Here is a 60,948-nt window from a genome sequence, read left to right on the forward strand (position 1 = left end):
GGCTTTGTTTGTCCAAAACCTTTTCAATTTAATGTAATCAAAATTATCCATTTTGCATTTCCTAATATTCTCTATCTTTTGTTTGATCATAAATTCTTCTGTTTTCCATAAATCTGACAGGTAAACTATTCCTTGCTCTCCCAGTTTACTTATAGTATCAACCTTTACATCTAAATGGTGTACCCATTTTAACTTTATTTTGGTATAGAGTGTAAGGTTTTGGTCTATGCCTAGTTTCTGCCATACTCTTTTCCAGTTTTCCCAGTAGTTTTTGTCAAATAGTGAATTCTTATCCCAGAAGCTGGGGTGTTTGGGTTTATTAAACAATAGATTACTATAGTCATAGACTACTGTGTCTTGTGTGCCTAACCCATTCCACTTATCCACCACTCTATTTCTTAGCCAGTACCAAGTAGTTTTGATGATTTCTGCTTTACGATATTTAGAAGGGATATACATAGACAGAGGAGATGGGTTTAAGTTGACTTTGATGTGATGATAAAAAACCTAATGAAGTGGTGAAAAGGAATTGTAATGGGAAAAGAGGAAAGGAGGAGGCAGAAAAGGGTAAGTTATATCACATGAAGAGGCACAAAGATATATTACAGTAGAGGGAAATAAAGGAAAAAGATGAGCATTGTTTGAACTTTACTCTCATCAGATTTGACTCAAGGAGGGAATAACACACTCAGTTAGCTATAGAAATCTAACTTGCCATGTAGGCAGTAGGAGGGGAAAGTGAAAAGAAAAGGGAAGAGGGGATAGAAGGGGGGGTGGACTGATGGAGGCAGTGGTCAAAAGCAAAACTCTAGTGAGGAGGGAAAGGGAGAAAAGGAGAAAGAAAAGCATAAATGGGGGAAGGGGGAATAGGATGGAGAGAAAAACACACATAGTAATCATAACTGTGAATGTGAATGGGATGAACTCTCCCATAAAATGGAAACAGATAGCAGAATGGATTAAAAACCATAATTTTACAATATGTTGTTTACAAGAAATACATTTGAAACAGAATGATACACACAGGGTAAAGGTAAAAGGCTAGAGTAGAATATATTATGCTTCAGCTAAAGTAAAAAAAAAAGCAGGAGTGGCAATCCTTATCTCAAACAAAGTAGAAACAAAAACAGATCCTATTAAAAGAGATAAGGAAAGAAACTACATCCTGCCAAAAGGCACCATAGACAATGAAGTAATATCTTTACTAAACATATATGCACCAAGTGGTATAGCATCCAAATTCTTAGAGGAGACATTCAGAGAGTTACAGGAAGAAATAGACAGCAAAACTATGCCAGTGGGGGACCTCAACCTCCCTTCTCTGAACTAGATAAATCTAACCACAAAATAAACAAGAAAGAAGTTAAGGGGGTGGATAGAATTTCAGAAAAGTTAGGTATGATAGACTTCTGGAGAAAATTGAATGGGGATAGAAAGGAAATGTACTTTTTTCTCAGTGGTACATGGCACCTACACAAAAATTGACCATGTACTCGGGCGTAAAAACCTCACAATCCAATGCAGAAAGGCAGAGATATTAAATGCATTCTTTTCAGATCATGATGCAATAAAAATTATATGTCATAAAGGGCCATGGAAAGATACACTAAAAATTATTTGGAAACTAAATAATCTAATCTTAAAGAATGAGTTGGCAGTTGTCTTGTGCCAGAATTTGAGGGGTCTAGTGTCCTTTAATCGGATGCTGGTTATCTAGTGGTAGGTGCTTCCTTCCACTACATCCTTCTCAGACAAGAAGATGACCATGCCTGAAATGTTCTCCCTTCTCAACTCTGACTGCTAACCTCCCTAGCTTCCTTTAAGTCTCAAGTAAAATCCCAGCTTTTATAGGAACCCTTTCCCAAACTTTCTTAATTCCCATGCCTTTCCTTTGTTAATTATTTCCTGTTTATCCTTTATATAGTTTGTTTGTACATTTCTTTTGCTTGCTGTCTTCCCCATTAGATTTTAAACTCCTTGAGGTCAGGGACTGTCTTTTTGCCTCTTTTTGTATCCCTAGCACTTAGCGTAGTGCCTGACACATAGTAGGTGCTTAATAATGTTTATCAATTGGTTGATGATCACCAATAGGAAGATGAGCCATGACTTCCTGGCTGGCCAGAAGCTACTGAGAGTACAGATCTGAGATGAATCTGTTCAGCAGTTCCATAAATCTCCCAGGAGTCTTTACTTCCTGCCCCATCCCCAGAGAGTATCCTAAGAGTGATGGATATTTCATGTTTTCAGTATGCTAATATCTGCTTATGAGCCTTCTCTGTTTTAAGCATTTATTTGGGTGAAGGAAATAAATAGCTGGCTTTTACCTTTATCTACTTTGTGCAATGTGTATCTTTCTAGAAGGACTATTTCCTTTAAGGCTTATTTCCTATTAATTCCTTTGGGAAGACCCTGGACATAACTTATACCTAATTCTTGGGAGATTTTCCCTAAGACTCTGGGGTAAGGGAATAATGAATAAGAGAGTTGGAGAAAAGTCTGATCCCTTCTGTTTTAGAAGTCAGACTTCCCTAGGACTGAATATGGGTCCCTATGAGCCCAGAGTCAGGGATTCTTGCCCAGGCCATGGATAACACTCATAGTTGTCATTTTTACTGTACAATAATATTATATTACATTCATATGCCATGAATTTTCCAGTAAGTTTCTATGCTGTGTCTCTCTTAATCAGCCCCAAGTATAAAGGAAAATTCTTGAAGTTGTCTAATCTCTCTCATTTGCTTATGTACATTGGAAAAATCCCCTAGTCTAAAGACAGGTGCTGACAATGATCCATAGCTATAGTGTATTTTGCTTCCATTGATGTGGGGGAATGGAGGGAAAGAATGTGCTAAAAAAAATGCTCCATTAACAAGGCAGACTTTTTTTGGAGGGAGAGGAGAATGGTGAAGATGGAGGCCAAATGTGGAATTTCCCTATGCAGTAGTAGTAGCAGCAGCCACTTTGCCCTCTATCACTTTGGAATGCCTTCATCACTGGAATGATGGTGGCTTCTTCAGCTTGTGAGTTAGGGGGGTGCCTATCCCAAGCATGTAAAGACTCACCCTGGCAGAATGGGAGGATGAGAACAATTTGTTTCAATAGCCATGAACGTGGCTGAAGCAGGTGCTGTAGATCACTTAGAGCTTGGTCAGGCATCGAAGATGTCAAGGTCATCCACTGCATCCTGGGACATCACCAGTCCTCTTGACTTTTGTGTTGTCACTGGGTTTCAAAGACTCTGGAAGAAAGAGTGAGATTGATACCCTTGTGCAACTCTGCCTCACTTAAATCCAATTCACTCATGGGTCAAGATTTCACTCTGTGATACCATTGGTCCTCTTTGAAAATGAAGGACAAACAAGTAGTAGTAGTAGTAGTAGTAGTAGTAGTAGCAGCAGCAGCAACAGCAGAAACTAGCATTTATAGCACTTTGAGGTTTGCAAAACATTTTACATCTGTTAACTCATTTGATCCTCACATGTAACTTTTAAAGCTTCCAACTATGTTAAGGGATGGGAAAGTGGGGAGGGGGAGGAAGTAGCTCTAGAAGGGGAGAGAGACACTTTCTGGAAGAGCCATTTAGACAGAATAACTGGGTCTGTATGGAAAGAATCACATTTCCGTTGCACCTCCTCTCCCGCCCCACAACTCCCCATCGCACCAACATCATTTTGATGTCATAAAAGTAAATGTCTTGGATGCTCTTGATATATCACAAAAACATGTGTGGAAAGTCTTTTGTGTTACTGCTAAAGTGGTGCAATTTTCTGTTTGTAGAAAAGTTGATGTCATTGGAGGAAATCTTTGTGTTGTACCCCTTAGGTTACTCCTAGAGGCATCTACAGGTAGTAACAGGAGAAGAGTTAAGGGCAGATTCTAATAGAACATGAGAACCAAAAGCAGAGAACTGACAGCTTGCCCAAAAGTAATTAGTTTTCCATATTTCTCCTATGATCCAAAGATGTTTTGTACCTTCTGTTAAAAATAGAATTGACAAACAATGACTTGAAATAGAATCTTGGAAATATTTTTTTCCTCTGCTCGGGGAGTAGGGGAGCTATCTTCTGTTTCCTCAGAGAATTTTTCCTGAGCCTAGAAAATACTATGAAATGATTAAAAAAGTTTAGTCAGCAATGGCAAACTGTAATAAGTTTTAAAATAAATAGGACAGGAATAATAGAAGTGGTAGTAGGTAAATGACAAAATGTAAGCTGAATCTGGGCACATTTATTCTAGTTCTCTACAGTATCTCTCTACCAATGGTAAATTCCATTGTATAGAATAGGAATTCCAACCTCACAGCCCAGCCCAGTCTTTGAAAATAGAGGGGAAAAAAAGAGCAGGTAATGAGGTGTTAATTTGTTTTTAAAATTAAGTTAAAATTTTTGCGGGGTTAATTTGTAACTCCTTTGTAAAGTGTATGAAGTTCTTTTTGATGGATTTAGGGAACAGCTAGCTAATGGCCTGCTGAGAATAGGCCATATCCTTGGTGGTTTAAAAAAAAAAAAGGACCAGAGGTATAGAGAGTCAAGGCTACTCCCTGAAGAATGCAGGAGGAGAAAGGGCTTCTCTCTCTCCTCTCCCCCGACCTCTGTTGGCCATAGCATTTTGCAGCAGATCTACTTACCCTAGTAGGAGACACTGCATGGGAGGTAGAGGAGGAGAGCAACAAAGACAGAGACACTCAGAGACACATAGAGAATGCATGAATGAATGAAAGAAAACAGCTCCAAGGAGTACAAGTCTGGGAGGCAGAGAAAAGAGCCTCAAAAGAAGAATTAACCTTGGCAGCTGGGAATTGAAATTCTGGAAGTAGTCTTTAGGGAACCCAGTTGAGCTCAACAGAGTCATTGAGCCCAGGGAGGAATAGAATGAGCTACCACGAGAAGAAAAAGAACACTGGGACCCTGCATTCATGGAGGAGTAAGATGCTTTGGCCACATGAGTTCCTTGTGTGTAAGTTTCACTAGCAATGTGTTCTTCTTACTCTGCTCTTCTGACTGATTTTGTGGGAAAGTTTATCCCAGATTTGTGAGGGGAATACTGTTTTTGAGCTAAGTGTATCTACTGGCTGACGATTTTTAAAAGGTAAGTATACCAGTGGGGGAGCATGAATTGTAGGTGTGGATCTGCAGACTACCTTGAAATCTGGGACTAGTTATCCCCTTGGGGACTCAGTCTGCAAAATGGTGCCAAGTAGAGACTAGAGGGGGTACTACATTAAGAATAGTTTCTTTCTTTTTTTCAATCCAATTTTTTTTTCAGTTCAAAATTCTCTTCCTCTCCTTCCCTCACCCACTGAGAAGGCAAGAAAAAAACCACACATTATAAATGTATATAGTCATGCAAGACAGATTCCTGCATAGCCTTGTCAAGAAACAAAGAAAGGAAGGAAGGAAGGAAGAGGGTAGTAGGAAAGAAAGGAAAGAAAAGAAAATATGCTTTGATCTGCCTTATGAGTCCATCAAACTTCTCTCTTTGGAGGTAGAGAGCATGTTTCATCATGAGTCCTCTGGACTTGTGATTGGCCATTGTGTTGATCAGTTACCAAGTCTTTCATAGTTGCTTATCTTTACAAAATTGTTATTATATAAATTATTATTTTGGTTCTGTTTACCTCACTTTGCATCAGTTCATGTAAGTCTTGCCAATATTTTCTAAGGATCTTGATTGAATTCATGCTTTAGAGCACTGGTTCCTCTAGAATCAGAAGACTGAGGTTCAAATATTGCCTCTGATGATTGCTATTTAAGAGTTCCCAAGTTCTGGAATTCAGAGATCAGAACTTCTAGAGAGAGAAGAGAATTTCCTTAATATCATTCACTTTTTTTTGTTGGCTTTTTGGTGAGGCAATTGGAGTTAAGTGACTTGCCCAGGGTCACACAGCTAGTAAATGTCAAGTATCTGAGGCCAAATTTGAACTCAGGTCCTTCTGACTGCAAGGCTAGAGCTTTATCCACTGTATTACCTAGCTGCCCCAATATCATTCACTCTTTTAAAAAAAATTTATTTATTTTTAGTTTTCAACATTCACTTCCTCAAGATTTTGAGTTCCAAATTTTCTCCCTATCTCATCCCTCCCCCCACCCCAAGATGGCATGCATTCTGTATACCTCTTCCTCTAATCTGCCCTCCCTTCTATCTCTCCCCACCTTCTCTTATCCCCTACCCCTTCTGTTTTCCTGTAGAGCAGGATATATATCAATGCTCCATTTCCTGTATTTCTTATTTTCCAGTTGCATGTGCAAACAATTTTTTTTAACATGTGTTTTTAAAACTTTGGGTTACAGATTTTCTCCCTTCCTCCCTCCCTACCCACCCTCATTGAAAAGGCAAGCAACTTGATACAGGTTATAGATGTGTAGTCATGCAAAACACTTCCATAGTGGTCATGTTGTGAAAAACTAAGTATATTTCCCTTCATCCTATCGCACCCCCCCATTTATTCTATTCTCTCTTTTGACCTTGTTCCTCCTCAGAAGTGTTTGCTTCTGATTATCCCCTCCCCCAATTTGCCCTCCCCTCTATCATCCCCCTGCTCTCTTGTCCCCTTCCCCCCCCTTATTTTCCTGTAGGGTAAGATAGATTTCCATACCCAATTGTGTATGTTATTTCCTCCTTAAGCCAAATCCTATGAAAATAAGATTCACTCATTTCCTCTCACTTTCCCCCATTTCCAATATCATTCACTCTTGAAGAAAGAAAATGCTCACTGACATGGCTCATGCAGCTGGAAAATTGGTAAAGGGAACCTATGAGTTGGAAGCAAAGGTTCTAGACCTTGCCACTCCTGGTATTACAGTTAGTGATTTGGATGGTACAGATCCAATGAAAAGAAATATTGCTTGTTTAGCAGCCCCCAAATATGATTGCCTTGCATAGGGGTTGGGATTGGGGTAGGGAATGCTTATAGCCCAATTAGTGATTTGTGGAGTTTTTTTTTTTGTATCTGTTTATGTTCTCCTTTGAGTCCTTTGCATCTTCTACATTTTCTGTGAGATGAAGTAAGAAGTCTGTCCCATGCCTGATTTATATTTAGTACCTTGAAGGTTTGTACAGGATCTGGGGGCTCCTTTTGCCAATATTTGGGGAAACCTACCCATATGCGTTTATGATGAGTTTTGTTTTTCTTGCCTTCTCGGTGAGTAGAGAAGAGGGAGAAAATTTGGAACTGATTTTTTTTTTTAAAGAAAGGAACTGTTCCTAGAGCAGCACCCACTTCAGGCAATCTCCCTTATTGGGCACAGATTTATAGGTTGGGTCCTTAGGGGGATAACTAGTCCCAGGTTTCAAGTATTCTGCAGATCTACATGCCTACATTTTCTTGGCATGAACTGCAAGCCAGGTCAAAGAACTAAAAGAGATCAAATAATCTTGGATGAGTCCCTGGGATCAGGGCGTGTTTTGGGGGGCCTTGGGTCAAAAGTTACATTTTTCCCCTAAAGCCTTATTTTTATAATAATAGCTGAAATGTACATAGTGTTTATGGTCTCTGCTGGGCAATTCACCTTGCTACCAGCTTCTGGACTTTATCTCTTCAGGGCCCTTTAACAGCCATTTCTGTGTCAGTCTGGTAACCAAAAAACTTTTCCCCTCATAACAGCAAGTTCTTAAAATCAGATTTATGGCTGGAAGGGACCTCAGGAGTCATCTAGTCTAACTTCTTCACCTCTTAATTTACAGATGAGGAAACTGAGGTTCAAAAAGGTTAAAGTGATCTATGGTCACCCATTTAGTACTTGAGTTGGGATTTGAATCTTGGACCTTTAATTCTAAATGCACTTTTTTTTCAATTCAATTTAATTTTATGATTTGAATTCTCTCTCTCCCACTCCAACCCCCCACTTCTCACTAAGAAAAACAAAACTCATTACAAACATGTATAGTCAAGTAAAACAAATTCCCATATTAGCCATGTCAAAAAAAAAAAGAAAAAGAAAAAGAAAAAAGTCTCACTGCACTGAGTCTGTCAGGAGTCAGGTAGTGTGCTAAATCATGAGTCCTTTGGAACTGTGGTTGGTTGCGTGTGTATGGTGATCTGAGTTTCTAAATTTTTTAGAGTTATTTGTATTTACAATATTACCGTTATTGTATAGATTGAAGAAATTGATTCTCCTGGTTCTGCTCATTTCACTTTGTATCAGTTCATAAAAGTCTTCTCAGGTTTCTCTGAAACCTTCATTATTTTTTAAAACTAATAATATCCATCATATTCATAGACCATAACTTGTTCAGCCATTCCCCAAATGAGTTTCCAATTCTTTGCCACTACCAAAAAAACTGCTATAAGTATTTTTGCACATTTGAGTAATTTTCCTATTTTTTTAAATCTGAGAATCTCTGGTGTATGGGTCCAGTAGTGGCTGGTTGGTTGGTTGTTGTCTTTTGTGCTTTAAGAAGACTAAAAATGACAACACTATGTCAGGGTCAAGGTACAGTGTGTTCAACAGTGGCCGATCAGGATATGAGCCTGGAAGGCTCTACAAGAGATAGGGTACAAATAATCCATATGAACATTTGGAATGGAAATGTCTCTAAATTTGCTCATCTCAAGTTTCTTTGAAAATTTCTGCTTTATTTATTTTCAAAGATTGGTTCTCCCTATCTTTCCCAGGCTAGAAGGCAATAGTTACTCATTGCCAGACCCCACTAGGGATCAGAATGGACTCTGGTTTGTTCTGATTCTGACCTGAACTGGTTTTCACCTCCTCAGGCAACATGGTGGCCCCTATTCTCCTCCCCATGTTGATGAGCAGAACACCAATTGACTTAACCCACTGCAGCTCAGAACACTGGAGTTCAAGAAATCCACTAGCCTCAGCCACTTTTGACAACCTCTCTCTTTCCCCCCTCCACTCCCAATTTCCTCTCCTCTCTTCCAGTATTACCTGCTTCCAAAGACTTTATAGAAAGAAGGAAACTTCAGCAGGAGAGCAATTTGTTACAGACCTTGTTTAAAGTCTTACTTTATTCCTGCTGTCATCAGCATCTCTCTTCCCATACCATGTGTATATGTATCTCTTGTATTTACTCATCTATGAGTCTGTTGAATCCCCCTTGTCCAGAAGTTCTTGACTTTTTTGTCTCATGGATACAAAATTACAAATTACAACCTATTTTTGTGTTCAAGGGATATGGAGGACCCCTTTTCAGAATGGTGTTTTCAAATGAATAAAAGAAAATAAACAGGATTACAAAGGAAATCAATATGTTAAATATGGTTATCAAAATATTTTTTACAAGTTCATGGTCTCAAGTTAAGAACCTCTGCCCCAGTAGAAATTATAATTCTTGAGGACAGGGGTTTCTTACTTTTATACCTCTATCCCCAGGGTGGCTTGAAGTGGATCTAGTGATGGTCTTGGAATCAGGAAGATGTGAATTAAAATCCAACCTGAGACACTTACCAGCTGTGTGATCTGGGACAAGTCACTTAAAATTTTAAAAAATTATTTTTTTTCCCATTCAGTTCTTTATTTACATTCTCCAGAAACATTTTTAGCATCCTAGGACAAATCACTTAAACTTTGCCAGTTTCCTCAACTGAAAAATGGGGATAATAACAGAAGCTATCTCAAAGGATTGTTGTAAGGATCAAATGAGATAATATTTGTAAAAAACTTTTAGCATAGTGCGTGGCACATAGAAGGTACTATATATATATATATATATATGTATATATATATATATATATATATATATATATGTGTGTGTGTGTGTGTGTGTGTGTGTGTGTGTATATGTGTATTTCCCCCCACTACCTTCCCCCAGAGCTTGACACAGGTACTTCATTGATTAATTGACTTAATGATTCTAATTCCTCATTCTCTTTAAAGTCAAATAATAAGAATACTATAATCATCACTGTTTCATTGCATGGCAAATATTGAAAATACCATCAAGGCCAAAAACTTAGAAACCAGACCAGCTGGTCAACATCCCAAGGCAAAAAGGAATACTGGTCATGGTGGCTTTCAGAGGGAGCAAAGGGCAGTGTGCTTCTTCAATGTAAACCCAAATTACTTGAAAATAGCCCAAGGAAGTACTTCTCATTTTTGAACTAAAATAATAATAATACAATAATAGCTCATGTTTATTTGGTGCTTTTAGGTTTATAAATTGCTTCATAAATATTATTTCACTTGATCCTCACAATAACCCTGAGAGGAAAGTGTTATTATTACTATCCCCATTTTACCAATGGGGAAAATGAGACAGAAAATGAGACAGAGAGTAATTCGCTCAGGGTCACACTGCTAGTATGTATCTGAGGCTGCATTTGAACACAGGGCTTCTGGAGGACTCCATCCATAGCACCACCTAATTGCCCGTGAAGTTTAGTTTATTGTTTTTGTAGTCACATAATCCATTTTCAGAATGGAATATAGAATTAAACACAGGGCAGTTTTAATTATTATAGTTATTATCTATAAGAAGTATATTTAATATAATATGTCATAACATGTAATTATTGTAACTATTACACCTAGTTCTGTGATTTCATCCATAATGGTATTACCTCCATTAGTTGGAATTGAGATCCATCCACCCATCCTTTCTCATCCTGTGTGATATGTGTTCCTGTTCTTTTTTTTTTTTTTGAGGCAATTGGAGTTAAGTGACTTGCCCAGTCTCACAGCTAGTGAGTGTTATGTGTCTGAGGTTGGATTTGAACCCAGATCCTCCTGACTCCAGGGCCAGTGCTCTATCCACTGTGCCACCTACCTGCCCCTGTGTTCCTGTTCTTCTGTATACCCTGCACAGAAGAGCTCTCCCACATGCTGAAGTCCTCTTTTTAGGTCGTTATACATTTTGTGAGTGCTGGCCCAGCTCTTGGGCCCAATGTCCGCCCTTCACTTTTGCTACATGACTGGCTCACTTCCATTTTAAATGAGTTTCTCTCTGCTATTGACAAACAAGACCTCTGTCAGGTGCTGCCTCTTCTGTGAAGCCTTGCCTGCCTGACCTCCCTAGTAAGAAGCACTCTCTTCCTTCTCAAATTTTCTTGTTTGATATTTATATTATTGTCATATCCCTCCAGTAGAGTGTGAGTTCCTTGGGCAGGGGATTAGGTGGTGGGGATATATTGTTTCATTTTTATATTAATATCCCCAGTGCCTTGAACAGTAGGTGCTTAATAAATGTTTGTTAAACTGAATTTCTTGGTTGCATTTCACTGATAGAAATATGGTGCAGCTTTCCTGGGCCCTTCATGTGTTGTGATTCGCCATGGCTCTTTGGATCACCCATGACTTGGTAGATACTGGTGAAATGGTGGTCCTGGAGTCAGAGAGACAATTCAAAGCCAGCCTTAGACACTTACCGGGAAAATCACTTAATCACTATGTGCCTCAGTTTCCTCAATGGTAAAATGGGGATAATAACAGCACTTACCTACAGGGATGTTGTGAGGATAAATAAGATAATATTAGTAAAGTGCTTGGCACACGGTAGGCACTTAATAAATAGTTGTTCTCTTCCCCTATCCCCTTCTAATATTCACACCCACCTTCTCCTGGTGATGTCCTAGAAGCCTTAAAATGTAAACAGGATAAGGTAGGGAAGGTCAATAGTTCTAAAATAAACTACTTATCTCTCCTCTTTTGATTCTGACTTGCTCCCAAGACCCTGGTCAAGGAGATACTCTTTATATTTGTGAGAGAATGCTCTTTTCCCCATAACGTTCCTAGACAAGATCATCAGACCAGGCTAAAGTATGTCAGATTCACTCCCATGGGACCCAGATATATGTTACTTAAAGGACCTCAAGGGATTATGTTTGCTCCTTTGGGCATGGGAGATAGGAGTAATCAACTCCCATTTTTTCAGGAGTTATTTACATACTAGTTTTGTAAGTTGGTATCAGTTTATACTTTGTTTAATTATGACCTTTTCTAGATTGGCATGGCTCACCCAGGTTGGCTTTGTGAAATACACGAGAAAGGAGTGTTCTTGGTTTGCTCTATTACCTCCCCATGCCCCATCCCCAGCAAGTAAGCTAGAAGGCTTCGTGGGTAGGGCCAAGGGCAAAAAGACCTGGAACCAGAGGAACAGAAATGGAGGGAGGTTGAGGGGCTGAGAAGGGGCTTTCCTCTGAGAGACGAGAGCACGATTCATCACTGAGTCAGGATGTGAGGAGTGCCTGACACTGGCTAAACAGGCCAGCTGTGAGTATTGCCAGGGAAGGTGTTGCTATGGGTAAGCTCTGGGTTTTTCCCTTCCAAATGTAATGTAGAAGAATTTCCTTCTCTCCATAGGAGAAGTGTGTCACCCTTCTTATTTCCTTACCCTTCCTATCCCAAGGATAGGGAAGAATCAGCTAACACAAGGGATGCCACAGAGAGCGAGAGCAGGTATCACTCAGCTGAATCCACCTCATCTCTGGCTAAATGCAAAGCTCTGTGATAATGTTACTGCCCTTTACAAAGCCATCTGAAAAAAAAATGCCTCTGACCTGTATGAATATGGAGTACTCAGGTGAACACCAAGGCTCTTGCCCTAGTGTTTATTCCTGGGACCTATTCCTTGTTGGACCTGGAAAGCTGAGACAATCTCAGATCTAATTAGGGATTGAGTTTAGAGGACTCTCAGATTCAGAACCTATAGATGTATATGAAGAGCAAAGCAAGCATGGTAGCTGGAAGGTTGGTAGCCTGCTAGACTTGAGTTCAAATCCTAACTCAATCTTACTTACCAGCTCTATGACCCTGCCAAATAGGTATAATAATAACTCCTACTTCACAGACTGGTAGCAAGGAGCAAATAAGATAACATATGGAAAGCATTTTGCAAATCTAAAAGTACTAGAGAAACGCTAGCCATTATTATGTGGTATCTATCTTGGTCTTTCTCTTGCCTGGACTGTTATGATAGGATCCTAATTAGTCTCCCTGCTTCCAACCTCTTCCCTCTTAAATCCACATACTCTGACCTAGTGGAGAAAAGCACTAACTCTGCATTGAGAGTACCCGGGTTTCTTTGGCAACTAACAACTACCCTGGGCCTCTGTAAAAAGAAGAGGCCTCCCAAGTCCCTTTCAGTTCTAGAGCTCTGATACTACCATCAAAGGAATCTTTCTATGGCATGTTTGACCTTGCTCAAAAAGTTCCGGGGACTCTGCTGATTCTGGTATAAGAAGTAGAGACTCCTCAGCTAAGCAGTTAGAGCATTTCACAATCTGGCTGCAATCTTTTTAAAGAGAGTAAGCATTCATACTATTAGAAGCAGCTATTACTCTTTTAAAGTATTATTTGTGATAATTCAGTCCTATTGTTTTACAAATTGTCCACATGCTCCTTTTCCCTCCTGCCTAATTTCCCTCTTCCCCCCATCCCCAGGCTCTCCCCTCTCCAGGTTTCTTCAGGGGTAGTGTGTATGATAAGCCTTAATAGAGGGTAAAAGAGGAGGGTAGTCAAGGGGCTGCGGCCTGGGGAGGAGGAAAGAACAATTCTTAATCATCCTTTAATCCCCTGTTCAGGATGTCACCCCAAACACCCAAACTTTCGGTGAACAGAACCAGATATTCCCCAGACGATGTAACCTACGTTGCTTGACAGTGAGTTAAAGTTGTGTGGTTTCCAACACATCCTTCTGCATCTTTCTATCGCAAAGGACATCCCCTCCTGAAGTGTAAATAGTAACTTCCTTTGGGAGAGGTGAGTCTTCAAATAAGAGGGGCTCCGGATTGGTGCTCTGCAGTCTGCGCAGGTACCAAAACAGGCAGGTTAGGTGGGAGAAGTGGGGAGGTGAAGCGCGAAGCGAGCAGTGGGGTGCAATTCTGGCTACGGCCACGAAGAAGCAGCACTGTTCGTTCAGGGACTGGAGCTGCTTGCCACCCCGGAGAGTGGCGGAGGGCGTTGTAAATTACGCGCTCGGTTGTGAGCTCCCTAGGGGCTGAGTGGGGCCTCTGTGCTTCCCCCCTCCCCCGCGCGCTCATCGCGTGCGGGCCTGCGACGGGAGAGCTCTCTCGGCCTGCGCTTGCGGCAGTCCTGGCTGTGGCCCCCAAGGCAGCAACGGGGGAGGGAGCTGGTGCATCCCATTTTCTTCCCAGAGGAGGCTCGGTACCTACTTTGCTTCCACTACCCTTTTCGCCGGTGCTACTGCACTATACATGGGAGAAAACTGGCCAGCGGGCAAGGGCTCCTGGCTGTTCCAGAGGATGGCAAGTATGGCTCAGAACTCTTAAGATTGGGAGCTGGAAGAGACCTCGGCTCACAGATAAGAAAACTGAAGCCCAGCGAAGCAACGTGATTTTCCCCAAGTCAAATAAATAGTGAACAACCGGGTTGGGATTTGAAGTCGCACCGACGACCTGAAGCGCAGATTTCCTGATGGACGGAACCTGGTTTTGCAAATAGCCTTGAATAAAGGGCTCAGAAGTCCTGAGGTATAATCTTGTCTCCGTTACTAACTGGTTGTGAGACCATGGACAACTCTCTCTTTGATCCTGCTGTACCTCTCTGTAAAATGGAAAGGCTGGCTGCTCTCCAAGGTCCCTCCCTGCTCCGACAGCCTGACGTGCTGAGAAAATAATTGCCAAGAACGACTTCCTCAGAAGCTTCAAGGACCGGTCTATTCTTGGCTTTTCTAAACATAATCCCCGCTGTCCCCCCAAACTTGTAAGATTAAAAAACTGCTCCGTCACAAGGGTATTAAGAGGAGGTAATGCGATCTCAAGAACTTGGAGAAGGCAACCCTGCAGAACAGGTTTTGTGTAAGAATGTCAGTTTCTCAGAAGTGGGTGTGGGAAGGATTGGGGGTTGGGGCCACAAATGTTTAGAAAAGATAAGCCAGAAGCGAACGAAAGATAAGCATTTGATAGAATGTCCGAGATTATCGGGTCCAGAGGGAGGCCCTGCAGAGTGGAAGGAGCCTAGATCTACAGCAGACGTTTGAGGCAACTGAATCAGGCCTCCCCATTTTACAGAGGAGGAAACTGAGGCCCATTGAGGGAGTGACTTGCCTCAGGTCATGCAGATATTAAGCAGAATAAACCTAGGCTTGCTGAGACTAGAGTTAGTATTTTTCCTAATGTGCCATAGCAGCTCCTAGACCTTATTCAAGGTCATCCAGCTATTACAACATCATAGATTCCACTTTATTTTCATTTTAACTTCCTTTCTAGTGAGAAAAAAACAAGAAACTATCCCTAATTGGATTTTCTTGTTCTTCTAAAGGCTGATAATGCAATCCTGATAAGCTCCTTATCTTAATTTTTCTTTTTCTGTTAATAATAATAGCCAGTGTTTGTATAATAGTGATTTAAGGTTTACAAAGCATTTACAAATATGATCTCATTTGATCCTTGCAACCAGCCTTGGAGTCAGGTACTATTATTATAGCCATTTTACAGATAAAGAAACTGAGACAGCTGGCAGTTAAGTGCTTTCTCCAGTTAGTGAGTGTCTGAGGCCAAATTTGAACTCAGAAAGATGAGTCTTTCTGACTTCAGGCCTGGTGCTTTATCTACTGCAACACCTAGCTGCCCCCAACAACTCTAGGGGGTAGGTGCTATTATTATCACTCCATTTTACATATGAGGAAACTGAGGCAAATAGGGGTTACATAGCAAAAAATTGCCTTAGGTTATATAGCAAATAAGTGTCAGATACCAGATTTGAACTCAGGTATTCCTGACTCCAGGCTGGGTGCTCTATCTACTGCACCACTTGAATTTTACCTACCATTCCTCGGTTTAAAACAACAACAACAACAACAAAACAAAACCCAAACCTATTGCCTTGAGAATTAAATATAAACTTAGACTGGCATTTTGGTCTCTTCTCATTCTAGTTCCCACTCATCTCTTTATACTTATTTTATACTGTTCCCCTTCATAAACTCTGTTTCAGTCAAACTAGACTATTAGCTGTTCCTTAAACTCAATATAGGGAAGCTAGGTAGCACAGTGGATAGAGGGCAGGCCCTGGAGTCAGGAAGACTCCTGTCCCCAAATTAAAATCTGGCTTCAGACACTTACTAGCTGTGTGACCCTGGGCAAATCACTTAGCCCTGTTTTCCTCAGTTTCCTCATCCGTAAAATGAGCTAGAGAAGGAAATGGCAAACCATTCCAGCATCTTTGCCAAGAAAACCCCCAAAGGGGTCATGAAGAGTTGGACATGACTGAAAAACAAAACGTCATCAAACTCAATACTCATATTCTATCTGTATGCATTATTTGCACAACCCAATTCTGATTCCTGCAGTTGCTATCATTCTCTCATCAGTTTTCTTTGCACTGTATTTAGTTTTACATATGTTATATTCCTTCTTTCCCCCTTCCTGAAGTTGCATAATGACTTACTTGAAGGCAGAGACTATTTAGTGCCTGATAGGGGCTTAAATGTTGAATGGAATTGTATTAAATTAGATGGGATCAAGGCTGTTTACTTGTCACAGGCCCCATCAGTTTGCCTCATCCTGACACAGAAAGTCAATTTGACTTTTTAAAAAGCAATAGAATAATAAATAAATTGACCTGAATAAAACAGACAATGATGTATAGTGGATGCCTTGGAGTGAGGAGAAAGGAAGGGGTGGAGACATGGGTTCAAATTCAGCTTCTGACACAGACTGGCTGTGTAACTCTGAGCAGGTCATTTAATTTCTCAATGTCTTAGAATCTCTCTGAGATTACAAATTGCACAACAGTTGCTGATTTGCATTAGTGATGGAAGTTTTCTCACAATTCCCTACACTGATGAAACCATAGATCCTGTAAAAAAGAAAGAAGGAAAGGAAGGAAGGAAGAAAGAAACCAGTGAAACAATTTAGAAGTCATCTAGTCCAACTCCTTAATTTTAGAAATGAAGAAACAGGTTCCAAGTGAGAACATGACTTGGCTCCAGGTCACAAAGGTAAGTAAGCGATAGAGCCCAGGGCAGTGACTGTCAAATAGGCCCATTCTTGCACAAAGATCTTAACTCAGACTAGAAGTAAATGGAATAAGTAAATAAGCCCACTTGGGCTTCTGGGCCTGGGCATTTTCTGCCCCAGTGTTCTCTGATTAGGGAAGTGATGAATTAAGTTCCTCTTTGTCTGTGTTTTTTTAACTAGGCAATGGGGTTAAGTGACTTGCCAGGGTCACACAGCTAGTAAGTGTTATGTGTCTGAGGTCACATTTGAACTCAGGTCCTCCTGAATCCAGGGCCAGTGCTCTATCCACTGCGCCACCTAGCTGCCCCTTTTTCTTTTTTGTTTGTTTTTTTTTTTGAATTAAGTTCCTCTGGAAAATGTCCAGCATGTTGTCATGTTGAACAGATGATTGGTTCCCTTCCTGCCCCTCCTTCCCCATGTAGTTTTCCTTAATTTCAGGACTTTTGCCCTGTTCTTGATTTATCCTGATTTTTTCAGGAAGTAGAAAAGAAAGCCCTTCTTTCCCACTTGTGATAAAAAGATCAACTTTTGTGATTTGATGGTATCAGAATTCAATCCAATCCACCAAGTAGTCATTTATCATCTACTGGAGAAGATCTGTGTTCAAGCTGTGTGATCTTGGGCAAGTTAGGAGGTACTTCTTGCAGCATCACTTAGCTCATTTGTATGTTACTGATGCCCAGACTGGGCCTCCTTTATCACTTCTAAATTATTTTATCTCAGAGCCCAGGGTGAAAATGATTAGAGAACACAGAGGGAAGGACTGACAGACCACTGGAGATTGTCATGTCCTTCCTCCCCAGGAGGGCATGCTGATAAATGCATGAAGCTAAACTGTAGGAGAAGGGGAATGAGATCTCATCTTCCTCCCTTTGACCTTGAGATAGACTTCCTATTGGCCATTCATTTCAGCAAATGCAGCAGAGACAGATGCTGCTAGATCTCTTGCCATTTTGCCCTTAAGATAGAGAATTTGGTAGAGGGTGAAGTTAAAGGTGGGGGGGACAGGGAGGAAGAAAGTTGTAGTGGCTATGAATGCTGCTCCTGGGACTCAAGCTGGGCGTGGTGGTGCGAGAGCTGAATTTGCGGTAGGAGCTAGAGCAGGGACCAGGGGGCCCATAGAGCCACCAGTTGGTAACCAGTGTGAAGGAGTGAATTTGTACTAGAGCGCTGAGACATGTAGTTTCCAAAAACCTCATCATAAGAGAAATCCGGGACATAGATCCACTTTCTGCAACTTTCCCCAACCCCTCACCCAGTTTCTCCCTTCCTTTTACTGTTCTAGTCTAGAATCTGGACCTGAGCCCTGGACACCAACACCAATCCCTTTGTCCCCTTTCCTTGAGCTGGGAAGAAAGGCTGGGATATAGTTGGACAGAATGCATATATAGCTCTGAAATTTTCTCCTTACATCTTTATGTCAAATAAACTACGTGGCTACAGAAAATTTATTACTTGTGTAATATAGGGCCAGTCAGGAAATTTACCAACCATGAGCTAGAGTTTTTAGAGCTATACAGATTTTTCCACTTCATAATCCTGAATGCTATTTTAGCCCCCAAGGCTAAAGTTCAGAAGCTTATCATTGAGGGTTTTTTTTTTTATCCTTGGCCACTTGTTTCAAGCCTTTTGGCATGGCAGAGTGAGTTTTTTTTTTTTTTTTGCTAGGCAATGGGGTTAAGTGACTTGCCACAGCTAGTGTGTCAAGTGTCTGAGGCTGGATTTGAACTCAGGTCTTCCTGACTCTTAGGCCAGTGCTCTATCCATTTTGCCCCCTCACTGTACCACCCCCCCTTTTTTTTTCAGAGTGAGTTCTTTACAGGGGAAATGGAGACTATCTCTGCTTATGTGTCAGAGAGACCTTGATGAGACCACTGGTCTGGTGGCTTGAGGAGAATGCCATCTGGTGGGAAAAATATATGTTATATTCTCTTACTGCTTAAATAATGGAAAGACACTATTCTTTTTCTGTGGGCTTACAGAAGGTGGTGCCCAACTTGATGTGGGCTGCTTATATTGCTGCAGTGTTCTAAGTGTACGATGAGCTACCCATCAAGTGTTTACACAGCCTATACTTGTGTCAGATGTAAAATGAATAACTGTCACTTACCTCCAGGGTTGTTGTGGGGATCAAATGACATAATTCCTGTAAAGTGCTTTGAGAACCTTCCATAAATAATTGTTCTTGTTCTTACTGTTGTGAAGTGCTAGGCCCTGGGCTAGGCATTGAGGGTACAAAGACAAAACCAAAAATGGCCCGTTGACCTTAAGAAGTGTAAATTCTAGTCATGTACAGGGTTCTAGTGATGTATAGGGTGCATATATATGTATATGTTAGTGTGTGTGTGTGTGTGTGTGTGTAATACAACGTGTAAATATAAAAGCATACGCAGAATATGATCAGTTGAGGAGGAAGTCAGTTCACTAACAGGGTTTACTTTTCATCACAGTTAATTTATTCTTTCACTTGATGACCTTGAAGAAGATTCAAAACTTCTAATTATAAGGTTAGTGATAGGTGGGTAGTGCCAAAATTCTTTTTTGGTTCCTGAGGGCAGAGGTTTTATTTGCATGGAATGTTTTTAATAGAACCTTAACTTGACTTGCTCCAGCTCCCCTCCTCCCTGGCCACCTAATGCACCTGCTGCCAGACTAGTCTTCCGGTCTACCTCTCTTTTGCTCAAAGGCTTCCAATGACTTTCCTCGTCCTATGTCACTTGGGACAAATTCTGCTGTCCTTTTCAAGACTTTCCATGATTTGGCCCCACCTTATTTCATAGTCTTCTGCTTTACCAACTTAGACCTCTGTCCCTTTTACCTAGAGGCTCTTCCCCTCGCTGAATCTTACGTATCCTCCAGGACTCACCTTAAATGTTAACTGACTCTATGAAGCCTTCCTTGACTATTCCAACTCCAGCTCTGGCTCTGGTCTCTCATGATTCTTAATGTGCTGCCCACAACTTAACACATTGTCTTCCCTCTTTAATGATTTGTGTGCATGTGTCCTTCACCCCAGCTAGACTGTAAGCTCCTTGACTGTTACACTTATGTGTCCTCACAACATGGAGCTGGCTACCAGATACTCAGTATTTCTTGGCTGATACCTGAAACACATACCTCTCCTTCTTCCCAGTTCCTGCAACCCTGAGATTTCCCGTTATTATTTTTTCATTTGCCTGGCCTCTTCTGTTAGACTTGAAGCCCCAGGAGGGCAAGGAGCATAGCTTGCTGCTGTTGCTGCTTTTTGTCCTTCATTCTCAAAGAGGACCATGAGATGCAAGTGAATTGGATTTAAGTGAGGGAGGGCTTTGCAAAGTCACTAGCCTCACTTTCTCCTCTGGAGCCATTTGGGTCCAGTGGCCAAATATGGATGAGGACGACTGGAGGTGGTCCAGGATGCAGTGGGGGACCTTGGCCTTTTCCAGCTAAGGTTTTTAACAGATCTCAGTTTGAGGCAGTGCCCATTCAGTGATTAAGGTTTAATAAAATGAGGCTAAGAATGGTCTTTTTTAAAAAAAAATAGATCTGGGAGGGGAAAACCCTCAGGGTTTCTGGCCAAACCAGAAACAGTTGTTATTTACACTCATTCTGAGTCAATCAAAGCCCCAACAGTGACCAATCAATTGGGGAACGGCTGAACAACTTATGGTATATGATTGTGATGGAACACTCTTGTGCTATAAGAAATTAGCAGGTTGGTTTTAGAAAAACCTGGGAAGACCTGTATGAATTGATGAAGAGTGTAGCAAACAGAATCAAATCTCTGTAAACAGTCACAGCAAAATTGTAATGATGATCAAACTGTGAATGACTTAGCTATTCTGATCAATACAATGATCCAAGACAATTTCAAAGGACTCATGATAGAAAAATGCTATCCACCTCCAGAGATGGAACTCTAAGTGCAAATTGAAGTATAATTTTTTCATTTAAAAAATATTCTGGTAATGTACAGCTGCAAGTCACAGAATAGGAGAATAAAAAAAAACAGCTGAGAATAAACAAAATGGAAATGGTGAGGGGTGGGCTGGAGCAGACAATATGCTACAAATGAGAAGCACAGGAAAAGCAAGGATGATACCAGAGAGCTGAATGACAGGAGCAAAAATATATACATTGGTCACACAGTAAGTGTGAGACAGCCTGTGCACTCCATTGGTATCCATGCAATGGTCAAATCCAAACCTGAAGGTAGGCCACTAACACATTGAAGGGGCTGATGGCCTGTGGTTGAGTCATAGGAGGACAAAGACAAGAGCAGCACAGGGTGGGCTGCTGTTTGTATTTTTGGAAGGAGTAGGAACACTGATGAAATCGCAACATTTTTCTCTAAAGCATGGTGAAAGTGGGAAGTTTTTGGTTCAGTGATTTGATCCTTTGGGCCAACTGGATAAACTCCAAGGAAGACTCTTGAGCAGGTCCTAATTCCTACACTTCATGGAGGAAGGCACAGGAAGATGGAATCTGACCTCCAACCTGCAGAGTGACAGGGATGTCTTGGGGAAGAGTTCATTGAGGTAAGGCAAACATGGGAAAGGTGGGAAAGGAAAGTGGATTTTCCCCCACCCTGCTTTCATCTCAGGTTCTTTACCCACTGCAATAACTATTCTAGAGAAAAAGGATAAATTCCTCCATGGTCAGAGAGATCTCAGTGTCACTTGGGCCTAAATTAATCCCTATTCCTCCCTCAAGTGGCCACAGAACAAAACATTTAGTCCTTGGCCACAGATGATGTTTGACCTCCCCCAATTCGACAAGGATTTATGAAGTTCCAACTGCGCGTCAGAAGTTGTGCTAGATGCTGACAATACAAGGACAAAAGCGAGAATGATCTACCCTCAGGGAGCTTCCATTCACGGTTACACCCTTGTATTTGGTCTTGGGCACCAAGGATCCAGGTGATGGTTTCTCCACTCAAGGAACCACCTGAAGAACAGAGCATGAATGGTTCTTTGCATCCAGATAAAAGGTCGTAGCAGTGAGTGGAAGCTCCTTGAGGAATTAAATGGGTTAAAGATACTTCACCCTGTAAATGAGGCAGTGTTGGCCAACGGAAAGAGTATGAATGGACTGGAAACCTTGAAGCCCAAGTTCCAGTCAGTCCTAGCTCTGTCATTAGGGAGCTGGGTATTTAGGTCACTCACTTAACCCCTTTGTGTCCTGGTCTGCAAAATAGGAATGAGGTAAAACACCATTGTAAAACCATTTACCAAAATGTGCTGGAAAATGCAAGATTTGGCAAAAGAAGTGAAGACCCATATCCAACCAGTGAGCAGGGGCAGGGTGGCGGGGAGGGAGCACCTTCTTGGGGTCTGTTCTAGTTCTTCCTTTCCCTGGGATGATACGGAGGTGTCAGGAAGACGTTGAGGTAGATTTAAGATCCTGAGAGTGAGTCAGACCCTGAGAGGCCTGAGGGTGGGGAGGTCTAGGGAGGGAATGCTAGAGAAATACTAGTGGTGTTAGTCAAAGCTCCCATGCCTCTCACCTCATGCCTGGATTACCTGCTGAGAGGTCTGCCTGCCTCAAGTCTCTCCCCACTCCAATCCATCCTGCACTCAGTCAGTAGTGATTTTCCAAAAGCACAGGTCTTATCATGTCATGCACCACTCCCTCTCCCCTCAGTAAACTCCAGTAGCTTCCTATCACCTCCAGGATCAAACACAAAATGCTCTTTGGCATTCAAAGCCTCCATAACCCAGCCCCCTTCTAGCTTTGCAGTGTTCTTATACCTCACTTCCCAACATGAAACTCTTGGATCCATCCAGTGACACTGGCCTCCTGGACATTCCATGAACAAGATACTCCGTCTGTCAGCTCTAGGCATTTTCTCTGGCTGTTCTCCATGCCTGGAACATTCTCCCTCTTCTGCTCTGACTGCTGATCTCCCTGGCTTCCTTTAACTAAACTAAAATTCCACTTTCCACAGGAAGCCGTCTCACATTTAATTACTTCCTACTTATATCATATATGCTTGCTTTGCATAGATTTGTTTGCACGTTGCCTCCCCCTTTAGAAGGTAAGTTCCTCGAGAGCAGGGACTGTCTTGTTTCTTTTTGTATCCTCAGCACTTAGCACTGTGCCTGGCATGAAGTAAGCACTTCATATTTATTGATTGGGCTCTCTTCTGTCCAATAATGATGATGACAAGTTTACATTTACATGTCACTTTTTAAGATTTACAAAGCAGTTTTTCTATACATGATCTCATTACAGCCTCACAACAACCCTGCAGAGGTAGGATTCCCACAACCCTCCATTGTCAGACTTTCCCATAAACATTAGTGACACTTACAGAGTGCAAAGTTGGCAAAGCACTTTACAAACATTATCTCATGTAGCATCCTTGGCTTGTGAACCTTCCATGACTCCCCATTACTTAAAGAATAGTTGAAACTCCTCAGCCAAATACTGAAGGCTGTCTTTGATCTCATTCCATTGAATCCATCCACTCTTTTCTTTCCATTAATCCCCCCCCACCCCTTCTGAACTCACAGCTCCCTTTTTAGGCCTTGCTCCTTTCCTCCTTTATTCATACCAGTGATGGGTTGGAAGCTTTCCCTCTTTCTCCTCCTCTTGGTTCAGCTAAATCTTGCCTGTCCTTTAAAATTAGGCTAGATTCCTTGTCTTCTCTATGAAGCCTTCCCTAACCTCCCCAGGCTGAAGTAACCTCTGGATCCTCCAACACTTTGGAACTGTACCCCTCACTGGGCAGCCAGCCTACAATCCCTGATACTGCTGGTTATCTTTTTATGCTGATGTCCCACCTCCCTCAGTTTAAATATCCAGTCTGGGTAAAATACTTGGACAGAACATTATACTGCTATGGCCAAGGCTGTGGGTCAGAGCCTCCCATATGCTTTTCTCTCTCCCCACCACAGACCATGCTAGACTTCAGCCACTCGATTACTGGAATATGTAGGACAGTGAGCTGGGTTCTTAGTACAGTCCACTCCACTAAGAGGAAAAAAAAGTGACCCTAAAAGACAACAAACTCCAGGTGTCCTCTGATAAATGGGAGCAAGAACATCAAATTATATAAGGGAAATGACTTCATGAGATAATGTCTACGAACAGTTAGAGGAAAGAGCCTAAGGTTTGCACCCCAGCTCCAATGCTGACTGGCTCTGTGACTGGGAAAATTACTTCCCCTCAGCCTTAAGTTTCTTCCTCTAAAACAGGTGTAATACAGCATCTGCACTACCTGCTTCACAAGTTTGCTGTGAGGCAACTGCAGTAAGTACTGTGTAAACATAAAGAAAGGGGCTCCCATCTGTATGCAGGCCTATTCCTTCCCTCCCCCCAGATCTGCTGATCATGGGAGGCTTGATCCAGGGCAGAAAATGTAATCAAACTGAAACAAATTTGAGCTGAGAAACATATCATACTTGTCCTTGAACTGAATAAAGCTGGATTTTAAAAATATAACTTTATTTTATTTTAACATCCTGATGATCCCTGGGGTCTTTCAAAAATAGTTTTCAAAAAATCTATGATGCCGAGTCATTTGAACTGAATTTGTTTTTGTCTGTCAGCAAAAGCTCTTATCTGCCAGCTCGTGGACCACTGCACTTGGGGGCTGCAGAAGACCTCAGAAATCATCTAATCCCCTCATTTTACAGATGAGGAAACTGAGGCCCAAAGAGGCTAAGGGATTTACTCAGAGAGATGTTAAGCATCAGCAGAAGAATATGAACACAGGTCCCTGACTCCAGACTCGAGGATATCGAATCCAATTCCTTCATTTTACAGAAGAAACTCAGGCCCAGAGAGGAGAAAACTTTCACATTTTCACTCAGATAAGCAGCAGAGCTACAGACAGACAGATAAAAACAGGACGCTGGACTAATTTGACACACTAGGGTGGTATTTGATTTTCCCTCCTCAACTCACCAGGACCAACTCACTCTGGTGTCTAACATAATCCTGCTTCCTAGCATTTTATTTTTATAGGCAGGGGACAGTCACACCAATGACACCAGGCACAGAGAACAGCACTGGGCTGTAAGAGAATCACAGAATCGACCCTTCACATAAAGCAACAACAGTCCAAGACCTTCACTTTAGACTTAAGCTTCAGCCCTGGAGATAATAATGGTAATACCAATGATTCACATTTTCATAGCATTTAGAAAGTGCTTTTGTCACAAAGATCCTGGGAGGCAAGCAGTACAAGTATCACAGATGAGGGTCGTTGAACTCCAGGTCTAATACTCTTTCCACTACTGGGTATCAGCACTGTCACCTCACTCTCAGAGATTCTGCTATGCCAATGTCACTCTTCTAAGGCCCTGCTCCTTGTTTACTCATTGCTGGATGGTTTCTGTTGGCTTGAAATGATTCTAGTAGAAGGCAGGATCTCCCTGGTCTCAGTAGGTCAGGACACTTGAGGAGCTAAATAAAACCTGGAGGTTTTCTAAAAGAAAGTGTGACAGTAACACCCAGAGAAGAGGAGCTTCCAGGTGAGGGGTCTGCTCGACAGACCACAAAAAGCAGGAGGCTTGAAGAGCAGAGCTGCCTTGAGAAGGAGGGGGTAGTGGTGCTGAGGGCTTCAAGGCTCTGCGTGCTCACCAAGCCTTCCCATGGGCTGCCAGCGATGAAGGAAGGGAGGTCCAAGGGGCCCTGGGTGCGGGGGCAGGAAGAAGGGAGAAGGGACAATTTTGAAGCACCTTTTACTCTGGTTTTCACTTCTGTAAGGCCTCTGGCTTATCTTCTTTTTTTTGTTTTTCTTCATTTAAAAAACATTCTTAGTTCTTGTACTCTCTATCTGTCCATCATGGCTCCTTTAGCCATTGTAAGAGCTGAGGTGTGTAGTAGGTGATGATGATATCAGCACCTGTATTTAGAGGAAAAGAAAAGGGGGTGGCAGTACCATGGCTGGCATGGAGGTATCCCGCTGGCCTGTATGCTCTGCCCACCCTCAGGAGCAATGGGCACTGCCTGGGACCTTTCCGCAGTATTTGCAGCCACCAGAGAAGCATCATGTGTTTTAGAGGCTAAAGGGTCAACATGATGAAATGGGTGAAGGCACAGACTCACCTTGAGTCAGGAGACCTGGCTCAAACCCAGTGAATACTCATTGCCAGACTGACTGACTGACCCTCCCTCCAACACATCTAAGCTAGGCAAATCCTTGGTCTTGTAGAGACTCACTTTCCTCATTGTAAGGTGGGAATATTATTTGTCTTATTTACCATAAAAGGCTCTTGGGAGGAAATCATTCGGTGAACCTTAAAGTCTTAATTTTAAGTGACTATCATTATCCATATCCTCACTGTGGGCCTGCTTCCTCAACTGAAGCCAAAGCCTTCAGCCCACCAGAGTTTGCAGACAGAGTACTAATTCACTCTTTATTTCAGTGTCTCGGAAGCGGTGGAGGAGGGTCCTCCCCCAATCCCTGCCTTGCGTACCTGCTCTTCGGAAGGCTGTCATGGCCTCCATCACAGCGGTCTTGAGGTCAAAAGCCCCAGCTTTGGCCCCATGCCACAGCATGGCGAACTCCCCAGAAACGTGATACACAGCAAGGGGCAGGACAGTGTGCTGGAGAAGGGGATGAGCTAAGTTACAGGGAGTGGCTGATGGTGCCCTTAAGGAAGCATGCTCCCATCTCCCCCACACTGTGGCCCGCCCTGTTCTTGTCTGAGCAACCTGACTTTTTTATGTGTCAAACTTCAGGACTAATAAAAGACTGACTAGCTTTATTATGAGGTGGTGAGTTCCCTGTTACCAGAAGTAGCCAAGAAGAAGCTGAATGATCTTCTGTCAAAGATGATATAGGAGGGGATATTAGACTAAATGTGACCTTCCCACTCATTCTGTGATTCAAAAATTCTGCAGAATCCTCCCCTCTCTCACAGTTCTGCTTTTGATTTTGTCCTCCACTCACCTTGTTCTTCACTTCTCTTACAATGTCCAAGTATGGCAACCCTGGCTTGACCATCAGGATATCTGCTCCCTCCCGAACATCTCGATCCTAAGGCACATGGGATGGACAATGTGACCTCCAAAGCTCCTCCCCCAAACCACTTCCAAGGCAGACAGTAGGAAATCCTGTGGTTGGGGGAAGGAGGAAGGTGCAACAGGGTTCTTAGGGAAGGAGGGGAGGGTGATAAAGGAATGGTTGGGGTAGGGAGGGGTGGGGCTTGTCCCCATTTACACACCACAGCTCGAAGGGCCAGGCCCCGAGCCCCAGGAGGCAGTTGATAACAGCGTCGGTCACCGAAAGCAGGGCTAGAATGTGCTGCATCCCTGTGGAGTGGGAAAAAAGCCAGGTCATCAGGATGGGGCTAACTTGGCCTCTGGCTCCTGGGGTCTTACCACAGACTGGGAATACCAGGGTTGCCTGGTGCCAATTCCTCTCATTGCCTCCAATTTCCACTCACCGGAAAGGACCATAGAAACAAGAAGCAAACTTGGCACTATAGCTCATCACTGATACCTGTTGGGAGAAAGTCTGGACTGAGTATTCTGCCAAAAGAGCTCTAAATTTGGAGCCAGGAGCCCCAGGCTCTAATTACTGCCCTGGTGAGTTTGGATAAATCACCTACCCTTTTTGAGTCAGTTTCCTCATCTGTAAAATGTGGTAGGAGGACTTTATAGCTTTATGTCCTAATAAGCTGATAAGCCCATAGATTCTAGGCATAGACTGGGGAGGGGCTTGGCTTTCAGTCCCTGGCAGCCACCTCCCTCTTATTTGCCACCTCTTCCAGGGCACTACCTCAGCCCCCTGCCCCGTTACCTTGTTGCCAGCCCATGGGTAATCAATGCCTCTTTGATAGCAGCAATTCGCCCATCCATCATGTCTGATGGAGCCACCACCTGGCAGCCTAGAGGGGTTAGAAGATGGGAGGGGATTGAACTAGACATTTTCCAAGGTTTCCATCAGCTCTAATCATGTCTGATTCTGTAGACAAAGAGATTCTGTATTCTGTTTGTCTCCCAGAACTAACCAGGCCTTCAAATACCCAGAACATGTTTTCTCTTTCCCTTCCATCAAGGGCCATGTGATATTTGGTTACTTACCTGCCTTGGCATAGGCTAGAGCAATTTCTGCCAACCTTCTGCTGCTGTCCTCAGCCCGCAACGAGCCATCCTCCCTCAGGAGCCCTGTAGGACACCCAGCTGGGACTCAGGAAAGGTTCTGGGATCCCCCTCTGCCTCCCAACCCAGGAAAACTCCTGGATTCACCAGGACTTAGCCTTGATGGCAGAACAGGAGGAAAGAGATGGGACTGGTGGGGAGAGGAGTGCGTAGCAGAAGCAGAGTCTGGGGAGCTCAGGACTCACCACAGTGACCGTGTGAGGTGTAGGGACACAGGCATACATCACAGGCCACCAGTAGCCTGGGAAACACCTTGCGCAGCAGACGGATTGCTTGAATGGCTGGGGTGTCTTCTGTGTCAGCTCCTGAGCCCAACTCATCCTGGTTGAGTGAGGATGGCTTTATCACCGCTATCCATGCCTCTTCACCATGCAGGTCCTCAACTCTCACTCCTACCACACATTCTTCCCCTTGTCCTTCTCTTCCCCTGAGGGGTTAGCCTCTCCTTTCTTCACCCAGCCACACCTTGCTACCCATGTTCTTACCTTGGTGACTTTGCTGGGTACCCCAAAGATCAGGACACTTTGTAGGCCCTTGGCTACTAAGGGCTTAAGCATCTCTTCCAGTTTATTCACACCATACCTGGGGAAGGAGGAAGGGCAGCCTGAACTTTGGGAAGACAGTTTGCTCATCCTTCTTGGGACCTTATCTTAGGGTTTCAGATTGAGGCTGGAGAGCGAGAGAGGTTGGACCTATCTGTGTTATTCTCTTGTGAAGGGTATTGCATGCATAGGTGTTTAATAAAAGTCTGATCAAGGCAGGAGTGGAAGGTGCAGGATATGAGGATATTATAGGGCGAAGGGCTGTACATTACATTTCATACTTCCCAAAGTGGTTTTACATCTGTTATCTCACTGAGTCCTCACAAAAACTCCACGAAATGGGTAGGGCAGATTGAATTACTCTCATCTGGCAGTGAAGACCAGGGAGTTTAAAGTGACTTACCTCCGTGATCACACAGCTAGTTAGTAGGTGAGCCTAGATTAGAACCCAGATCTCCTAATTTCTAACCCAGAATTCTAGTCACTCTTCCCTTCTCCTAGAGATCTTCCAGGAGCATCTCTCTTACCTGGCAATGCCAGGAAGGCTGTCGATTGGTTGCACAGCATCAGGTATGTCCCTGGAGGAAGCAGAGGGGGTAAGGTATGGGAGGATGGGTAGGGGATGAGGGGAAAAGAGCTGAGTAGATATAAAAATGGAGAATGAAGTATCTTGACACAATCTTGTGATCTAGAAGATGATTCCCTGGGTAGACCCACCCATCAGGGCATAGGGGTGTATCCTGAACAGGAGACCAGTGACCTGTACTGGGGCTAGCAACAGCTCACATTTGCTTTCTGTTTTACTTGTATGTCTTACTGGTGTGAAAGGACTCTCCATAGCCTAATTATCTCTGGTTGAAATAACAAAACAGACTTTCTGAACCCCAGCATAATCGATGACCAGATGTTCATCCTACGGTGCTCACACCAGCACTCAAGTAGCCCACGAGGGTCAGCTTGAAGAACCACTTGGCCTCTTGCTCATTATCTCTTATTTGTAACAACAATCACAACAATAACAATAACACCCCACAATTAGATTTTATGACTTTGTGAAAGCTTTATGATTTTTCAAAGGACTTTGTTAACCATTGTATTTGCTAATTTGCTATTTGATTTGCTAATCATTGTATTTGTGAGCTGGGCAGGAGAAGGATTCACAAGCTCAAAGAGGAAGTTATTTGCTCAAGCTGGTAAAACAGGGAGGGTCAGGAGCAGGTAATTCCTAAAGAGGGCTTATAGTTTCCCCCGAGAGAGAGGAGGCAGGTAGATAAGCCTATTTCAGTAGCCAGATGCCCTTACTGGGTCAGTTGGTGCAAGCTGACCTCTGCAAGACCTTTCTTCCCACTACCAAACCCCACAAACAGACTGAAGTTGGCCATATTCCCAGGAACTTACGTGACAAAGATGGGGTAGATGAGATTGGAGGCATCAAAGGTACTGGCTGCTGTCTGCCAGTTTCTCAACAGGGGGTGGAAGTAGCCGCTGTGAAGCAAGGACTCTGGCTGCATGACTGGGGCTCCGCAGGAGTTCTTGAGACAAGAAAAGAAGTATTTACTGACCGCCTCATACCCAGCCCTGTGCTAGGGGCTCTTACAAGACAAAAGAAGGCTCACAGATAGTTCCTGCTCTCAAGGATCTTACAATTTTAAGAAGAAAAAAAGGACACAAATGTATATGCATATATATATGTATATATACACAGACACAGAGACAGACAAATACACAACGCAAAAAGGCAAGCAGGAGCAATACTGTAGAGGGCCTTGATGCCTAAGCTGGGAAGCTCAAACTTTGCATCCCACAGGTAACAGGGAAGCAAAGGAGTTATGTGATGATCAGAGCTGTGCCTTTGGAAGCTGAATCTGGCAGCAGGTACAGTATTGACTAGAAAAGGGAAGAAACTGGAAGCAGGGGCATGAATTAAGAGACCGATGTAACAATTTTGGGCTAGAGCAGTAGAGATAAGAGGTTCAGTTTTAAACACATCAATTTTGAGGTGATAAATAACAAGAATTCCAGCAGGCAGGCAGGCAGAGATGAGGGAGGTGATAGTGTAGGGGCAACTGAGTTTTCTAGGCTTTACCCCAGCTGGGTCTCCTACAATTCCAATGTGGCCAGTAGATTGGTATTGCTGCTGTTTAATCTACTACCGATGAACTCTGGGCACCTGGCAGTTTCTGGCTCCTTTCCCAGTCAACCTAGAAGGCTTATCTTAATTTTCAAGGCCCAGTCCTGTTTGGTGGTTGTGTTATCACTAGAAACACAACGCCTCAGGCTTTTGCCACACCCCAGGGTTAACACACTACCTCTCTTTCCCACCCCCAACACACACCATATCCTTTCCCCCTCAAATACTGCCACCTTACCCAGTACATACACTCAGCCCTCTATCTCTCTCCAAAATCCTATCTTAGGGCCACAGACACATTGGGATAGGCCACAACTGGGACAGAAGTGAGCTACAGGCTTACACATTGTGCTCGCCCAACTGCCCACATTCCACAGACCTCCGCAGGTTCCTTATCTGTAAAATGAAGAGGTTGGATTTCGAAGGTGTCTTGACCTCTGCCATCTTATATGATTTTTTACACTTCTGAGGGGCAAGGGAACCACAGTATGATAGAGGAAGCAGATAACTAACGTTGGTCCCAATTCTTTGGCTTCTGAATATCAGCTCTTGTGAGACAACTTTCTGCTGGGCATTTTATAGCAGTGTCAATCTATCTCGTTCCTCATCCTCAGTAGGTGCAGGTTAGCATGCAATAGGAAGATCTCTTAAGCAATCCCAAGAACAACCACTTCTTGGATACCATCATATCACTATATAGAGATAGGGCTAGTCTTGGACCAGTGAAATCCCAGATAATTTATTCACCTCATTTGAGTCAACAACTCCATCCTCTTCTACCACAACTTCACCCAAAATTGCTAATGTTTCACAAGGCCTGACTTCTCTGCACTGTCAGATGCTAGGCAGAGTAACAGATCTAGGAGGAGTTGTTTCAGATTTTGGGAGCTTTGGCAGAAAAGGGGTAAAAGGCTGGGCAAACCCTTCAAAAACAGGTATACTTGTCAAATACTATCCCATCTTGTAATTTCACCAGTGATTCAGTGAAGGAGTTTGAGATCACAGCTTGCCACCAGCAGCAACCAGATTCAGGGAACCAGACAAAAAGATCCAGGTACTATGGAGAAGTTATTATAGAATCCTAGAATATTAAAGCTAGAAGAGACCAACTCCATTTTTTCAGAGGAAATTGAGGCCCAGGGCAGTAAAATGACTTGCCCAAGGTCACACAATTAGTAGTGATGCCAGAACTAGAATCCAGGTCTCCCATTCCCTGTTCAAATGCCCCTTCTACTAGAACGCATGTAACATCAGGAAACTTGTACTTTTTTTTTTAAGGGTTGAGAGAAGAACCCTCTCTTGGTTGGCAATAAGAGGGCAACAAAGTCAGCAGATAGGAGGTTCAGCAGACACTACTACCAAGGGTGCTGGCTTATAAGAGGTATAAGGGAGGAGGGAGCAACTGTAAACACCATCACATTAGACTACTAAAGCCTAGAGGGACATTAAAGGAACAGACAATGGCAGAAGCAGAAAAAATTCCCTAAGCTTACAGTCTGGAAAATACAGTCTCCTTGCCAAGGAGTGGGGAGTGGGTACTGTCTGGACGGTGAAATCAAATTACTCAGTCAGAAAAGGGGCATTAAACTCTCACTACCCTAGACTGGCAGTTTGCCCTGGTAGCCTTGAAGACGTAGAGAACTTTTTGTATCTTGGTATTTGTATCTTGGTGCTGGGTCCTGGGACTTGGGAGAGAAAGTAAAAAGTCCTAGGGTCAGTTCTTGCAGGGCAAAGGCTCAGGCTGGTCGGTTAGTTTGGGACCGGCTTCCAAGGTATACTCAAGGGCAGGCCATGTGACCCCAGCCCTGGCTCTGGGCCCTGACTTTGCTTTCCATATCCGCAGGGGCAGCAGCACAGATGTACCATTACGGTAGCAGTCAAAGGAAAGGAACTCGGTCTGAACCAGAGACGTTTAAAAACCCTGGGACCTTGTAAAGCGGGCTCCCCAGCCCATGTCAGAGGGCTCATGCCTGGGTTAGCATGGACCCGGGAGGAACTTGCATCCAGGAGGCTGCGACTGGGGGAAGGATGGCTCTACTGGAATCGGTGGAGGAAGCCTGGGGCAGAAATAAGGCTCTAGGGAGCCAGGTTACCAGACTCTGCTACTCACTGACAGTGTGACCTTGGACAAGTCAATTTCCCTCTCTTACTCTATTTCTTCTGTAAAATCAGGCACGAGGGACCGCCTGCTGTCTTTCAGCTCTAACAACCTGCAATTTACGAACTCGGATGTCTCTTTCATGCCTCCCGCTCCCACCCCGCACCCTACGGAGGAGAGGCCGCGGCCGGGGGTCGTGAAGCTTGGGGCTGCGATGGTCAGTCTGGAGATGGGGGAGGCGACCCTCCAGCGAGGGCTGCCCAGTCTGGCCGGAGGGTGGGGGGCGGCTGGGCACGCTCCTCTGGGAGGCTCCCCGGCCCAGTCACTCGGTGCCAGCCCGTAACCCAGGTCCCTGCTTACCAGGAGCCGCCGCGGAGAGCCTGAGCGCGCTGCTGACCGGGAGCTCGCCGCCGCGGTTCTAAGTAAGCCCACGTGGGGGTGGGGCGGGCTCACCCGGAAGCAGCTTCTCCCGGCCAGGCCCCGCCCCCTCGGGGCCCGCTGCTGTCCCCTACTGGCTGGCTCCGCCCCGGGCCAGCCTCCCTCCACCCTCAGCGGGCAGGCGGGGCGTGGACTGAGCAGCCCCGTTACTTTGCTAATTGAGCACCCTATGAGAGTGCGGACACTGTCGTCGCGCGGGGGATACCCTACCCTACTGAGATCAAAGTCCAACGCGAAACCGCCTACCGGACAACCAATGAGTGGCTGGTGAGACGGGGAGGGTTGAGGCTTATGACTCCAGTAAGAGAGGACACAAGTCAAGCAGTTACTGAGCTTCCACGTGTGACAGCGCTGGCCAAAAGATGACGAAGACGTTCCTTGCCTGCTTACAATAGTGTTGTAGACAGGACGTAACACAAGTGTGTGAACTAGAAAACAAATGCAGGAAGTGTTCAGAGAAGAGCTAGAAACAAGTGGGATGGAGTCTTTGGGCCTGCCCTTACAAGGTAGAAGTTGTAAGGGCATTGGAAAACGACACACAAGTGTTTTAATGAGACCAGAGTGAACGGGGCAAATGCTGTATGTAGAATAGCAGAGGATATGGCTGGATACTAAAGTTGGGCCACATTTATGGAGGACTTTGAATACCTGAATGGAGTTGGACTTGCCATAACAAAGTCACATTGCAAATGGTTTTTGTACAGATTGGAAGACTAAAAGGAAAATTAGCTGAGAAGCAAGTGCAGTAATTCAGGTGTGACAGGACAAGAACTCCATCAAGAATCATAGAATCTTAGAAGTTAGCTAGTCCAACATCTCAGCAAATTGAGGAAACTTCTTATATCCAAGCTATCTGAAAAAACAAAAAGCTTCAAGTCACTAATAGAGAAATTAAAATTAAATCGAAGCAGTTCTTGGTTCCACCTCACAACTATCACATTGGCAAAGATGACAAATGTTGGAAGGGACTGTAGTAAAACAGCCATAATAATGCACTATTAATGAACTTATGAATTGGTACCTCCATTCTGGAAAGCAATTTGGAACTCTGCCCCAAAAGGCTCTGAACTGCACACTTACCTTCTGACTCAGCAATAATCTTTACTAAGCCTATCCCCAAAGAGATCAGAGGAAAAGGATTCATACATACAAAAATTGTTGGAGTAGTTCTTTTTGTAGTGGCAAAGAACTGGAAACCAAGGGGATGCCAATCAGTCAGGGAATGACTGAACAAATTATGGTATAGGAATTCAATAGTGCCATTAAGAAATGCTGAAGGGATGGGTTCAGAGAAATTTGGGGAGACTTGTATGAACTGATGTAAAGTGAACAAAACCAGGAGTACAATTTGTACAACAATTTTGAAAGACTTAAGAATTCTGATTAATTTGATGACCAACTATGAATCCAGAGGAGTGATGATGAACCTACCACCTGAAGTGATAGATTCAAGAAGCAGAATGAGGCACACAGGTTTTGGATGCAGACAATGTGGGAATTTGTTTTGCTCGACTACAACAACAACTAATAATAGTTAGCATTTATATACCACTTTACAAATATTACCTCATTTAATTCTCACACCAGTCATGGAAGGCAGGTATTAAGAATATATATTTTTTAACAAGGATTTTGTTTTTCTTTCAAACTGAGGAGTAGAGGAAGAAGAGAAAATACTTGTTAACTAAACAACAACAAAAAAACCAAACTCAAAAGCCAACTCCTTCTTCACAGTTTCGGGTGGTCATCCAGGCTCTTCTTGAATATTTTCAGGAAGCAGCAGCTCACTTTCCCACAAAGCAACCTCATCTTTTGGAGACCTCGCGTTGCTAGAAAGCGCTTCCTTCGTATGATGAACTGCCATTTGCTTTCCTATAACATCTATTTACAGGGTTCTACTTCTCCCCTCTGGAGCCTAATAAAAGGAACTTGTTCTCTTTTCCCTAACAGCCCTTCTGGTACTTTAAAGACCAGCAATCCTATCTTTCCCTCCCCTTTAGTCTTTTCATGGTTAGGCACAACACAATCCTTCCCCCCTCCAAGTTCTTTCAACATTTAACAAATATTCATTCATGACATGACCCAGCAGGCAAAGAATATACTTGTGAAAGAATTAACAGGGCTGAATGGGAAGGGAATTTTGAGGTAATAATTTCAAATAATTTTCAAGATTTGAAAATATTTAATCAACAAAAGCAGTATCATAAAGAACATAACTGCTGAGCTATTTCTGGTACTTGAGGAACACCTACTGGCCACCCAGGGTGCTGCAAAACTAATTTTCTTTTTTTGTCTTTTCATACTGTATTTAAATATACAATTTCCACAGCAAAGATGGCCTGGTGGTAGCCAACAGGATGGAACCATTCCCTAGCCACACACAGAATGGGCCGAAGGAACAAGTAAATTTTACTTTGCCCCCCCCATGCCCTCCCCCTCCCCTCAAATAAGGGGACCTTATGATATGTTGCTTGCAACACATCTCAACACAGGATAGTAAAGAATGTCTATTTTAGCAGTAACAAAGGCAGGTTGGACAGTTGCAGTCAGGATTCATAACTCCTTGAAGTCAACAAAATGTCCCTGATCTGTTCAATGGGGCTATTCTGTGGCATTTCTCATTAGAAATTTCTGGGTGGAGTCCAGGAAGGACTGAGGATCACCATGAAAGACAGTCTGCCAGCACCTGGAAAGAGCTGAGTATAGCTGCTCATGAAACTGGAAGCAGCAGCACCCAACAGAGTCTGCTTTGTGTCACCCACTACTCAAAAAGAGGGGAAGCAAACCTAGTGAATCTTTCACACTCATGGTCCAGGCAAAGTCCTTAAAGGACAGGCCTCCTCCACTGCATGGCTCCTGATGGGGTGCTGGGCTCCTCACCCAAGAGAAGCTCCTCTCATTGTAAGTAATAATCAATCACAGCAAAGGAAGCAGAAAAACCTCCACAATCGGCGGCCCCAGCCTTTAACCCAGCTCTAAAGCCAATGGCTCCTTCAGTGATGCAGCTGCTGAGGACGCTGTTCTTCCAGTCAGATTTTCCCTGACAGGATTCTACCAGACACTTGCTACAGGAAAATATGGCCCCCACAATGGCAAAATTTTTGAGATAGGACATTCCTCTCTCTATCCCATATCTTTAAGAACTTCTCTTGCAGTTGGTGTTTGATAGGGATACTTTGGGTCAAAGCCCACCATTTGTATCAATGCCAGCAGTGAACACTCCAAAAGCTCCTCCCGAGACACATTCCCTGACACAGGCCAGGGAGGCCTTGAAGGCACAGCTCTCCATGGCCTTCTCAATCATCTTCTGTTCCTCAATCTTGGCTGGGCTCCAGGAGCCACCTGTCCCCCACCAGGTGCTGCAGGTTCATCGGCCACCTCTGGCACCGAGGCTGGGAATCTGGCTTGATCCTGCCTCGGACTGGACTGCTCTGCCAGCAGGCCTGCAACACTCATTTTCCATAGTTCCCATATTATAAAATATGGAAGATTCAATAAAGAGGTCAGTTCTTTCCAAAAAGTCACCACAAACAGACGTGGAATAGCAAAAGGTAACAATTTAAACAACATTCTTTATTTATACAAACCACTATATTTCCCTCCTCCAAATGTAGAGAAATGAGATTCTTCCCTCATTTATCAACAAACTTGTCCCTATAATCCATTAATGATTAAATGGTAGCAGATTACTTTGTTCACCTGTCATACTCCATTTGGAGTGGGGTTACTATTAGTATTTTTTAGACCAAAAAAATTAAGACGGACTAGGGGGAGAAGTTGGCAAGAACCTTTACTCCCAATTCTCAAGGTAGCTCTCTTAATAAAGGGACTGAATGTGGTCACTGTGGGAGCCCCCTCTAGCTAAACACTACCTGGGAGTGAATGGAAGGGGAAACCTAACAAAAGATGAAGGCCCCCACCAAAACCACTTTAGAAAAGTGGTTTACTAGAATTATATTCCTAAGCATTATTATATTTCATTAACAGTTATTCTATCCAGCTGTCTTTAAAAGACAAGAATCAGAACTTTGGGATTGGAAGAAAACATTACATTTCTTAAATTAAGCTGGATTGCAGGTCACAAGTTAGCAAAGCAAAGAACAGTCTGGAGAGAGCGACTGTGTTGTACCTGGAGGAAATGAATTTCAGAGCTTGCCATTTGTTACATAAAAAAGCCAAGTGCTTACAAGGATGAAATACTTGTGAGGTTCACTACAAAATCAAAAGTAAAGGGACTACACATACAAGAAGGTCTGCTTTCAAAGTTTTGTTCAGGAGGCAGGGGAAGGGAAGAGAATTTTGAGGTGAAATGCCTGCTTTATATCAGACCCAACACTCCACCAATATAGTGAAGTACAAACTTCAAAACAAAGTGCTAAGTAGGGGGTGGCAAATAGGGACCAACTTCCAAACTCAGCAAGAGACTACAGGAAGGAAGACTCAAGAAGAGAAGCTAATCAGTTACAAACCAAAGGCAGAACCTTGCCAAAAGTTACTTTCAAAGTGATGAAAGTTGCGGTCTTTAACCCCAGACTTTTTGGACAGCCCCCCAAATCCAGAGTGGTTCCATTACTCTTTCAATGAGCTATATAGTCAATCTATCACAGGAGTTCAAACCTCTCCAATTTTCAGCTGCCTCTACAGCCCCTAAATAATAGATAGCATGAAATTTGGGTCATAAAACAGGAAGTGAAATATATGAATTTTCTACATTTTTCCTATAAAAATTTGATCAAATGGCAATTCATAACCTACCTTGTCAAAAGGTCACAATTTACGGATTATGTTAAATGAAATGAGAAAGACCTCATTCAGAAAAACTCTGGTTTGGGGATTATTCAGGAAGTATTCCCAGGTCCTCATATATCAGCATTCTTAGCAGTGGAGGAAAAGGCCACAGAATTCTCTGTCAAACAGTACAATGGAGGCAACAGTGTCGAACCCCAAGTTTCTTATCATCTGACTCATTCTTTCCATTGTCAGCCTCTCAATTGTCAACCTCTTCTTCTTCATTCTGCTCCTCCTCTTCCATTCTTTCATCATCTTCATCATTATCATCTTCCCTGATCTTGTCTTGCTCCTCAGAATCTGTTCTTTTGTCTTTGTCCTTCTTTTTTTGCTCTGAAGCTTCCTTCTTACCTTTCTGTTCACGCCTATATGCTAGAAATAGAAGGAAGCCATCATAAGGCAAGGCTAAATGAACAGAACCAAATTATCTTATTCTAACAGCTTATTCCATTTCAAAGTGGAGAGGCTACTCGATCCAAGACAGGTTCCAATGAAGATACATCCAATACTCAATACTATATTAAGTCCATGTGGTTAAATCACATGACCATCATTTTTACCAAGAAGTTTAACTTGGCCCAAATACAAGAGTTGTTACCATCTAGTGCTTCTTTCAAAGGTGAAATGAATCGCTGAAATTCCATCTCTTCCATTGCTGATAGCACATCACCAGCATTTAGGGTCTTCCGTTTTCCTTTCATTGCAAAGTTGTTTGCACTTAGAAAAAAAAAGGAGAAATGAATTATCTTGACCAATTCCTACCCCAAGACAATTAACAAGAATGTATAAGCAAATCTGATCACCTGACCAAACCCACTTCTAGGGAGAGTACCTGTAGCCTCAAACTTTATGTAACCTGTACTTACAAATCCCAATTACTCTAGTCTGGGAAAGAAAGTGTGAAAGATACCAGGTACAGCAATTTTAAGCCATGTGGAAGGAACTTGGCTACATCACAAATGTGCTTTTCATCTTTCCAACTCCTTATTCTACAAATATAGAAATAGAAGCTGAAGCCTAAAGAGAAGCTGACCTTTGAGGTCAGACTAGTGGCTCTCCCCTAAGATCACTTCAGACAGTCCATGATGTCAACACTATTTTCATAACACGAACACATTTAAATTTCTAATACAGTCAACATTGATAGTAATACTTTGCTCCTACAGAGGACTAGGGGTGGTGAAGCTCACCTGAGGAGGCAGCATGGCATTGTGGAGGGAGTATCAGAGCTGGACCAAGAGTAAAGACAGCCAGCTGGGTTCAAGTCCTAATTCTGTTAATTGGTTGTGGGACCTTCAACAAGTCTTTTCATCACAGCCTCTGTGAGATCAACTTGAGAATGAGGAAGCTCTACTTGATTATCTCCAAACTCAAGTCAACCTACATTTCTTAAGACTGAGCTAAGTGCTTAAGAGAGAGTCTGTCACTGGACCTATTATGATTTCACTGGGATAGGGCACTCTCAGTTCAGGAAAACTTCCACTCCTTCTCTAAACTTGTTTTAGAGGTTAAGTGACTTGTCATGGGTCTCACTCCCAAGCTATGGGTCAGAATCTGGACCTGATCCCAAGTCTTCCTGGTTTCTGGCTCTCTCTCCATGTATAAGCCAAGCAGCTCTTGGGGATACAAAATCCAACAGAAAACCGTCCCTGCCCTCAAAGAGCTTACATTTCTGTGGTGGAAATACATGTACACAGATACATAAATACCAAAAAATAAACTGATAAGGGTTAACTAGAGTTAGGGCGGAGAAAGCTTCTTGGAGGAGGCGGCCAGAGGCTTGAGGAGAGCTGGGGACTTAGGTGAGCTACGTTCCGGGCACCAGGGCGGGGGCGCTGCGGGGAGCAGAGGCCCGACAGCCCCGGGTAAGGAAGGGCAAACAGTCCCGCCGGGCTCCGACCAGCGACCCGCCCGGGGCCCTCCTGGGGCCCGAGCCTCTCACCAGGACGTGGCGTACAGCACGAACACGCTGGCAGCCCGGGAGATGGCGCTTCGGGCCTCTTTGGAGATGTTGACGCCGTCGGGGAGCTACAAAGGGGAGACGGCACCGGGATTAGTGGGGTGAGCTCCAGCTCCGACCCCGGCCCCGGCCCCGGCCCCAGTCCGGCCCCCGGCCCCGGCCCGACTCCGCTCACCGCCTCCTTGATGATCCTGGTGATGACGGCGTTGGGAAGGTTCAGGTCCTCTGGCCTTTCCGCCATGGCCACCTCGGCCCTCGTCTCCCCCGGGGGAGCCCCAACGACTTCGCCGCCGGCCTCCGAGATAGGGCGGCAGTTGCTCCCGGGACCTACGCCGGTCGCGTTTCTCAACCAGGGCGCCGCTGCGGCGTCCGTACTTCCCGCCCCCGACCGCGTGTCCTGCCTGGGCTTCCGTTCGTACGCCCCAGCGCGTTCCACGCTCTTCGGGAGCGGCGCCGGCCTCGTGCACGCACGCCTTGCGACTTCCCCCGACGCGTCTTGGCCAATCCAAGGCCCGCTTGGCCCGGCCTGGAAACCTGAAAGCCCCGCCCTTCCCGTGGTCCCCCAGGGTGCAGCGCGCAGTTGCCTAGAGACTCCTTTACTCCTCTCACTGTTGCGCAGACGTAGTGGAAGCTGGGTTAACATATGTCTCAGTGGGGGTGGGGTGCAAGGTCCGCACTGAGGAAGCTCTGGGCACCTTAGTGCCCGGGCAGGGATCCCTCAGATCCACGCGTCCGCATCCCTCCTGGCGGGGTTCTCCGCGCCTCCCCGCCAACCTTTGCCCTTGGCGGTGCTCGCTGACCCTGGGGTGTTGCTTCATCCTGACTCCCAAGTTTGACTCCCGGTCTCTGCTTTCGTGACCTGCCCTGACCTCCCGCTCCGCGGTTCTGTTCCTCCCTATGCCCCCGCCTGACCCTTACTGCCCTCTGTCTCATTCCTCCCCAGCCCTGTCCCAACCCTCCTCTCCTGTGCCCGGTCCACGCCTCGTCCTCTAACGCGTGCCCCGAGCTCCCCCATGCACTCTTCTCTGCTTTCACCCCCACCTCTCCAGAGCACCCCATGTCCCGTACTTCTTCCTCTTACTCCACCCTGGTTTCTGTCTTGTGTTTCACTGTGACCTGTCCCATTTGCCTTTTTGGGACCATACCTGTGATTTCATTGGTGTAGGGAGTTCCTTCTCCCAGTGCGAAACTGCAATTTCCCAGCGATTTATAATCTTAGTTACCCAGAGTCCTGCAGCCGCTATATATTGGAGGCAGGGATTTGAATCCTGGTGCCGTTGACTCTTAGGCCTGCTTTCTATTTGCTCACTCCCCGTCATTGCTGCCCTCCTCTTTTTCTCTGAACTTCCCAAGGTTCCTGAATCCTTTTGTCTTTAAGCTTGTTTGACTCCCAAATTTTGCTCCTTTCTTATGAGAACCTTGGGACTAGGCTTCTGCTTCCTTTGGCTGTAGAAATTTTCCATCGGAGTAAATTTTGGATATTTTAAGTAATACACAATTATTAGTAGCACACACCATTATAGATAGATATTAACAAGTTTATGTTGTGAGGCAAAATGAAATGATATATGTGGAAGTATCTTGAAAAATAGAACATGCCATATAAATACAAGATAATGATATATTTTTACTCATTTTGTAGGATAATAAGATTTAGAATCAGAAGGGAATTTATGGATCCCCATTTGACCCCTTCATTTTACATATGAAGAAACTGAAGTGGAAAGAGGAGAAATTGCTTGTCCAAGGTCATAATTAATAAATGTAGACTCCTTCAAACCCAAGGCCTCTGACATATCCAATGTTCTTTTCACTCTACACCTTGTTTATCTGCCACTATATCAGTATTGTATTAGTTTGGTGGCTGTTTGCAGTAGGGAGCTGACACTTCTCTTTAGTTTGTTTTTTCTTTTTTTGTTTTTAGGCAGTGGGGTTAAGTGACTTGCCCAGGGTCACACAGCTAGTAAGTGTTATGTGTCTGAGGTCACATTTGAACTCAGGTCCTCCTGAATCCAGGGCCAGTGCTCTATCCACTGCCACCTAGCTGCCCCCTTCTCTTTAATTTCACTAAAGATTTCTAAACCCCTCCAATGCTTCTTTTTTTTGAGGTGACATAGGTATTCACAATCAAATTAAGTGTAGGCTACATGTTGCCATGCAGATATAATTATTGGCATTGTGTAATATTTCCTAGCTTATTTAATTCTTGTTTCCTTAGATGGCTAATGATCTTGAGATTGGTTTCTGTTGTAAATCTGTGATAAATATCAGATTGCCAGATGTCAGTGAATGGGATGAGACCACCTGTCCACACCTTGTTTGCCAGCATCCACAGTGTTGGGCAACAGTCCGAAGGCTTCAGAGGGGCCATCCTCGAATTCTTCAGCCAATTTCCAGAGCTCCCAAGAAAAGTGAAGGTGAATTGACAAGGCCTTTTCATATTTGTCCTAAGACCCATATACTTGGTATGTTTGGCCTCTTTCTGACCAGTTTTTATTCTGGTCTGCATTTCTAGATGGACTGCCAACTCTCAAGATAGTAGACTTATCTTTACCTGATTCTTCCATTTTGGCCAAGAGAATCACCGATTCGGTCCCATTCTTCAAGCATCCTACTTCTTTGATTGGAGACTCTAAATTTGAGTTGGATTTACAAAGCAGGTGAATTATCATGAAAATACCAGAAACCTTGTGCCTCAACAATCCCCGGTGGTTATTTTTTAGAGCCATGCCCCAGAATTTGGTATGCCACATTAAGAAAATAAACAATTGCCTTGTCACAGTGGGCCTGCCATGGGAAGAAAGAGTTATCTCCCACTAATGAAATGAAGTGGTGATTAGATATTGAGGCAAAGGAAAGAAATATTTCCCTTTTTAAAAAGAGTTCCAATAGAAATGCTAAATTGAAGTGTATCTGGACAATTGCTGCAAATAGATTAAGAATTTTCAGGATGTTAATTGCTTAGATTACTCTAATTGCTTCATACTTGAAACTGTATTGTAAGCTGTGGAAGACAGAGAGGTGGTTTTTGCTTTCTTGCATGTACTATAGTAACTGGCACATAGTTAACTAGGTACACAATAAATACTTGAAAGTGGATCTCCTTGGAGTCAAGGTATAGGTGTTGGGCCCTTTGATATACTTTATAGTGATTACTTTTTCCTGCTCAGTGGTGCCTGGTGGGCTCTATGAGATAGGGTAAAATTGAGGAAAGAATAAGATCATTTTCAGGTTCTCTAGACTTGAGCTTTGGAGAAAAGAATGGAACACTGCCTCTCCCTCTGTGTGAAGGTGGACATGTGGTTGGCATGCATTCACACTTTTCTCCTGGACTAAAGCTATAGTGTAGAGTTGACAGGAAACTGCTATATCAAGTCATTCCTGTCAGTTCAACTATATTATGTATGTTTTATCTGCCTCTTACTTTCCATTTCTGTAGCTGCTATATTAGTTCAGACCCACAGGGCACCAACTCATGCCAGAGTGTGGCAATAACCTTTTAACTGGTCTCTGCCTCTTTTTCTTTTCTTTTTGCTAGGCAGTGGGGTGAAGTGACTTGCCCAGCATCACACAGCTAGTAAGTGTCAAGTATCTGAAGCTGGATTTGAACTCAGGTCCTCCTGACTCCAGGGCCAGTGCTCTATCCACTATGCCACCTAGTTGCCCCCATTCTCTGCCTCTTTTTTTCAGTTCATCTTGTGTATCTAGCCCAGGTTGATTTTCTTTTTTTTATTATTTTTTATTATTTTCTTTTTTAACTATAAACTTATTTTCAGTTTTCAATATTTATTTCCACAAGATTTTGAGTTCCAAATTTTCACCCCATCTTGCCCCTCCCTCCACCCCAAAATGGCATGCATTCTGAATATCCCTTCCCCTAGTCTGCCCTCTCTTCTGTCTCTCCCCCTCTTTCTCTTATCCTCTTCCCCTTCTATTTTCCTGTAGGGCAGGATAGACTTCTGTACCCCATTTACTGTTTTTCTTATATCCCAGTTGCATGTGAAAATATTTTTTTAAAACATATGTTTTTAAAACTTTAGGTTTCAAATCTACCTTCCTCCCTCCCCACCCACCCTCATTGAAAAGGCAAGCAACTCAATATAGGTTATACATGTGCAGTTATGCAAAACACGTCCATAGTAGACATGTTGTGAAAAACTAACTCTCTTTCCCTTAATCCTATCCTGCCCTCCCATTTATTCTATTCTTTCTTTTGACCCTGTCTCTCCTCAGAAGTATTTGCTTCTGGTTACCCCCTTTCCCAATCTGCCCTCCTCTCTATCATCCCCCTGCTCTCTTGTCCTCCCCCCCATTTTTCTGTAGGGTAAGACAGATTTCCTTACCCAATTGAATGTGTATGTTATTCCCTCCTTAAGCCAAATCCTATGAGAATAAGATTCACTCATTCCCTCTCACCTTCCCCCATTTCCCCTCTACTGTAAGAGAATTTTCTGGTTTTTTTTTTGTGAGATAATTTACCCCATTCTGCCTCTCCCTTTCTTCTTCTCCCAGTATAATCCTCTCTCGTCCCTTAATTTTATTCTCCAGATATGACCCCTTAATCTTCACCGAACCCTGTGCCCTCTATCTCCCTATCTATCTGTCTATCTATCTGTCTGTCTACCTTTATGTACATATAATTTTTTTCTCCAACTACCCTAATACTGACAAAGGTCTCATGAGTTATAAATATCATATTTCCATGCAGGAATGTAAACAGTTCAACCTTAATAAGTCTCTTATGATTTCTCTTTCCTGTTTACTTCTTCATGTTCCACTTGAGTCTTGTATTTGAAAGTCAAATTTTCTATTCAGCTCTGGTCTTTTCATCAAGAATGCTTGAAAGTCCTCTATTTCACTGAATGACCATTTTTTCCCCTGAAGGATTATACTCAGTTTTGCTGGGTAGGTGATTCTTGGTTGTAATCCTATCTCCTTTGCCCTCTGGAATATTATATTCCATGCCCTGCAGTCCTTTAATGTAGAAGCTGCTAAATCTTGTGTTATCCTGATTGTGTTTCCACAGTACTTGAATTGTTTCTTTCTGGCAGCTTGTAATATTTTCTCCTTGACCTGGGAACTCTGGAATTTGGCTACAATATTCTTAGGAGTTTTCCTTTGGGGATCTCTTTCAGGAGGAGATCTGTGGATTCTTTCCATTTCTATTTTGCCCTCTGGTTCTACTATATCAGGGCAGTTTTCCTTGATAATTTCTTGAAAGATGATGTCTAGGCTCTTTTTTGATCATGGCTTTCAGATAGTCCAATAATTTTTAAATTCCTCTCCTGGATCTACTTTCCAGGTCAGTTGTTTTTCCAATGATATGTTTCACATTCTTTTCTATTTTTTCATTTTTTTGGATTTGTTTTACAGTGTCTTGATTTCTCATAAAGTCACTAGCCTCCAATTGCTCTATTCTAATTTTTAAGGAAGTATTTTCTTCAGTAATCTTTTGGACTTCCTTTTCCATTTGGCCAATTTTTCTCTTTAGGGCATTCTTCTCCTCATTGGCTTTTTGGACCTCTTTTGCAATTTGGGTTAGGCTATTTTTTAAGGTGTTACTTTCTTCAGTATTTTTTTGGGTCTCCTTTAGCAAGCTGTTGACTTGTTTTTCATGATTTTCTTGCATCACTCTCATTTCTCTTCCCAGTTTTTCCTCTACTTCTCTTACTTGCTTCTCAAAAATCCTTTTTGAGCTCTTCCAAGGCCTGGTACTGATTCATATTTTTCTTGGAGGCTTTGGATGTAGGAGCTCTGACTTTGCTGTCTTCTTCTGGTTGTATATTTTGATCTTCTTTGTCACCAAAGTAAGATAATGTAGTCTGACTCTTTTTGTGCTGCTTGCTCATAATCCCAGCCAATTACTTGATTTTTAAACTCTTTGTTAAGGTAAGAGTCTGCTTCCAATGTGGAGAATGTACTGTCCCAAGCTTTAGGGGGTTTATATAGCTGTTTTCAGAGATACTTGTAGGGACCCATAAATTTTCAGTTCTTGCAAGGTGGTATGATGAGGGGCGAGGTGTTTACTCCTTTTCTGGCCTGTGCTGTGGTCTATTAGTGACCACAAGCACTCCTTTCTGTCCTGGAACTGCGAGGAAAGTTTTCTGCCCACAGGCACTACAAGCTCCACCATGCCAGCGCCCCTCCTTACCCCAGGACCCCTGTCCAGAACTGTGACCCAGATCCAAGCACAGGCAAAGCAAGAGATTACTGCCTCAGCACCAGCAGAGAGATCCCTGCAATCCCCCTCTGATCAGCCACTCGATTCTCCCTCAGTCTGTGGGCCAGAAGCTTGGGAAGCAGCTGCCCACCCCAGGGTCGTGTTCTCGGGGAACTGGAGCTGAGACCCCACCTTCCTCTCTCAGCACCTCAGAAACAGACTTTTCCCACTGACCTTCTAAGTTGTCTTTGGTATTTGTGGATTGAGGAGTCTGGAAACAGCAACAGCTGCCCGAGATTCAGTCCTCTGAGGCCTGCTCCAGGTTTGCTGTGGCCTGCGCACCACGCCGCGCAGTGCTCTGCTACTAGCCCAGCAAGATGTACCTTTCTGACCAATCATCCAGGTTGTCTTGGGCTGGAAATTTGTTTCACTCTGTCTTCTTGTGGGTTCTGCTGCTTTAGACTGTTTAGAGACATTTTTATAAGTATTTGGAGGGGTTTGTGGGAGAGCTCAAGCAAGTTGCTGCTTTCACTCCATCTTGGCTCCGCCCCCCTGTTGATTTTCTTAAAACACTAATAAGCATGCCTTTCCTCCAACTCAAAAATTTTCACAGGCTTCTTATTGCTTACAGAATAAAGCCAAAACTTGGGTTTGTCATTCTAGGCTCTTCACTCCCTCTCCACTTTATCTCCCATTGTTTTCTTCCCTTACGCTTTAGCTAAACTAGTCTACTGATTGTTCTCTGATCACTCAATTCTGATTTTCACTTCAATGCCTTCAGTTGTATTGTTTATCCTACTTGGCATGTCCTTCTAGGCCTCTCAGCTTATTTATGGCCTATCCTTTTAACAGCTACAACTACAAATTACATTTACTTATTGCTTTAAGACTTACAAAACTCTTTCTTTATGTCAAACTTATTAGGGAGGTATTTTAAATATTCCCATTTTATATGTGAGGGAACCTGAGGCTGAGATCGGAGAATTGCTTTGCCCAGGTCACAAATCCAGTATGAGCTGTGACCTGAATCCAGGTCTCTTGAGTCCAGTCTGACACTCTCTCCACCTCATTGGATTGCTTTTCTAGGCCTAACTCAAGTTCTCCTGTCTCCAGGAAATCTAACTGGATTTTTTTCTTTTATGGTGGTCTTGCCGTTTTCTCAGAACTCCTGTAACAGCTAGGTGGCATGATGCATAGAGTGGGCCTGGAGTCAGGAAGATTTATCTTCTTGAGTTCAAATCTGGCTTCCGACACTCACTAGTTTGTATATCCCTGAGTAAGTCACTTAACCCTGTTTGCCTCATTTTCCTCATCTGTAACATGAGCCAGAGAAAGAAATGGCAAATCGCTCCAATATCTTTGCCAAGAAAACTCCAAATGGGGTCATGAAGAGTTGATTATGACTGGAATGGCTAAACAACAGCAGTATTCTTGGGTTGTATCTGTTGTTTCATGACCAAAGAAAGCCCTAACCCCTGAAGTATCTTTGCCAAGAAAACCCCAAATGGGTCATGAAATGATACATGATTGAAAATAACTGAACAACAACTCATATACCTAACACATTCTGCCTTTGATTTACCATGCACATTTCCTATCTTCCCAACTAGAATAAGTCTCTTGAGGACAGGGACTGTATCTTATACGTCCTGTGCCCTACACATAGTATGTGTTCCTCACTTGTCTGTTGATCATGATCCATTTCTTTGCCACTGGATTAGGAAGCAGAGAATAAAAAGGGAAACCATAAAACAGTGAAGTATTATGTAGAAGCATTACTGCTGTAAATATGAGGGAGGGTTCCTCCAAGATCTTCCCTTCATTAGCCTTTATTTTCCTCTTACTTTCTCTAATAACTTTTATGTTCTGTTTCAGTTTGGAAGGACCACATTTGTTAGGACTCAAATCTCTGAGAGGCTTCCACGGTCAGGGTGTTGCCCAGAAGTCTCGAAAACCTGTCAAAGTAAGTCACAAAGAAAAATAATCCACATATGTTATATATATGGTATGTCTTTCCAGCTGAGCTGCTTAGCACAGAATAAAATGTATTGCCTTTATTTAACACCCTATATTCTTGGGTGGGCGGTTAGATGGCACCATAGTGCGTAGAGTGCCAGGCCTGGAGTCAGTAATACTCATTTTCCTGAGTTCAAATTTGGATGGTTGATAGCTGCATAACCCTGGGCAAGTCACTTAACCCTGTTTGCCTCATTTTACTCATCTGTAACATGATCTGGAAAAAGAAATGGTAAATCGCTCCAATATCTTTACCAAGAAAACTCCAAATGGGGTCATGAAGCGTCGATTACAACTGAAACGACTGAACAGCAGCAATATTCTTGGGTAGTATCTGTTGTTTCATGACCAAAGAAAACCCTAACCCCTGAAGTATACAGAATCAGTTTGGGGAGCTCATTGATAAGAAGACACATATATATACACACACACAGACACACATGTACATATATATACATGTATACACATATATAGACACACACACACACCCAACATAGGGTCATATGGTGAAATAACTTAGGGTGTCAGGTCCTAGAAGTGGTGGACAGACTGCAAAGAGAACCTAGAAAGGAACACTGCATTTGCTTCGCTAATTATCTGCCCAGCTCCAGAGCTGTCTCAACCCCTGCTTCTGGGGATAACTCCTGGGGAGGATGGGTAATATAATTGGTGTTCATGGAAGGAAGTAGATGTCCACAGGAGCTGACTCAGGTGTGTAAGGATGTTGAACAAACTTGGTGTTAGACTCTGTAGGGGGAAAGTATCATTCACTTAATGGATCACTAGATTTAGATCTCAGTTTAAATCCTGGCTCCATCACTTAATTTGGTTGTTACCTGTATCAAGTTATGTAACCTCACTAAGTCTCAGCTTTTTAATCTATAAAAATGATAATAATACTTTGTCTACATCATAGGTTTGTTGTGAGTTTCTAAGCAGGGAAATATGTATGTATATATATGTGTGTGCATATATATATATAGTGTGAAGTTCTAATGAGTATATATTTATTCATTATATATGCATATATATATAGTGAGGTTCTAATGAGTATATATTTATTCTCTCTCTCTCTCTCTAAATATATGTTGCTCTGTAAACCATAAACCACTATATGAATGTCAGCTGTTATAATTGTTATTGTCAGTCTCCCTAACTGACTCCTATGCCACTTGGGTACTTATTTGGAATTGAGTACCTGGGCCTTATAAGCCCAGGGGGGCAAATTAGCAGTGTTCATATCTTTTCATTTTTTGTTATAGCTCCCAGTGCTGAATTTGAATGCAACACATCTTCCAAAATGTCCAGATGGTAGAAATTTGGTTATGGTATGGATCCCAAATGAACAAGTGAAACGCAAGAAACCTGACCAGAACTATAGGACAAAGTAAGCACTGCTCCTAGCCTTGGGAGTCCTTAGATCTTATGCCTGTATGAAACTCCTAGAGATTCTCTACCTCTAGGTTTCTCTCAAGTAAAGGTTTTGAACAGAAATTAGAATTGCCCTCTCCAACCTTTCCCTCCCTATTTGTCAGGAGTAATCAAAGCTCTGCTTCCTTTAGGCAGATCCTTTCTTAGACTTTTTACCTCAACCCTAAAACCCAATCGTATGTGCACAGAATAACTCCTGAATAGTACTTTTGTATGAAACAAAATATGCAAGAGTTCCACATAGCAGAGAGTAAAAGGGCTCATGGACCTCTGTAGCTGAATCAGGAAAATAATGACTCTTGTGTCTTTTGGGTCTTTCATGCTCTGATTGAGGTATGTTAAAGGTGCTAAACAGTGAAGAACTGACCTGACAGACCAGACCCTGTAACTTTGGTACATGCTTCTACTTAGCAGCTTCTGCGAAGGCCTTACCATTGAATTCAGCTCACTTGGATGGCTGGTGTGAGAGAGAGAAGTCACCACCATTCAACCAGTATTATGAATGAGGCCTCATCATTTTCTGACTAATCATTGTTTCTTGTATTTAAGGTATCTCGGAGTGGGTAGAGAAGTCCCTGGACAGCTTCTAATTCATAGGCCTCTTTATGCTTTAGTTTATTTAGACTGAGCCCGGATAAGAAATCATTTGTACCCTTGAAGATCAGCAAAATTATACCATGCCAGGAGTGGATCAGCAAGAGAGAATCTCAGAAGGTTGTAAATTCTTTGTTTAGTCTCACTGATCAAAGTGTTGATGCTTTTGTTCTATTAGTTTAGATTTTTTTTCCTACCAGTTCCTTTGAGCTCCCACTTAAGGAAAGCATCCAGTAGACGTCCTCCAGTTGGAGTTACCAAACTTCTCTCCATTCCAAAAATCTCTTCCCTTATCTACTTATGTTTATCCATCTGGGGAGAAAAGCCTTCTCTGTAGATCTTTCTAGAAGAGACACCCTTAATTGGTGCCAGGGGAGATGACATAGAGTTAGCTGGCTACCAGAGTGGTGTCAGGGACCTGTTGGAAGGAAAATGGAACAGGAACAATGTTGTAGAGGAAATGAGAAGTTGTGCAAAATAAAGCAGAAATTGTGCTTGGAAGGAAGGGACAAGTTAGGATTAATATCATAAAGCTAGTGTGTTGATTGGAAGAAGTATGAACCCAAGGTGGTGATAGGAAAATGAGGGAGTTGTTTTCACTATTTGTTTCTCTTCAAGAAAAAGAAATCAACAGAAATCCCTACTGGTGGGCAGCCCTGTTCTAGCCAGTTGATGCATCGATGGCTAAAGGTGCCCCCACCATCTCCAGACACCCCACCTTCATATCCGGAATCCTTGCCTTCCTGTACCTTCACATTCCCCAAGCGTTCAGTAATGAGGTAAGTGTCCCTTAGAGCATAGCGTGGTGTAATGATGAACTTGGAGTCAGAAAAACGTGGGTTTGAATCTTCCTTCTGACACTTATTAACTGTTTGACCTTAGGATCACAACCTCTCTCTGATGTTCAAGGTTTTTCCTCTGTAAAATGGGGATAATAATTGCACCTACCTCATAGGATTATTGGCAGAATTGAATGAGAGAACGTATGTAAAGCAGTTGTTGAGTTCTTCTCTTCTTCTTTCCCCTTCCCTCCCTCTCTTCCTTACCTTCCTCTTCCTCCCCCAATCCCTCTTCCTTTTTTCTCCCCATCCTCCTTCCTCTTCTCTGTGAAGACCAAAAGATGAACCTGCTTTTTTTTCTGAGTCAAGGAGGATAAGTACAGTGCATGTCTTCTCCTAATCTGTTTCTACTTTTGCCTTAGGTTGTCAACTGGGCACAGATGGGCAGTTGTATCTCTAGATGGTTTTGCAGACAGAGTGTTGGTTTGTGCAGACCCCTTTCATGGTCTAGATAGGGAAATTTCACTGACCCTTTAGCCATTTTAACCCCTTATTCATATTCTTTCAGAATAGAACTACTGTTTATTCTTTGTTTATCCTTCTTCCCCTCAGCTCTTTGTCTGATGAAGAGAAAACAATTTCAAAGATGGACCAACTGGACAGAATAAGTGAAGAGAACCTTTTTCATGAAGGGCATGGATTTATGTTGTCTAAGACAAAGATGATTCTGGCTGTGCACAGAATAAACCTTCAGGTAAGAGCAAGGATAGCCTGAGGGGAAGATGTTTTTCACTAAGCAGGCTCTAAGGATGAGAACTGTAGTCCATAGCACTGGCAACCTTGTTGTCAGACCTGGTCTTGGGAAGCACCTACTCAGAGGAGCGCTAGCAAAGTAGGAGGGCTGTGTGCTCTTTAAACAGGCTACAGGTATTTATTGATGACCTGCAGTGTTCAGAGTCCCTGTGAGATGTTTGTCCTTAAGAAGTTTACAGTCCAGTTTTGTAGACAAAACATGCACATAAAATGTCTTGGAAGTTTAGAAGTGTGCCTTGTGTATAGCATGAGAGCAGATAGCAGTTTTTCTTCTCGTTGTAGCACAGAAGATCTGTGATGTTGGAGCTGTCCTCGTTCTCTGACATTAGAATTTTAATGGAATTTTACTTTTTTTGCCTGTGGTTTTTCAAGTGTTCGTTGTTACACGGTTTCCTGCCTTTGTTAGAGCATTTAGCATTTACTACTACTAAAGATTTAGACTTTTTTGAGCTCAAAGAGATTTTATAGATTATGCATCACAAATTCTTCATTTATAGAGGAGGAAACTAAAGCCCCCAGAGAAGTTGTTTGGCTGCAGTCACATAGCTAGTTAGTGGCTTAGCTCAGGCTAGAACCCTAACTCCCAGCCCAGCTCTTTCTGTTATACCATGCTGACTGTAGCAAAGGGCATTTTACTCCTGAGATTGGAATGCTGCTTAAGTTCTGTTACTCATGGCAGTGAGTGGGACCTGGTCTGTCTGGAGTAGCCTAGTTACTAATAACAGGGAGTGTATCTTGAACACTTGTTTAGCCAGGGTCATGGAGAAAACCCAAGGGATGTGTTGGAGTTGGCCCTCACCTAAGCTGCTATAATTTAGGCTATGCATTTTCAGTCCAAGGCACCAATAATAACTAAGGACTTCTGTAAGGGGGAAGGAGGGATGACCTGTAAGGTCAGTGATATTTAAATATTTCCAGCTGATCTTGGATAAGAAAAGGGCACAACTAGCACTCTTTCCCCCCAAAAGTTTGACTTCTCCATGGTGGAATGATATAGAAGAAGAAGGAAAAGTGAATCGGCAAATTTAGTTAGGAGAGAGTCTTGAAAAAAGCAGCTAAAAAGGTTTTCTCCTTCACAGCAGGGACAGTGTCTTCTATTTCTCCTGTATACTTTCTGCCACTCTTCCATAATAACACCTACTAGTAGAGTGCACTGCATAATTCTTCTTCAAGGTCTCATCCTGGTGAAGAGGTGACTCTGGGTTCTGGAAGGCTGAGTCAGTGCCAGTCAAACTCTGATAGGCACTACCAGATGGGAAAGGTTTTGGGTTTGGGCTCTATGACAGGCTGGATGTCTTTTTTCTTTTTTTGAGAGGCAGTTGGGGTTAAGTGACTAGCCCAGGGTCACAGCTAGTGAGTTTCATGTGTCTCATATCAGATTTGAACTCAAGTCCTCCTGCTCCAGGGCCAGTACTCTATCTACTGCGCCACCTAGCTGCCTCTAGATGTCTTTTTTTCTGAAGACCAATCTAGTTGGTTCCTGTGAAGTTTGGAGAGGCGTATTCATCATCAGATTGGACATTGTCCTAAAACTTGTTTCCTAAGGCACAGCAGGATTAAATTCTGTGTTTGTACAGGGACAAAATTACAGATCTTTCAGGTATTGAAATGTGGACATAGTGAGGTATGGGTCCAATTTGAATGAGCAAAAGAGCTCATTAAAATTGGAGCTATTCTTATGTTTCTTCAGAGTCCAGTGTTGAGATATCCAGCAAATATAAGAGAATTACATTCCAGAGTGGCCAAAGCAACTCCTAAGCTGAAGAGAAAAGGTAGAGCTATACGGGCTGCCCTCACATGCAGGTCACTTTGGCCCCCCAGAGTCACTTCTCATACATTGTCCTGGTCTACCATCCTGTAGTGTGTGTGAAGGGTGGGGAGCTGGGGTAATAGACTTAGAGGGTAATAGTCTTGGATGAATAATCATGCAGAGCTTTGAATAGGACTCCCCCCTACCCTCTATTAGGCTGCCATCTTGATTATGTTCTGCACTGAGAGAATGGAGGCCCAGCTGCTAACAAGGAGCAAAATGGGAGCTTAGGGATGAAATGTAAGCTGACAAAAGAAGAGTAGTTTGGCTTTCTGCTTACTAGGTCTCAAGAAGCTTACAGAAAGCCAAGCTTTTCAAAGAGTAAGATCCAACAAACTTCAGAGATGGTGGGTGGCGGTGAAGGTGCCCTAGGGATGAAGATGGTTCCTAGGTGCCTCCACCAAGCTTCTGTATAATAGGGGAAAGTTTGGCCCTGTCCTTATTCCAGACTGCCAGAGTATCAAGTGAAGGTGGATATTCTTAAGTACCCAGGATATTTAATTATGGAATGGACACAAGATGGTGAGATGCTCCATGGCCTAAGTGTCTCCTGTTATCTTATCTTAGGGGCTGAGTTTATTTGAGAAGTCATCTTAGTATCCAAGAGTCTTTCAGGTTTCTTTTCTCTCTCATTTTCATATCACACACAGACACGCAATCACACACATGTGAGTTTTTGTGCTTATTGACCCATTAAATCATATGGATTTCAGGAGCTCAAAGAGAAATCAAAGAGCGGGAAGCTTTTGGAGTTAAATCAAGTTTCCATCAATAGCAACTTCCTGCATCAAAAAGACAGTAAGTGGCTGGTTGGGGTGAGACTGTGTAAATGGCAGAGGTTAGGGAAAGCTGAGCACAGGGGGACCAGGATGGAGCCTTCCTCTCTCGGGTGGAGCTTCCCTGGACCCTCTGCCTGGCCTTTCCTTTCCTGCCCTTCTGCTGCTTATGGGGATTTAGGAAAAGACAAAAAGCACCAGTGGAGGATTGATCTTTCTTTCAGGTGTAGTCTCAGCCAAAGAAGACCAGACACAACAGTGGGAGCATGAAGCTCAGGAAGTGGAAGCAGAGGAAACCTCTAAGTCTCCTTTGGCTGTCAATGGAAAGAAGTTGGAGGAGGAACTTCTAGAGCCCGTACAGATTCCTCAGGCTTCTGCTGAGCAACAGGAGGAGCCACCCACCCCACCATCTAGCCTAGAGTGAGAATAGGATATTGAAGATGTCGGTCACACTTGGTCAGCTCCGTCCAAGCCGGTAGCCAGTCCTCTCGGGATAAGATTGACTCCTCCACTTTCCTGTGGGGAAAGTAGTTAGTTTCTTCTTTCTCTAGAGCCCTTATGCAGGCCTGTATGTGACTACTTACCTTCTCTCCCTTCCACTCATTTCTGGTAGATGGCAGGGTGTTAAGAAAAGGGCAGGGATTGAGAATAGGTTCATATGAGCCCAGGAAAGTTGTATTGATGCAGTCTGGATTGTTGTTGTTGAGTGGTTCTGACTTAACGATGAAAAGAGTCATTTTGGGGTTAGAAGATTTGTGTGTCTGTTCTGGTGGCAGGGCGGTTCAGCGTGGGAGTGGGAGGCGAGCAGGGATGCAGGTGGAATGTTTCCTGTAGCAATACCATCTGGTGCCTTCTTTCCCTCTTTCACATAAACCCTTTGGAGTTCTGTTGTCCTTGTTGTTTTACAGGGGGGAGCACAGCACAGAGCAGGGATTTGCTTTGTGAGCTTGTGCACCGGGGTAACTTTCCCACTAACCCTCTGGACGCGCTCCTAGCGGGAGTGGGATCACTATCAAGTAGTGTGAAGGCCCCCTATTTCTTGACACTGGACTAAGCATGATTTAGCAGAAAGAGCATTGACCTAAAGTTTGGAAGCCTGGAGTTCAGATCCTGCTTTTGACACTAGCTTTGTGACTGTGGGCAAGTCATTTATTTAACATGTCTGAGCCTCAGTTTCCTATTCTATAGAATGGGGATAAGAACACAGGTAGTACCTACTTCACAGGATTGTTGTGAGGCTCAGATGAGATAGTGTATATAAAACACTCTGCAAGCTTCAAAAGGCAACTATTATTAAGAAAAATGCTATTAGTGATAATGATTGAAAGAACTCTAGTTTCGCGGGTGCTTGAACTTATATGAAAATTGTTGAGTTTCAAATCAAGTCTATATAGAATTTTAGATGTGGGGGAAATGTTAGAGACTTTACTATAACATTCAGGATGAATTTTGTTTCAAAGCTGGGGAGTGGAGAAGATGTGCTTCCCTGTATTCTTCTCCCAAAGCATGACGTCAGAGTTTGAATGATCATTTAGGTTCCCTGCTCCTTGGCCCCTTATCTTAGAGGTGATCTGTCAGTCCCAGAGAGGTTGGTGGCACAGCTAGGGACTCCGAGATCCTAGTGTCATAGATGTAGAGCTTCGAGACTCCGCTTTCTTGTTTTACAGATGAGGAGACTGAGCCTCAGAGAAGTGGCTTGTCTGGAGTCACACAGGTAGTAAGTGGCAGAGCCAGTAGTTGAACTCATGTCCTGCCCTCTAAATTTGGTGTTCTTTCTGCTGTACCACAGGGCCCAGGTCTACTTGCCCCTGTGCCGATGATATTTCTGCTGAATGATGTCCTTTCACAATTAGCCATGGCAAATATTTTCATCTCAGCTTGTCATCCCTCCAGCTGGAGTGCTCTTCTTATCCCATCTCTCCTTGTTAGTGGCCTTTCTGTGCCATTAATTGGTATATGTCCCAGTTGGAATGACAGTTCATCAGCCTAAAACAAACAGAAATAGGAAGGTACATCTATCTCTTCCCTTCTCTCTGCCTGCCCTTGTCACTACATTCCAAAGCCATACCAAAAGGATTTTTCATTATTTGTGCCACTTTTCAATGATATTAAAGAATCAACTACATTTAATTGAATATTTATGGATCAGGAAAGTGAAATTTTATGTGGGCAGTTTTCCTGATATACTCCCAAGGCTAACCTCTCTGATATTGGAGCTTAGGTGATTTAAGAGGAAATAGAGGAGAATAGAGGGAGAAGGAGGATTTACTGAAGGCCTCTGCATACCCCTCCCCCAACCTTCTGGGTGGGGAATATGGCCCCAGTGTTCTGAGAGGAGGGACAAGGTAACTGTCACCAACTGCCTTGTCCCCACCACAAAGAGTTAACCATCAAGACAAGTAGGCTGTCTTAGGACCAGGGAAATGAGGCCTTAAAGGCCAGGATTATAAGAAGTCTGTCAGATGCTCTCAGCTTTCTCTAAGTACTCAAGTAGCCAAGAAGCTTAGATGACTCAATATGGTTGGGAATTGTCCTAGTCACTATATATCTGAGCTCTGGTTCCCAATATGACTCTTGCGGTTCTAGGATATTTGCCACGAATGGATTACTTTGAACTCTAGTTTGCTGACCTTGTTTCCCAGTACGGATGGGCTGGCATCGAATTGGTCCTACATATAGATGAAGTGTGATTGGGGGTGTTGACATTCTTCACTTCGTCTTTAGTTTTGAGGTAGCATTAACATCTGAAGTGGGGTTTGATCAGTGGGGGTCCTGCGGGAAGGGCATCTGTACTAAATTTGTTTCTCTTGGGAGTTGCCTTTGTTCTTAGTGGAAAAAACTCTATTTAAGAAATCAGATGATTTGGTTAAATGATTCTGAAGTTGTTTCAACCAAGCTTGTGCTAAAACGATTTATGACTTTGTGATGGAACTAATTGGGGTATTTGAGGCTCTATGAAGTCAGAAAGAATCTGGGGAAGAATGTATGTGAAGTTTTCACTTTCAGGCACCAGACCTTGTTTAGTTCATTTTCAGGGGTTGGCCACACAGGTCCTAGAAAGCCTTAAGGAATCAACCCTTCAGTCTTGGTAAGGTAAGGGGAAAAGTTGTAAAGATTTTGTGCATGGTCCCAATGAACATGGTCCCACATTAGTAGCTTTTTTTTGTTTGTTTTGGGTGGGAGCCGGTAGACCAACAGATTGGTCAAGCTGATCAGTAACCACTAGGTGGTGATCCTGCACTACCGAAAGGAAGTTTCTCTTTCATAGAGGCCGCTTCAAGGGAAAGGTCTCTTTGAGGTCTCTAGTTACTTCTAGGACCTTAACTCTAGGATTAGAATCCTGTAACTAGAAGGAACTTCAGCTGTCATCTAATTATCTGTTCATTCATTTGTTCAACATGTTTATTCAATAAATATTTAATTCCTGCTCAGCTTTGTGGGGCATACAAAAATATAAACATTTTAGTCCCTGCCCTATAAGCTTATGCTGAAAGATGGACACAACTAGCTAAAATAATAAAAGGCTCTATATGGCAAATGTCACAGCCAAAGTGCTGTGGGAGTTAAGGTGTAGGTGAGATCGTTGGAGTGATAGGGAATACTTCATGGAAGAGGTGAGATTAAAGCTGGGTGGTTCAGATTATAATAAGTGGGATTGGGGGTGGAGAGGACATTCATTTGGAAGGAATAGCATGAGCATGGAGGCAGGAAAGTATAAGGTCTTTGAGGGCAGGGAATGTTTTATTTTTGTATCTCTAGAACCTATCTCTACAGTATCTTGCATGTAACTGATGCTTAATAAAGTTTTGTTGAATTGGCTTGAATCACAGAATGGTAAATGATTGCTTTGCTTAGAGTTCAGTGTTCTGATAGGGAATAATTCAGGAAAGGTAGATTGGGGCCATATTATTTGGGACCTTTAATTTCTGGCTACGAGTTTAGAATTTATTGGAAGACAATGGGGAACCACTACAAGTTTTCGAGTGGTGGTGGTGGTGGTAGTGGTGGTGGTGAAGGTGAAATAGTGGGAGTGATGTGGAAGCAATACTTGAGTATTTTAATTAAGTGGAGGTGTGAAGGATGGATTGGAGCAGAGTGAGATTTCACTTAGCCATCAGTAATATTTAGGAGGCATTTGAAAATCTAAGCGTGTGTTAGTAAGAACTTTTCATTAGGATGATAGTTGTGGAGCTAGGAGGGTAGGGACATCTATGAGACACATTTACAGGAGGATGAATCCAGACGACCTCTCATGATAAAAGAACAGGGCTAGAAAAAGTAAGTAGAATAAGGCAGAGATCACGGGCTTTGAGCTGGGCTTATGGAGGGAAATGATCAGAAATAACTCAGGAAGAGGAAACAGCTTTGAGGGGATAATTTCAATGTTGACATGTTGAGTTTGTGATGTTAGTGGCACACAATTGGGTAGAAAAGTCTAGCAAATAGCTGTAAATTTGAGACTGGAGCTCAGGAGTAAAGTCAGGTCTGGGAATATAGATTTGGGACTAAGATAAATAATCATTGGATGTGGTAATTAGGGGATCACTGGTAAAGGAAGAGATGAAAATCAGATTTCAAGGAGTGAAAAATAAGTGGTGAGAAAATGAGAGTGGGGAGGTGTAAGATGATCATTCTTCCAAATACAGCTGCACGAAAGCATTCAAGATCTCCAAAAGCATAGAATAAAATTTCCTGCATGAGCTAGAGTTAGTCTGGGACGCTGTGGTCTCTGCCCCATACCACCTGTTTTTTCCTAATACCATTTCTGCTGTTAAAGACTTGAAATGGCCACCATCTGCACAGGAAGCTACTTTAGAGTTGTGCTTGCCCTCTTACATGTATATTTAAGTTTGGTGTCTAACAAAATTGAGAGAAATACAGCTGAGCAGCCCAACCCCTCTAATTCAGTACTTTGAGTTTATAGCAAGCATTCCCATATTATTGTTTTTCGGTAAGTGGAATCCACATTCTCACAGCAAAGAGCAAATGCTAAATTGTTAATAGCTTCCCTAGAATTTAACTCTTGCAATTATCTCAAAACAAAATATTACAGTTTGTGCTAATAAGCACAGATCTGTAAGTGTTCTTTAGTCGCCTGCTTCTCATCCTGGATGTGATATTATTTAAGGTAGAAAAACTTTTCCATTGTCAAACTTAGGTGAGAGACCAGGTAAATAACATCCACACTTAACTCCCAGGAGAAAGGCTGCTTGGCCTCTTACGAGAGGAATACCCAGGTACTTCAATGGATCCCTGATTTTATTGGCTATTCCTTCCACCAGTGCAGATTGCATTCTATTCATGCCTTTTCATCTGGTGTCATTTTTGTTCATGCCTTTCCATAAATGTTCCATGGAGTAACACCAATCTGATGCTTTCCTCTAGGTCTTTTAGTATTTTGTGAATAGCAGTACAACAAGCAAGCTACCCATATATTATTCCTTATTCACATGACGCCTAATCCCTTTTCTATCTTCCATGTCCTTGATGTTATCTTTTATGCTACTCTACTTCTTATGTGCAAATAATAGTCTTACTTACATTATGTGTCTTTCCATGGCCCTTTAGGGCACATGCAATTTTGATTCCTCTGAGAGAGTGATATAGCATGATTTGCATCTATATCACATCAGGGGAAGGATATTGGTATTTGAAAGGTGGGCTTTTGCAGTAAAGAGCAGATTCAGATCATCGAAAGCACTTTGTAATTTCCCAAATGCAGTCTAGCCTTTTCCTCTTCTTCCTATTCAATTCTGGCCTGTTGTCCATTTGCAGTACCTGGACTAACTCACTGGGCTACCTATTTAATTGTTTGGCATAATCTGGGCAATACACATTCTTCATAGTTTTTCCTTTGTTAATTACTGGGCACATCTGTTTTGATGAGGTCATGCCATATAAGGCCTGATAAAGAAACTGGGAATAGCCTGAAGAAGAGAAGACTTGGGTGGGGGGGGGCACGTTAATTGTCTTTAGGCATTTGAAGTATGTGAAAAAGGAATTAGATTTATTCTGCGTATGCTAAAAGGAAGAACTTAGAATAATGGGTAGAAGTTACAGTGAGGAAGACTGAGGCTAATAGAACTATCCAATAGTATAATTGGCTGTCTCAGAAGATGAGTTCCCTTCCACAGAAATTCTTCAAGCAAAGGCTGGTTAATCATTTGTTGGGCATATTGTAGAGGAGATTCGTGTTCAGGTTTGGGTTGACCTAGATGGCTCTTCCAACTAGTCTTCTGTAATTTTCCCTGTGAATCTCGTCAAACTGATAATCCTCTCCATGCAATCAGATCAATGTCATCCATAAGCTGGAGCATCCAGAGCACCTTACCATTAGTGGGGAATCTCACTTCCAATTGGACTTTGAATAGGATGCAGTGACGTCCTCCATGATACTGGCAAATGCCTTTGGCAAACATGTCCTCTTTTTTTATACCTTGCTTGGTATGGGTACTCAGAGGATTGGTAGATTATCTTTATGGTTGTATCTATTAAGTCATTTTGTAGTATGGGAGAGTCTATTCATTGGAAACAAGCTTTTTAGGGCTTTTGTTTTTGTTCTGAGTCATGCCTTTTTGCAGCCAACAAACAGTACACAAAATGGGATCTCCTGTCCTCTTTGTATCTCATTTTATGATC

The 60,948-nt window shown here is 43.0% G+C and overlaps 3 protein-coding genes across 3 annotated transcripts; 1 reads left to right on the plus strand and 2 right to left on the minus strand.

Moving 5' to 3' along the window:
• Window positions 1-22,962: 22,962 nt before the first annotated feature.
• Window positions 22,963-33,212, minus strand: ALAD (aminolevulinate dehydratase). Its single transcript, XM_020965498.1, has 13 exons — window positions 33,105-33,212; window positions 29,914-30,047; window positions 29,043-29,093; window positions 28,459-28,555; window positions 28,159-28,294; window positions 27,896-27,979; window positions 27,612-27,699; window position 27,421; window positions 27,256-27,311; window positions 27,034-27,121; window positions 26,760-26,846; window positions 26,284-26,413; window positions 22,963-25,709 (listed from the first exon to the last, which is right to left on the minus strand). Exons 2-13 carry the CDS (start codon window positions 30,024-30,026, stop codon window positions 25,648-25,650), a joined length of 993 nt encoding a protein of 330 aa, XP_020821157.1. The 5' UTR covers window positions 30,027-30,047; window positions 33,105-33,212; the 3' UTR covers window positions 22,963-25,647.
• Window positions 33,213-36,734: 3,522 nt separating this feature from the next.
• Window positions 36,735-40,328, minus strand: POLE3 (DNA polymerase epsilon 3, accessory subunit). Its single transcript, XM_020965497.2, has 4 exons — window positions 40,106-40,328; window positions 39,913-39,998; window positions 38,569-38,687; window positions 36,735-38,342 (listed from the first exon to the last, which is right to left on the minus strand). The coding sequence occupies exons 1-4, from the start codon at window positions 40,169-40,171 to the stop codon at window positions 38,170-38,172; spliced, it is 444 nt and encodes a 147-aa protein (XP_020821156.1). The 5' UTR covers window positions 40,172-40,328; the 3' UTR covers window positions 36,735-38,169.
• A 125-nt stretch (window positions 40,329-40,453) lies between these two features.
• Window positions 40,454-55,273, plus strand: CUNH9orf43 (chromosome unknown C9orf43 homolog). The gene is given in 11 exon segments (XM_078150036.1): window positions 40,454-42,347; window positions 42,446-42,590; window positions 47,966-48,053; window positions 49,369-49,493; window positions 50,152-50,251; window positions 50,750-50,910; window positions 51,523-51,664; window positions 53,414-53,495; window positions 53,765-53,880; window positions 54,247-54,331; window positions 54,534-55,273. Coding segments are annotated over 11 exon segments (1,443 nt in total). The 5' UTR covers window positions 40,454-42,148; the 3' UTR covers window positions 54,734-55,273.
• Window positions 55,274-60,948: the final 5,675 nt, after the last annotated feature.

The sequence above is a fragment of the Phascolarctos cinereus genome, unplaced genomic scaffold (assembly GCF_003287225.1).
Source record: "Phascolarctos cinereus isolate Bilbo 61053 unplaced genomic scaffold, phaCin_HiC Scaffold_2;HRSCAF=192, whole genome shotgun sequence".
Taxonomy (NCBI): domain Eukaryota; kingdom Metazoa; phylum Chordata; class Mammalia; order Diprotodontia; family Phascolarctidae; genus Phascolarctos; species Phascolarctos cinereus.

Excerpts from the sequence above, each read along its gene's own strand:
- ALAD (XM_020965498.1), bottom strand. The coding sequence starts at position 30,026 with ATGCAGCCAGAGTCCTTGCTTCACAGCGGCTACTTCCACCCCCTGTTG. Across the intron at positions 27,980-28,158 it reads CACCTCACACGGTCACTGTG|GGCTCCTGAGGGAGGATGGC; the intron begins GTGAGTCCTGAG and ends GGTGTCCTACAG. Across the intron at positions 26,847-27,033 it reads GCCTGGCCCTTCGAGCTGTG|GATCGAGATGTTCGGGAGGG; the intron begins GTGTGTAAATGG and ends CATGTGCCTTAG.
- POLE3 (XM_020965497.2), bottom strand. The coding sequence starts at position 40,171 with ATGGCGGAAAGGCCAGAGGACCTGAACCTTCCCAACGCCGTCATCACC. Across the intron at positions 39,999-40,105 it reads CCAGGATCATCAAGGAGGCG|CTCCCCGACGGCGTCAACAT; the intron begins GTGAGCGGAGTC and ends TCCCCTTTGTAG. Across the intron at positions 38,343-38,568 it reads TTTGAAAGAAGCACTAGATG|CATATAGGCGTGAACAGAAA; the intron begins GTAACAACTCTT and ends TTCTATTTCTAG.